The following is a 58,848-nucleotide window of genomic DNA, read 5'->3' on the forward strand; positions in this document are numbered from 1 at the left end:
GATACGGCTTCAAATACATAGTCACTTTGAAAATACGTGCCACCAATTTTTAGCCTCAAGTAGTATAGCTTGTAGATAAGATCCCCTTCAGCAAGGGGACCACTTTATGGCTAACTCAAAAACAACAACCTATACTTTTTAGCTCAAGGGTGAGCCTAAGTAGGGGTGTGATAAAGGTATATGACCCCCTTTCACCCCACTCAAAAGGAAAAATCTCTCTATTTAGCTCAAGTGTGAGCCTAAGTAGCTAACTCAAAACACAATAAATATTACTTTTCAGCTCAAGTGTGACTCTAAGTAGGTGTGATGAGGGTTTAAGCCCCTTTCACCCCACTTTTCTCTTTTCTTCTTGTGTCTTCAAATTAAGATGTACATTTTTTAGAATGAAACTACAAGGTATAATTAAAAATTTTAATACGTTACAATTCAAATTAGGGTTTACTCATTTTTTTTTTAAAGTTAAGAAATTTTCACATGTAGAAACATTTTCTAGCATATAAGTCATTTAATTAATTAATACCATAGGACTTCATGATATAATTGGGACACTTCATGAAATGAGTTTAAAGTATAAATCAAATGGCTAGTGAATTGAAATAGTATATATTTGTGCAACGATCAACATTTCTTGGTAGATATACAAATTGAAAAACTGACAAACATCTCACTTCGAATAAGAGATATGTTGTTGCTTTCATAACCTTATCAGCTTAACTCTTTGTGGCATCTATAACATAAGTACACACTAATAAAACTTATTATCTTGCCTTAAGAAAAGTTATCATCTTGACATTTGCTAAAATTGCATGCTATCAATTCCTTGAGAGATCATACTAAAGTAAATGCAACACAAAGCTATTATTTTCAAAGGTCTCAAGGCTACATTGGTATACAAAAAGCTATTGTAAAATAATAACAAAAGAGAGTGGCTTCTAGATAAGATAGTAATGGGAGCCAAGTGCTAAGAATTAATAGATAGGTATAACTGGGCCAAGATAACTGGAATACCATCATGGAACAATGTTGAGGGTAATCACTTACCAGCTCTAGCTCTCACTTTCTCATTTGAATTTAATTTATAATACAATTATTACATGTGCAATGTGATCTATGAAGAGCTCAAGAAAAGCAATCATTGGAATATAATGGTCTTACATCTCATGATGATGCATAGTTAATGATACATACATGGTGAAGATACCATCATGATAGCATTCTCTAATGCTCTTATGTTGAAAAAATACATCACAAAGTTGTGGAAAGTGAGGCATGCTACCATCTAAAAAGGAAAGATACACAAATTTATTCAATTACTTCATCCTTTACATTAGGAATGGTAAAGCAAGAATTATTTAGAGATAACGGACAATCATAATTGAATTTAGTAAGGAAGAGATCATTTAAGTTGCATTCTTTCTAGCAATGAAGGCCATGATGCGCCTTCAAACACATTTACAGCAACATCACCAAGTTGAATAGTACAGCTTAAGGTTTAAAAGGAAGGTGATAATGTATGGTAAGGTGGGGGTAGGCCCTCCAGATACAAAGTCTATTTAGGACCCTTATCATTAAAGGCTTTTTTGCAAAAGTTGTGCTTCCACTCTACTCTTCTAAAGAAAACAAATGTATGATGAGAATTAGAACACGTTATGTATTATTATATCATAGTTCGTTTACTCCTTTACAATTTTACTACCATTCAAAGAAGTTTGATTCATCATATAAAGGAGAAAACATTCTGAGTCCATTAGGCAACCTAGGCTATCATCACCCATTCACAATTGATCATCTTTCCCCATCGATCATCTTCCCACATGCCATGATTAAAAATCCTTATTGAATATGCTTTGTACAAAAGTGAAACATTAGATGTATCTACCTTACTTGTCATCTTTGAGAAAAAAGTAGAAAGGAGTTCAAAGCAAATATTCTGATGATAACAAACTTGCGTAAGCAATCGCACATAATGTATTCCGACTAGCCACAAAGATGTGTAAGGTTGGGGATAAGCACAAATTTTATTTCAATAGGAGACAACCTTAGTTTTGTTATCTTAATATTGTTGCCTTTGGATTTGTGCATACACCATTAATTTTGAGATTCATTACATTTTCTTAATATCATACACATTGAGTGGTGCCATGCTCTTTAAAGGATGAAATAAGATGACCACTCCATGTGAGACGTGAGGATACCGGTATACACTCATTGATTCACGAGAAGTTGAGTGGGGAGGTTGTATTGTTTGTTCTCATTGATAATTTGAAAAGTCTCCCCTACAAGCACTCTTTTATTAAGGGGTCCATGATGCTAAAAGTAGACAAAAGCTTGACAATTAATGAAAATTTTGAGAAACTCATTTGCATGCAAGGTGCATGATAGAAAATTTCTCACGAGTTGAGATTGGTCCACGGGTAGAAACTCAAGAGGTTGACATGGCATGTCAAACAAAGGCGGACTTGATTGTGAGGGCAGCAAATGTTGGAGGAAATGTAGGACCACTTTGGGTGGAGTACAAAAATGGGAATTATGTGACATGCATGAGCTAGGACATGTCATTTTATTAAAGATTGGTTGCAAGTATAATTGAGTGGTGAATGGGTCCTCCTAAGGTGAAGTACTGCAGTTACAGTTCATGTTCTGTTATCTTTATTTTATGCTACTTATAATATGTGTCCATAACATGCATGTGAATAGCTTGTGATAGGATGTTTTTTGTTTGTACCCATAGCATGCATGCACACATGCGCTCTCTCTCTCTCTCTCTCTCTCTCTCTCACACACACACACACACACACACACACACATGCACAAGCACTTCTATAACTTTGAGACCCAACGGAGCGGGTCTCTAACCCATCGTAGATGGGTGATGCTTTTAAAGAGACAAAGGTGTTATAGTGCCTGTGTGTGTGTGCGCATGCATGAGGGAGACAATCAAAGAGAGAGAGAGAGAGAGAGAGAGAGAGAGAGAGAGAGAGAGGATTTTTTGTGTGAATACTTTGCCCCCTAATCAACATCACATGCACCTAGCTAAATGATTAAGGAAACTGAGCATAGAACCAAGCATTAAAGATGTTTTTAAGATCCCACCTTTAGCCCCAGTGAAGCGGGTGTCTAACCCATCGTAGACGAGTCATGCTACTCTTGTATACTATGTTTGTTTGGTGGAGTATGTGTGGTGGATGTATGTGGTTATGGATATAGATGCAAGAGATCTGGATGTATGTGGTTATGGATCTAGATGCAAGAAAGCAATCATGATTGGTGTGAATTAGATAGAGCTTATTCTTTGTATTAGTCATGAAAGCCTAGATGATCCAAAAAAGGACACGTAAACTTTCAAAGTATATTGGATGAGGGGGCGCCCGGGGGGGGGGAGAGAGAGAGAGAGAGAGAGAGAGAGAGAGATTGCAATTGATGAACGTAAAATAATAGGTCTATTGTGCAAAAAATAATAAAATAATAGGCCTTTACCAATCATATTGTAGGAAAGAGAGAGAGAGAGAGAGAGAGAGAGAGAGAGAGATTGCAATTGATGCACGTAAAATAATAGGTCTACTGTGCAAAAAATAGGTCTTTGCCAATCATATTGTAGGAAGACGTGGATCTCTTGATATGTTGCATACTTTTTCATAGGTTTCGTCCTTGTATGCATGTGGTTGGCGTATCCATGTCATGTTAGAGAATCATTTATGTATCTTTCTTTGGAAATACGCCAAGCAAATCTCTAAAGACGTGGAATGATTTAGGCATGCTTAAGTGAAATTAGATAAACAAAGATTCGGCCTTTTTTTAAAAAGAAAACCAAGAAGTTGCGTTTACATACTCTTGTTAATAATTTATACTCAACCAACCTTTTTTGAATGGTAGGTTCAAGTAAATTATACTCATGGATTTGGCATTTTGTCATTGACATTCCATTAATCCAAATACCATTTCTTTTAAGAGCATTCAAATAGTAAAAATTCCTATTGTAGGTATCATAATGGTAAGCCAGAATTGGTTAACAATGTCTTAGCTTGTTCTTACGAATGGGAAATGGCAAACGACACTAGACATGCTATATACATGCCCTTGAAGAAGGTAGCCATGATGGGTTAACTAACCCTTTGACTCACTTGGGCATGCAATGTAGGCTCTTACTTAAAGGAAGGCAGTGTTGTTTGCATGGTTGTAGTGGCAAGGTCATGGAGTTGAAGGTGGTGACCCTATTGTTGTTGGTAGCTCACATCTTCTCCTAGCAAGGTCATGGAGTTGAAGATGGTGACCCTATTGTTGTTGGTAGCTCACATCTTCTCCCTTGATTTGATTCATAAATTTGGGGGAAGAGGACACGAAGTTGAAGTACGTTAGGATAATTGGGCAAAGGTTTGGAGAGAGTTTTTGAGATATTCATTATTTGATAGGGGGTGGTCAAATATATGTAACTCTTATACATGCAATGGAACTCGACCTCATTCAACCTAACTAATATGTGCTTCTAGTTGACCTTAAAAGTGGGAAGATTTCATAAGATTGTGATCCTTGCTCACTGTCACATACACAAAAAGCAAGCGATGTTCTCGTGGCTTGTTCGTTGCTTAGGGGTATGGAAAAGTTGTCATTGTTGCTTACTCCATTTCACATGAAGCGGTTGCCCTTCCAATAGTCTGTGCATGCATCGGACCTATTTAGCTTGGATGACGAAAGAACTGATTCGGATGACATCTCTCTTTGTACTTTTTGGCACCTCCAAATCCACGTCCTTATATGTTGTTAATACAATAGCTATAGGTAGTCTTGCTTTTAGATAAGTTGTTTGTGCAAGGTGGTGGTGGATTGAGAGGGTGGTGGTTGGATTGAGGAATGGCGATACATGCAGAGGGAGGCCTTTCCATTTGGATGTGCAAGGGTGGGACAAGGAACATCCCTTTCCAAATGAGATGAACGGAGTGGTGTGCATAGAAAAAGTGCAAACTATGTATGGTTCATGTTGGAGTTATCTGTCGACGGCCTTAAAACTTGAGAAGTGTCAGGAAAAACCAATGAGGTGGAAAGTTGTATGTGTCTCTATGTACAAAACACTGGTTCAATGTGGCATGAGGGAGCACTCCCCTAGGACGAGAGAAGAATGTAGAACAAGGGAGGAAAAGTGCAAGAGTGATGGAAAGGTCTCTAATATGATTGAAGAAGAGATGCATGATACAGGGGAAACTTGATGCATGATACAGGGGAAACTTGAAAGGGATGCATCAATTGAATGAGTGGCACAGGAAAATCAAAGGGGACGAACATGGAAAAGCCGTAACATTGAAATGCAAATGGTGATCATATGGGGGACCAAAGAATAATCTAACATTGAATGTGCCTTCATTTTCGGCACCTTGCTAGTGGTCAGGCAACCTTAGACCACAGTCCATCCCAGGTAATTATTATGCGTCACACCACGCAGCCCCATCTGCATTGATGCTTGGACGAGCTCTCGACAAGTTGGGTATGCCTGGAAGGAAAATGAACAAAAGTTGCGACATGGAAATAATAGGTGAATGCAGAGGTTGATCAAAACGTCTGACCATAGGCCATCGCAGGCAAGGCTACACATGTCCCATACAACGGAGTGCCGTTGCGCTCGATGAATAAAAGTGGTGACATGGAAACACTAGGTGAATGCCAGTCAGGCCTACGTACTACTAGTACGAGCTCCAGATTGGGGACGAAGGGAGGGTGGAGACTGATAATATGTCGGGTGGATAGGCAGAGGGGCAAGGTGATGCAACGCGAGGCGAGGGCTAACCTGAGGGCCAGGGGAGGAAAGGTAGGGACTCTTCAAGGAGAGGGCCAAATTGTGAAATGAAAAGGGCAGGTGAAAGGAGGGGGTGATCGATCACATGGGGGACCAAAAGAATACTCGTAGCATTAAATGCGATTTCATCTTCTTCGGCACTTTGCTGTCTTAAGGACTCAACTCAGCCTGTATCTTTTTGTTTGTGAGCTTTGCGAGATCACTGGCTATGGCGATTGCCTGAAAATCTCCAAACCTCCCATCCTCCATACCCATTTCCTTTCTCCTCTCCTTCCCCTCCTCCCTTCCTCCATCTCTTGCTTCTCCCCTATCGCTCACGGAGACCACCTCCCTCGACGACCAACAGCCGCGATTGAGCAGAAAAAGGTTCATACACAGAGGCACAGGAGCGACGATTGAGCAGAAAAGTTTCCTTCCTACACACAGACACCAGAGCAGCTCCTCACGGTGAGTCCGTCGCTCCTCTTTTCCTCTTCATTCTTTGGCTTTGCAGTATCCTCCCCTCCCCCAGATCGCGATCTGCTGGCCAATCCGACGCAGATGCTGAAGCCGTCGAAGCTTTCCCGCGCTCCCCGACACCTCTTTCACTGATTTTGAGCTCACCCTCTGCGATGGAATGACTCTTCCCTGGCGCTTTCAGCCAGATTCCTAAATTTCAGTCGGCCCTTGCCACCACGAACGCTTCACAGTTCCGCTTATTCACTGAAAGTTTCCGCATTTAGAGAGTATCCCGGCTCTCATCGTACGATGGCCTTCTTCCGACAAGCAAGCATTCGAATGTAGCCTCGTTCGGGCTGTTTCACTCATGGGTAACTCTCTAGGATGCTCTCCATCCGGAGAACGGCTCGTGTCAGCTGCACGGGACGGAGATCTGCAGGAAGCGCAGGCTCTTCTCGAATTTAATCCTCGCCTTGCAAAGTACTCGACGTTTGGTGTTCGAAACTCTCCTATTCATTTTGCAGCGGCACAAGGCCACAATGAGGTACGCATAAGCTCACAATATAAAGCTAACAGCTTCGTAGTTGTTAAAGGAGTTCATGATCTGTTGATAAAAGCAACTTTTTGCATCGTAAGTCGTCTCTTCCTTTATATTGTTCGAACTTGAACGGTCGTTTTGGTAAATCGCGAAGAGAAATACGTTTTGTTTTGTTTTGGTAAATCGCGAAGAGAAATACGCTAGCGCCGGCCAGTTTCTGGTGTAGGTAGCACTTACCGCACGACAACCGGATTGCTCACGCGCTTTATTACATCATCCCCTGCAGATCGTCTCTCTTTTGCTTGAAAGTGGAGTGGACGTCAACGTCAGGAATTACAGTGGGCAGGTATGCTCTTTGAATTGACTCGTGTGGTGCTGTCACTAGAGATTGTGCATCTGTAAAATTGATTTTCACGTGCTTTGCGTGGGCCTCAGCTGCATCATTAAGCCGTTAATTTTAGTAGTACTTCCGAAGTTCCGGAATCCGGTTTGTGAAATAGGAATTTACTATGTCTTTATGGTTGCAGACAGCATTAATGCAAGCGTGTAGAAATGGACACTGGGAAGTGGTGCAAACACTGATACTTTTTAAGGCAAATGTAAGTATTTTGGACTCGAAGGCGATCGTGGATGCAGCGGCTTCGTCCTGGCCTGGAATTCCTGGGAACGCAAATGCCTCATATACAGAATTTATATGCTTTTCCTTTAACTCTAGAGATGTCACTTTGATGTTCAGGTTCACAGGGCAGATTACTTGAATGGACGAACTGCCTTACATTTTGCAGCCGTTAGTGGCCACGCACGCTGCATAAGGCTTTTATTTGCTGATTATTTCCCTAGTGTGACTTACTTCGGGGATGAATCACCACAGGCTACCAGTGAAGAAAGTTACTCGGTGAAAGCCTTTATGGATAGAAAGTAAGCATCACTGATAAGGTGTTCGATATCTGCTTTAGAAGTCTTATCACATCACCATTCGGATCTGTAATTTGTGTAGGAATGTCTTTTACACGACTGATAAGAGTTTCATCCTGCTATGTTTTTCAGCGTCGCTTCTAGAATCGTCAACCGGCCTGCAGATGGCGGGATAACCGCTTTGCACATGGCTGCTTTGAATGGTCACGCAGACTGTGTGCTGTTGCTGCTTGATCTTATGGCAAACCTTTCTGCTGTGACGGTGCAAGATGGCACCACCATCGATTTAATAGGTAACATGCTCATTGCTGCCTGTATTTTGCCTTTAATTAGTCACAGAGTGGGTTTTAATAATAAGTGAAAGCAATAGCTCTGAATAAGCAGCGGTGGTTTCATCTCGTTCATTCGTACATGTTCTAGCTTGAATTTTCCTACGAAGTCGTCTTATGATGTAAGTAGTGCTGCACAGTGTGTTTATTGATTGCGGACACTGTTAGAACACATTTTGCACACCTTTTCCAAGTCAGTTATTTTTTAAAGAGTGAAGTAATAAAGTCAACATTGTCCAAAAAGTAAACGCATTCAATTAATCAGGTCAGTCATAAAGTCAACATTGTCCAAAAAGTAAACGCATTCAATTAATTCTTTGACTCTTTGACAACAAGATCAACCCTGCATCTTTTGACCTGCTTTGTCATCTGCTGACTCCTGTAATGCTTGACTGCTGCCGCTGCACCTGTACCTGCGGCTGCTGTAGGCTGCAGAGGCAGCCATGCCATGTGCTGAGGAGTCCGGACAAAGCTGAAGACAGCACTCCATAAACTTGTGATTGGTATTGGGTCATCTATAGACCTGTGACTGGCTTTTGGTGGGTCAGGTTGGGCACCATAAAGTACCCGGGCTTTTCTGTCTGTATGCTGCACTGCTCCTGCCAACTGCCTACTGCACGTGGTTAGTAAGACATGGTAAAGTGGCAGGCATACCGATGGAAAATATTTTTACGTTTGCCAAAGAAGAGGAGAGCTGACAATCAATGAGGGATACTATAGAGAGCTTATTGGTCCATTGGTATATCTAACAATCACTAGGTCAAATCTTTTTTATGTTGTTAGTACTTTAGCATACCAAGGCTAAAGTAATCACCTGGAATGTAGCTAAAGAGAGTGTTGACATATATCAGAGAAATAAAACAGTTTGGGAAGTCACGTCAGATTGCATGGTTACTGTGATAATGAACATATAGTCTATGTTAGCAAGTGGGTGTGAAGTGTCCTAAAGCCCTCAAGAGGATTGAGTGCACAGTTTTTTTTGTGTGAGCTCCTTTTTTTTCCATTCTCTTCGTATGCTATCTGTTGTGTGTGGTTTATACTCGCCTAGTGTGTGAAAAAATTGGCTGTCATGAGCAAAAATGTAGAAAGAAGCAATGGAACCAGCAAAGAAACAAGGAAAAGATGTAAGAGGCTGGGAAAGATATAAGGCAATGGAAAGAAAATTAGTACCACAATCATGGAAGTACTTGATCCAACAATAATAGGATCAAGGACTATTTGGTGATCGTTATTCTTGAGCATGTGATTGATGCTCCCAACTCAATTATAGCATCTTCTTCTTGCCACACCGAGAAAGGGCAGAAAGCAATGTGATGATGCCATTCATGGTAGAGATGTCAAAGCCAGAATCTAAATTTGTACGATTGGATATATTCTAGTCTTACAAAGGTATATCAAAGCCAGAATGCTGAATGGGAATGTAAACACCATCTTAAATGGTATGCATGCCTTAATATCAGTGAACAATTTATACCTTGTGGGCTGCATAGTAGAACAGGTGCAATAGCAGAATTTTTTGATGATATGCATCCTAATAAAATACATGAATGACCACTCGGGGTCCCAATGGAGCAAAGGCGAAATACCAACAAATTTCAGAGAATTGTGAAATCATGATAAGGCTTTTGTTGAATAAATTGGAATGCGGTGAGCACCATGCAATGAATCAAAAGCTTACAGCTAATACAGTCCAAAGCATTCCTACTTGAAAGGTGAAGAGTGGAGTATGCTAAGAATGCTCATATAGCGAACACTACACAAAGGGTGGCACACACCTAAAGAATTTGGAGGTCGTGCACACAGATGTATGGGACCGACCCAAAACAAGTAACATGGAGGAGCTGAGTATTTCATCATCTTTGTAGATAAAAAATTTCGAGATTCTGGAATCTTTTGCAACTTAGATGGCAGCTTAAAGGAAATCAGCTGTGGTCTTCTAACTTGAAAGTTTTTTTGTAAGGTAAACTATCGTAGTTGGGCAAATGGTGATTTTGATGTATGTATGAAAAAAATAAGATTTGCATTACCTTGATGCTTGTGACTTCAGAGCATTGCTTGCATTACATGTCTAGCTCTTTAAAATGTGCTATTGAATCATTTGATTGTTGGCTAAACTTGTGGCTGTGGTCTCTTTGCAGGTGCTGGTAGCACGGCTCTTCATTATGCAGCCTGTGGGGGGAATGCGGCTTGTTGCCAGGTACAAACGTTTAATCCACCTCCCAATATCCTCAGGAAACACAGTAACCCACCCCATTCCAGACTCCACATGCCACCAGCAAAAAAAAAAAGAAAATCCATGTTTTTTGAAGTTCATATCGTAGACACATTTGTGTTCTTTCTTGCTTGGCTTTTTTACCAATGTTATGCAAATCTGAGGGACTGCATTGAGCCTTTTTTGCCTTCCATTTTCCTGCAACAAGGTTTTATACTTTCCACTGTAAAGTCTCCTTGATGATGTGATAAGTGAGACAGTGGTCCCAGATTGGATATCTGATCTGTAGAAATTTAAATTAACTTATTTGCCCTTTGCAGATTCTCATTTCAAGAGGAGCCAGTCGTATGATCCAGAATTCTAATGGGTATGGGACCATTTCATTACCAAAGGTTTTTCAAACATAAAGAGGAGCCACAATGATGACTTTTGACGTCAAGCATTTGTGAACAGGTGGACACCTCTGCAGGTTGCACGCCTTTGGCGCAGACACTGGCTTGAATCTTTGCTAGCTCCAGACTCTCATGTACCAGTACCAGTAATACCCACTTCTCGTTATTTGGCAATGCCGCTCATGAGTATTATAAGAATCGCAAGGTATTTGCCTTGGTATTTTTCACCAGCCCTATCTAATGGTTGCATGATCTTAGTGAGTGATTCAACTAGCTATATTTGAGGCATGATCTTACTGCTGTAATTGATGTTGATTCAACTAGCTATATTCAAGGCATGATCTTACTGCTGTAATTGAGCTGAAAACTTGATGTTGATGGATAGGTGAGCACTGAAAGCTAGTTTTCAACCATGTAGAAACATGGGAGAGAATTTGAATTGATCATGACTAGGTCAGTTTGCATGTTGTTTCACTTAAGAGGTGCCGCTGCGTTGGGGGAGCATCTACCTTGGAAAGGAACTTGGCACATGGTGAAGATGAGTGTGAGCCTTAAAATTTTAAGATTTTATAGAGATTTAAACACTAGAAGGGAAGAGAGTGTCAGCGATTTGGGCAGGCACTCCGCAGATCACCAGCCAGCAACCATGCGGGAACATAATCAACGCACTTCAACAGGATCACTAGTGGGAGTTTGAACACTCTCATGTGGGAGGAGATCGTGCCTATGGTCTTGATAAGGAAGAGCGTTTTGAGAACTCTCAACCGATGGAGGTGCAGAGGCATTGTTTGCCCCGCAAGACAAAGGGCGGACCAACACAGAAAAGGGTAATTGAAAATTTTTTAAATCTATAGAGAAGAAGTCTGATGCAGGAGAGATGGGGGAGTGCATGTGCAACAACTGTGGCCAGAAGGATCACTATTGGAGGCAGTGCCCTCATAAGAGTAGTATCAGTTCCTTTGTTGCACCTTCAACTACTCCGGCCTTTGTTCATCTAGAGAGCTTGGATGCTCCATCGTTTTCAGGAGGCTGCTTTGAACTAGGGATTCACGGGAATGGATACTTGACAATGGTGCTTTCAAGCACATGACACCATCCCATGAGATGTTCAAAGACCTTTGGTAGAAGTCAGGCAACATCTATGTTGGAGACAATTCTAAAGTTTTAGTTTGAGGAGAAGGGAAGCTCGAGATCACTCTTGATGGCAGAGGGGGGAAGCATTCCTCTCATAACCTTCAGCTCCAAGTAGACTCTCTCACTTGATCACAATGATGCTTACCTCTCTCAGAAAACACAGCACAAAGAATGGCAAAGAGATAGGAGAGAACTCAAGAGTATATTCCACCTAACAGTGGGAAAACAAGCTCAATGATGAGCACAAAAGAACATCCAGCAAGGGCTGGGATAAATCTCCTCTATGCTAGACTGCACTCTCCTCCAAGATGCGCTGCCTGTGGATGAACGCCTTCAGCAAGCATTGGATGGAGAATGAGAGAGTGGAGGGGGGTTTATTTAGCCCTGAAGTAGGGCTTTACAAAATGACCAGTAGGGTGTGGGCCCTTCCCCTTGCACTGACCTGTGTGCCGCCCTAGGCTGACCAGCAAAGTAGGCCCCTTTTGCTGATCTCAACCGACTCCCTGGGCAGCCTATATATAGGGCCTGCCAGGTGGTTTGCTGCTTTCCTGTTGCTGTGCCTTTACCAAGCCCTTGGGCCCCTGCCACCCTGCAATCATGTGCTGAGTAACCCCCTTCAGCCCCCAGTGATCTAATGCCCCCTCGTCCCCTCAAATCGGGGGCTCACAAGTGAGGACATTAATCTCTAACACCCCCTCTCAATGACGCCCCTGTGTGGTTAGACGATCAACCACCACAAGGATAGAATCATACCCTCCTTGTGTTGTAGGCAGCCCTACAATAAAGTCCATGGGAATGCTCTCCCACTTACTTAGTGGTATCTCCAAGGGTTGTAAAAGTCCAGGTGGCTTCACCTGCTCGGCCTTACTTACCTGACACGAAAAACACCGTGTCACATATTCATTAATATGCTTTTTCATCTTTGGCCAAAAGAATCTCGCTTCACGAGATCATATGTCTTCTCGACTCCTGGGTGTCCTGCACATGGGCTATCATGGCACTGTCGAATTACTCTCTGCCTGAGATCATTCTGACTAGGTACTACTACCTTGCCATTTTTTTTTAGCATACCATTTCTTATGGTATATCTTGCATATGTTTGGCCTTTTCTGGATGCCAGGTCATCCTTTTTGTTTTCCCCGGGTTTTAACATATGAGCCTTAGGCCATAAGCTCTAGACAAACTCGTCCACCTTTTGAGTTTCTCTAATCTCGGCCATTAGAGCACTCTCTAACACCGTGAAACTCATATTGTGCATAATGCGAGACAACGCATCAGCAACTTTATTATCTTTTCCTCTTCGGTACCGAATTGTCAAGTCAAACTCTTGCATGAGTTTTGCCCACCTAGCTTGGCGGCCTCTCAAGTCAGGTTGTTTACAAAAATGTTTCAGAGTATCATGATCAACATCCACATAAAACTTTGAACCATACAAATAATGCCTCCATGTTTTCAAAGCATGGATAACAGCATACAACTCCAATTCATGAGTTGGCCAATTCCTTTGAGAGGGAGAAAGCTTCTTGCTTTCAAAGGCTACTGGCCTTCCCTCTTGAAGGAGAACTGCTCCTACCGCAATGCCACTTGCATCGGTTTCCAGGAACAACGGTTTCTGGGGATCAACTATTTTTAACACCGGTCCTGTGACCACAGCTTGTTTTATGGTGTTAAAGCTTTCTTATTGATTCTGTCCCCATATAAAAGATACTTTATCTAAGGTCAGATCAGTCAATGGCGATACTATTTCGGAATATTCTTTGATATGCCTTTAATAAAATTGGACAAATCCCAAGAATGATCGCAAAGCGGTCAGACTCTGAGGGATTGGCCAACTTAGTATCGCAGCCACTTTCTTTGGATCCATTTCTACCCCCTCTGGAGTAATTATGAATCCTAAATATTCAAGCCTAACCATACACAGTATAGTTTTCTTTTTATCTACATAAAGACTGGCTTTCCTTAAAGTAGTAAACACTATTCTTAAGTGTTCACGATGCTCAGTAATACTTTTACTGAACACTAGAATATCGTCAATAAAATGTACTACAAACTTTTCGATATACGGACGTAGTAAATCGTTCATAAGCATGACGAATGTAGCTAGAGCATTGGTAAGTCCGAAGGGCATTACCAAAAACTCATAATGACCAAACTTGCTTCTGAAAGCGGTTTTATGCACATCCTCGGCTCTAATCCGGATCTGATGGTAGCCACACTTAAGATCTATCTTGCTAAAAATGACGGCTCCATGTAATGCATCTAGCAAATCATCAATCTGAGCCATCGGATACTTGTGCTTAACCGTGATATTATTCAATGCTCTGTAATCTATACAGAGGCGAAACGTATCAAACGTATCATTCTTTTTCTTCTTTAATATCACTGGCGAAGCAAAAGGTGAGAAACTTGGTTGAATCTGCCCCAACTTGAGGTATTCTTCAAGTTGTCTACGCACCTCCGTCTCTTCAGTAAAACTCATTCTATAGGGAGGTCTATTTATAGGTTCTGCCCCCGGGATCAGTTCAATCTTATGCTGAATATTCCGCTCTAGAGGTAACCCATAAGGTATTTCATCCCTAAAACATTCAGAGAACTCCTCTGTTATAAGATTAGCCAGCTTGGCCATCTCACCACTTTGCACAACATCAGTGCTAGCCGAAGAATCATCTACCGGCTCTACCGATGCTGTACAAAGGAATAAAAACTCTTCTTGAGCTTTTCGGATAACGGTCCCTGAGGTACATCTTTCTCACCTCGTAAGACATAAAGCACATCATTCATCTTGAATTGATATACGTGCTTTTTCCAATCAATGGCTGGATTCTTCCTAGAATGCCACGCCATACCCAGGGCTATATCTGCATGAGCAAGCTTAGTCATTTCAAAATCAAGCTTCTCAGCATAGTCCTGAATACGAAGCTCCAACTGGGTAACCCTTTGGTCCCATACTTCAGTTGAACTTCCATGTGCCATCCTGACTGTATACGCATAGTCAGATGGGCTAGTCTTTAACTTCAGCCTCTTCACGAGCTTGGACTTAATCACATTGTGCGTTGACGCCGAGTCAAACAACACAATGACATCATGATTGGTCACTTGTCCTTTCATTTTAATTAACTCCGTATCATTAAAGGCTGTATATCGCGTTGCTGCGGGCTTAGATAGGATGTTATCAGGTGCACTCGTTACTAGCTTAGCAACAGACACACATAACAAACAAGGTACTGACCTCTGAGAAGATCCCGCTAGCTGAATCTGCATTTGTTCCGCTCTGGGACTTTCCTCCATCTCCACGTCGCATTCTGAGACTACCATCTCAGCCATCCGACGATCCTTATTTCGTGGACAATCCTTCCACTGATGAGGCTGAAGGCATCCAAAACACAAGCCTTCTCTCCTCGCTTTTTCTCTTTGCTCTGGGTTTAAGGGAGACTTAGACCAAGCCCGGGCTGCCATTGGTGTTACTTTCCTCTTCACTCCAATGATGGTACTTGATTTCGGAGTTTCAGTTGGTTTCGCCTGCTTGGCTTGACCACTCGGCTGAGAACCACTCCCTTTACTAATCCACTTCTTCTTAAACCCAGATTTCTTCTGGTACCCATATTGGGTTCCGACCTGTGCAAACCCACTTGGCCTGCTGCCTTTGGCATCTTCATAGTTCAGGGCTATGGCTATTGCATCATCCAACGTGTTCGCATACTTAGCCCGAACTTCCATTTTAATCCGATCATTCAATCCAAATATGAAATCTTTCACTTGGGTTGATTGAGGCAGGGGTTCATCAACCTTCATTACACTCTCTCGAAGCTTATCAGTGTATTCTGCCACTGAGAAATTTCTCTGACGAAGATTCCTATACTGATCCCAAGCTCGGGATGCTTCGTCAGGAGGTAAGAAGTGTTTCCTAAATTCCCTTTTAAACCCCTCCGAGGTAGTGGATGCTATACCATCTTTTTGTTGTTTAATCCACCACCGATCTGCTGCCTCACTAAACATGTGGGTGGCCTCGCGGATCTTCTTGATATCATTTCTGATTTCACAAATGGCGAACGCCTCGTCCCATTTGTGTAACCAGGTCTCAATGACAGCAGAACTACGGTCATTCATCCGACCAGAATACTTTTCCGGCCTGTAATTGGCAATATTAGGTACTTTAGCCTTTCTAGGCTGGACCGTATGGACACTAGACTCCGGTTTCATTGGAGCCTTTCCTTTCTCATCTCGAGAAGGTCTGGCAGACATACTGTGTATCACTCTTCTACGTTCAGACTGCCCTGCATTGGCCTGTAACTGTTGCGCTAATAACTGCTGCAAGGCATCCTCAAGTAATGTAATCTTGCTAGATAAGGTGTGAGCTACTGGGCGCGACACCTGTTGGGTCGGTCGGACTCCTGACTCGCTAGGGTCCCTCCTGGAAGCTCCTTCTTCTACTTCCATTCAGGTCAATGGGTGTTTTGCTTCTTTTTTTTTAATTTTAAAAACACCGCTAAAACACTGTGCTTACAACTGACAAAATTCAGTGTAGTGGCACTCTGACACAATTCCCTATACTAGGGAATACCTGCAATGATTCACACTAGCTAGGCATTTGACACAAGCATATATCACAATATACCCCAAACCACATTCCCTATACTAGGGAAATTCTTGCAAATCAACTGTGACTGAAGCACACAGGCATAGTCTCAAAGATTGTCCGTCCCAAGTCTACTACAACCACAAAAGCTTGATCTATTTCTAACAAAATAGAAATGACAAAAACAAAGGGGAAAATGGGTAAAGTGCTCCCTGGTCTTTCTCCTGCCACCCGATTTAATACCCCTGGAGTCTTCACGTAGCGCAAATGTCCCGAAGCTTTCTTTTGCCAAAGCCTTTCCAAGTCTCTAGGTTTTTGCAAAACTCTGTGTTTTTGACAGGAAATCAACTGACAACGGATAAGTAGAAACTGGTGGCCAAAGAAAACTCTTTGTTTTTTTTTTCCCCCCCCACAGTAATTGGATGGAGAAGGAGAGGGACAGAGTAGCAGCAACAAAGGCACATGAGAGGGAGAAGGAGAGGGACAGAGCAATAGCAACACGTCTGGTTACACTAACTGGACCAATTGGCTCTGGTTTGGTGAACAAATTGGTACCACCAATTGGTGCGCTCCTCAACCAGAGTTTGCTGCGCTGACGACTCCTCCCATAAGCCAGATCTTCGTCGGTGAAGTTTCGCTAATGAAATAGGTGGATCGTAGATGAACACGCTGTCCGTGCGTCAGTCTACCCCGCTAGTCTGTCGTTCACTATCTGTATTTCGTCAAGTGAGTCCGTCGCGTGGAGGTCACGAGTAGCAGAATCGTCCTGCGCTTCTCATCTGTCTTGTTTCGTCAACCTGCCTTACGGGAACCCTTTGCTCCAGCAACAGCTTAGAAGCTTGGAGCTTAATTGTTTTGCTGTCACGTATCCCGCTCCTGCACGTCACGTATCCACGCCTGCACGTCACGTATCCCGTGCCTGCACCTCCTTCATACGCGACTTCACTTCAATTCAGCAACAATAGACCGTTCATAGTTTCTTCACAACTCACGAACCCCTCTTCACGTTCCGTTAGAACACCGCTCTCTTACCTAGCCTGAGCTCTGATACCAAATGTCATTGACTTTCTCTATTTCCTACTGCATATCACGGGAGTAGCACCACGAGTATCCTCCTAGCCAAATTTTGTTGGAGCGTGAAAGCTGACAAAGAAGTCGAAATCAGCAAAATCCTACGTAAAGGTTCATTCTCCTTCTCTCACTAACTCCAACAAGCCCCATCTCCCCCATCTTTTCACCCCTCTCTTGGGCTACTTTAATTTCCTTTGCCCCTAGGCACATTTCTTGCATTAGGCCCTTAGCCTTAGATCCACCTAGTCTGGTGCTATCAGCCCTCACCTAGGACCCTGACATTAATTCCCTCCTGATCATTTACATGAAGTGCAAACAAATATATTACAAACATAGATCCTTCAGGGAAATGTCAACTGATTCTTCCAAGGTCATGCTACCTCGGCTAGAGCGTAACAGTTTCAGCCTGTACAAAGCCTTCTTTAATTTGCATACCTTGGAAGTGGAACTTGGAACCTGAAAAGCCAGGTGTATACCTCCTCCTCCAGGGTTCCGTTCAAGAATGCTGATTTAACGTCCATCTGAAATATGGACCAACCGTGATGGGGCAGCCAAGGCAAGAACTGTCCAAATAGTCACCATACGAGCTGTGGGGGCAAAGGTCTTGTCGAAGTCAAGTCCCTTTGACTGAGCAGAGCCTTTTACCACCAGTCTGGCCTTATACTTGTCCAAGCTTCCATCAGACTTGAACTTAAGTTTGTACACCCACTTGGTACCGATAACCTTCCACTTGAAAAGCCTGTCCTGTCATCTAGAGAGAGAGGGCCTTGCTTGTGGGTGTCCCCGCCCAATGTGAGGCTAGGGTAGATGAGTGAGGGCTTGTGTTATGCATGTGCCCGCCACCCCCCCCGAGGGTAGTCTAGGGTAGGTTGGTCACCATGTGTTTGTCCAGACTTGGAGTGTGGCAGCCTCCTGTAGGGCTGCAGGCAGTGGGCGTTGAGGGGCAGGAGGAGAGGCTCCCCTTGGGCTGTCTTTGAGCCCTTTATAGGGCAATGTGGAGGCAGGGCAGTCAGCCATATAGGCGCCCTGGAGTCGGCCCTGACCAGCCCCTTGGAGAGCTGCTACCAGGCCCTTTTATAGGGCAGAGGTGGGTCGGCCCACCCTCCCTCTGCTGGTCGGTTTTCTAGGAGGGGCTGGGGCCTATTTATAGGCCCCCTCTCAACCCTCATTCTTCACTCACCGGAGCAGCATAGCCAGCCCTGTAGAGCGGAGTCCTGGATCAGGGTGTGTGCCTCCAGTGGTTGAGCTGTCTTGTGGAGCTCTCAAGGAGCCTGTTGTGCAGAGGTTTTCCCCCAGTTGTAGCGGGGCTTTTGCCAGAGATCACTTGCAGTTCTCTTGTGCCTTTCTCTCCTTCTCAGTGTGGTGTGTGTGAGGCGTGCTCTCTCTCTCTCTCTCTCTCTCTCTCTCTCTCTCTCTCTCTCTCTCTCTCTCTTCTGTTCATTTCTGCTGCACTTTTCACATGGTATCAAAGCCACGGTTGGCTTGAGGCCCGAGGAGAGGAGGGAGTGTTGAGCCAGCACACAGTGAGAAAGTTTAGGATGCTGTTCGGAGGTGTCTTCGAGAGGAGAGTGTGCCCAGCAAGGGGTGACTTTGAAGGGTGTTTTCAGATGAGAGAGGAGGTGTTCCCGAGGGACGGATATCGAGGAGTGAAGGTACATTGGGCCGTCAGCCCCTTCATCCTCTTCTCCAACCCTCATCTTTTCTTCAACATTCTCTTCCCTTCTATCCCATCCACCTTCTCTTTCAGTTTATCTTCCTCTTCACTCCGACATGGCAACTTTGTCTAAGATGGCAAAGAACAAGACAAAAATCCCAATGTTGCCCATGTTCCTGGTTGACCGGGCATCTGGCGGGGATGATAGAGTATGTGTTACAGTCATACGATTTGGTAGATTTCGCGAAGGACCTTGGCATCCTGGCGCAAAAGGAGGCCGATGCCTTGTCTCAGCTTTGGGACCAGTGTCAATGCAAGGGTAACATCGTTTATTTGTCTTAACTGGACTCCTCAGGTGATTAATCACACATGGCACATGAGAGAGGCCAAGAGTATATGGGAACATTTGGCATCCATGCATAATCGAACCTCTCCCATGAAGAGGGGTTCCCTGGAAGTGCAGATGTGGTTGTTTGATCCCAAGAAGCGTTCATCGATGCGAGAGCACATCAACAAGCTACATGAAGGATCTCCTGCTGAAGAAGGCACCATGGTGCCTTCTATTCGTCCTTGATCACAAGTGGAACGATGGATGAGTTGACTTGGGTGGCTTTGGTCCCGATGGTGCTTGACCAAGAGGAGCGCTTTGTAGATCGTACCTATGAGAGTCAGCCCGAGGCTTTGGCAGCTGAGCAAGAAGGTAGAAAGCAGTTGACAGCTGAGGAATGAGAAGCACTCATCTTTGGCTCCTCCTTGTTCTTGGACTCCTACTTCCACTTTAAGTCTGCCTTCTTCTTCCGGCAGTCCTCATAGTGACCAAGCTTCTTGCAGTAGAAGCACTTCGCCTTCTTCTTCTTCTCTGTGTCCTTTGCTTTGCCACCCTTGGAGTGACTTACCCTTATCAGGTTTGTCTTTTGCCAGAAGTGCTTTTTCGCCCTCTTTGTTGGGACAAAGTATAGTGGGTAAATTCCAGGCCAGTTACCTGAGCATATTTGCCAGGGCCATATAGGCTGACCGGGGCAGCCAACTAGGCCCATGGTCAGGACAGGGTTGGGGCCCAGTTTGGGCACCCAACCTGCCTGGTCGGGTCAGGTTAGCCTGACCTTCTGGTCAGGTCAGGCTAACTCTTGGGTCGGCCAGTCAACCTGCTCCTTGCAGACCGACCATGCTCGTTAGGGGCCTATAAATAGCGCCCCCGTCCCCCTCCTGCCTTCCTCACTTTCCGTGGTGGTCACTTGGAGTATCCTCCTTCACTTGTATTCCTCTTGGCATGTGCACAACTTTCACAGATTCCCCTATACAATGCACATGACTGCCTTATTGGACGGTGGGCTAACCAAGAAAAAAGGAAGAAGGTAATTTAGGAGCGAAGACACCTGATTAAGAACATGGGAGTGCATGCCTTCCAAATGTGTTATGCAGCCAGAGATTTGATTTGTTTTTCTGTGTTAATCACGTCATGAATGTCTATGGAAAACTTTCATGGGCTTCAATATTCTGCTTGGATCTTGCTTATAGATTCTCATGTGATAAGTTGGAAAACAATCAATGGTACCATGATATTTACAGGGATTGTGGTAGGAGAAATATGGGGTTATATCATGGAGGGGCTGATCATTAGTCATCCCCCGAGTCTCTATAAAAACTTTCATGGTTTTAGACAGACAACAGTAGAGCTTGCTAAATAGATTTTCCTGTTGTAAGTTTGAAAATAGTGAATGATGGACTGTAGAAAGTTCTTTATACAACACTATTTCACAGGGAATGTGGTTGGAGAAATCTTGAGTCGTGTCCTGGAGGAGCCGATGCATGTGCAGTTTGTCTAGAGCGAAAGTGCACTGTTGCTGCTGAAGGTGAAGTTGTTTGGTGTTTATGATTTTTTTTTTTTTTTTGCAACTTAGTTTAAATGGATGAGATTGAATCGTTTGTAAGGCATCTTGTTGCAGATCGTGGGATAGCATGGAATGCATGTTGGTGATGATCACACGTGGCTCGGTTGTATGCTATGGCGGAAGCTGTATCTTTAATATGGATGTTAGATAAATTTATGGTGGTATTGAGTCCCAGGAGGAAGTCACTTATTTACAAGCCTAATCTGACAAATATTCCTCACCCTTGTATGTGTATCCTTTGTGTGCAAAGTAATCTGGATATATTGTGTGCAAGTAGAGCTTGTACGTATTAACCAAGAATGTTTGTCTGTAGTTGCATCGGTACACTTTCCTTGCTGTGTTCTGCGTATGACTCTCAAATTTTCATCTAATTTGCAGGATTCTCTCAACTGACAGTTAAAATTACTAATTGGTAGATGAGCCTTTTTCAAATTTTACTTCCATTGTACAAGCTTCAGCCAGAGTTGCACGCACAGGCATGCACATGGTGCACGATTGGCGGGGTGTGTATGTAGGCAGAGCCTCTCCTTATAAAGAGGCCGGAATTTTCTCACTCAGCCAGCCTACTTGATACTGGTGAGCCCTGCTTCCTTCACAGCTTTGGCTGTGAAATGGTGCAATACCTTATCTGCTTCAGTATCCATGAGGTGTAACATTACTATTTGCTGATTAGGAGTGCAGATTTCTTGAGGTTTCACTGATGAAGCATATTGATATACAAGCTGTGCTGATGTGTATGACCCCATTTTAGATAACTTCTGAGCTAGACTTGGCTTTCCAATGTGATGTAAGCAGACCTGTTGGACCACTATTCTTGCACTGAGCCAACGCGGCCTTGTAGAATAGAGTCTTTCCCTCATCTTTGTATAGTTTTTGTATTTCCACCATTGTCTGTGTAGCATGATTCTATTTAGACAGGAATATCCCTAGTTTTGAATCAGGGCTTAAACTCTCGAAGGAACTAAGCTATCATGAGAGATACCACAGTGAGTTTATTTCTTACTGCGCTTCAGAATGAATATCCTCTGTACATCTCTTGCGCTGCTGTGAGAAGTAGAGGACTTTCTACGAGTTGTGGGGTCAGAATTTCTTTCTTCTCTGGCATCTCTTTTGTCCATAGAGTAGGCAATATTTTTGTAGCCCCGATGGTGGATTCTTTTGATTAAATCGATGGAGGAAATGGATAACTTGATTGAGCATCAAGTGATCACCAAGAAGACTATTATCTTCCAAGGAAGGTGGCCACTTTCTGCAAGTTCTATGCATAGGAGGGAATTGCCAAGTTGCGAAGATAACTGCGCCAACTTCACTGACCCCATTTTATCTCCCCGTTGGTGCAAAGTGAGGGGCATGCACAGGTCTCCCCTATGTCAGTGAATGAAGCTGTCCCTTATTGAGAATTAGCTGCTTCGAGATCCACACATATCAGGCTTCCATATCTTGTGCATTCAAGAGATTAACAAACTATCTTAACTTCTCAATTAACAGACTTTATTACACCCGGGTCTATGCATTACGAGCTGCTATTTACCCATATGTATACGTGATAGCACATTTTTGATGGTCCATATGCCTACTAGTTCCCAATGTATCGATTAACAGGCCTTACGAGCTGTAAATTTGCGAAAAGCATGCTAGACATGCACATTTCTATTTTGACTTCCTGAAAAATTCATGTGGTTGCATGCATGTCTGCGAGCAAATCTCGTAGGAGCTTTACCTGAAACATTGTGGATTAAATAAGGATTTTTTCGTTGTGCTTTCACGCAATGAGTTGGGGCATGTTCGTGGATGTACATATATATTTTCCTTATTTTTGGAAGTTTCAGATCAAAGCGTAAAACAAGATAGGGTGGAACAATTTATTGCATCGTTTTTGGCAAAGGCGCGGGTGCGTAGAAGTCTGCCTTCTTAGGTTTCTTGTGTCTTTTTGATAAAGCAAAGTTATGTCTACAGGTTGTGCTCATGAGCTTTGTACCAAGTGTGCGCTGTATCTGTGCTCAACAAGTCATACTGCCACCACCATATCTGGACCTTCCGGCTCTATCCCTTGTCCTTTGTGTCGACACGGAATCATGTCTTTTGTAAAGCTGCCTGCTACACCAGCAGTAAAAGAACTGACAAGGCCCAACCTATCTCTTTCATTATGTACTGTTTGCTCTACGCAAGTGGCTGAACCAATGACTTTGTCGGGCCCCATCTCAAGGATAGAATATGGAGGTTGCAATGCTTCTCCTGAATCGTCCAGCACCCTTCGTGCAGTCAATTGCCCAGGATTCCCTGTTATTAACTTGCATTTCACGTGCAACGGAGATCCAGACAATGAAACACCACCTGTTACGCGCTGCAATTCTGCCAAATCAGAACGAAAGGATCACTGCTCATGGACAACTCCAAGGAATTCTTTATCTTCTCGCTCACAGTTGGATGGCAGATGGTGGTTCCAGAACTTGTTGCCAACCGGGTATGTAGTCACTTAGTGGGTTCAAGCCGTTGATTAAAAAGAAATGGACGACAAGCTGTCATGCTTCCAGACACGGCCCTATTAAATAGGTATCTTTTTGTGTGATGGGGTTTGTAATGCTTGAAGCAGTTCAGTATTGAGATCAGATTCCATGTAAGAAAGGTCAAGAGGTGTGTGAGGATGTTTTGTATCTTTTTTCCCCCAGAAAATGTATTCAATTTTTGGAATGCTGTCGGATTCAAGGGCTCAACTGGAAGCAGTGCTAATTGTTGGGACAAGGACAATGATTATCCCATTTGCTACGGGGTTCAATGGATAAGAATTGTAATTATCTTATGTTGTCGAAGGAATCCGCCTACTCTTTCTTGGAAAATTTGATATTCACATTCTTCTCTAGGGGAGAAGTTCAAAGCTTGTCACATTAGAAGCATACAGTATGCAATACTATTTAAACAAGCTGAACAAAGTTCAAGTGGCCTGCCTTGGAGATCCAAAATGAAAAAGAAGTCGAATTGGATGCGGAGCGAGGAAAAGAGGGTGGGGTGAGAGAGAGAGAGAGAGAGAGAGAGAGGAAAAAGGAATGATGCTAACTACAAGTAGACAACGGATTTCCAAAATTCAGAAAAATACACAAATCCCCATTTTCGTTTGTAGTGCAAAGCCTTTACTAAGACTTGCACCTACAACAGGCCAACAATCGAGTCCACTTAGAGCATTTAATCTTGACACGGGTGATTGAGGTATAATCGAACTCGTGAGATTTAAATATGTTATACCACGAACTCATGAGATTTAAATATGTTATACCACGTGAGGAATATGATTCACATAAAAATTTGTCATTGATTCACACGCTTATGACATTGAGAAATAAGGAAATATGAATGAGAAGGAAAAATAACGTCTCAGCACTTTTAATGAAACAAGTTCCTATAGGATTTTGCCTCTTAAATTCCTAGCTACCTAACATGAATCCCCTCTCTCTCTTTCTACAGTTTTGTCAAATGCATCATGTTTATCTTGATGGGTTTGGAAAAATTAGTACCTTGGAGCAATACCTACTACCAAGTATGCAAAACAATTGCATGGATTCATGGGCTTAACTAGATTAAATGCAAGTTCGTTGGCAAAAAATCATGGGGTTTTAAGGAAGTTTTTATAGAAAGATATGCCGTTTGAATGGACACTCAGTTGCCAACAACCACCTTGAAAAATAAACAATGGCACCCCACTTTTTATAGTACATTTCTAATCCAATCTAATGCATTTAACCATGGTTTAGGAGCATTCCTTCAACATGATAATAGTATTTGGTATCCCATCTTATATCTAGCAAGCTATTCTTCATAACACAAACATACTATTTAGCAACTAACCTCAACTACCTCCTAGTAGTTTGGCTAGTTCACAAGTTGCATTTATGTTTACACACTAATCAAAGATGCATCCAAAGTCGTGGCACATGGAAGCAAGCTTGTATTTAAAATACCCTGTTATTTGGAATGTTGCTTTTTCTAATATATTTTCTATAATTTTCTTGTGGGGCCTTCATATGTAATAATTATACTTTTAATGTATAACGTTGATGAGCAAGATATACCAAAACCAATATTTCTTTTTTTTAGGTATACAAATCCCAACCAATTTGCATTGCATTTTGAAAATTCACATTAACTAAGTAGATCTTCACTAAGCTAATTGCAAAGACACTTAACCTAACCTGACCTAATGTAACTCAACCTAAGCTAACGGAGGAGGGTTGACAAGGGTGAAGAGGGAGGCTTGTTGAGAGGGAGGAAGGGGAGGGAGAGGGGAGGACACTAAGAGGAGAACAGGAGGGTGAAGATTGAGGGGCGAGGAGGGAGAGGGGTGAGGGGGATGGCGAAGGGTGATAGAAAGAGAGGGGAGGAAGAAGGGCGAGTGAAGGGAGGGGGGAAAAGGGGGGCTTGGGAGATGGGAGGGGGAGGGAAGAAGGTCTGGGGAGCAGTAAGGGGGGAGGGAATAGGAGGGGTAAGTCGGGGAGGGCAGGGGAGGGAAGAGAGAGGCAGAGGGGAGGCCTAGGGAGAGGAGGGTTGGGCATGGGAAGGGAGGGGCAAGTGGAGAGGGAGAGAAGGGGGATTGGGGGTGGGGGGGGGGGGAGAGAGAGATTGCAAGAAGGGAAGGGGGAGAGAGGCAAAGAGGGCAAGATGGTAGGAGAGGGGAGAGAGATGGTGACGAGGCAGAGGGGAGACGAGGGGAAGGAGAAGCAAGAGGAGAGGCGAGTCAAGGGGGGAGGCAAAGGGGAGGTGAAGGCGAGAGGGGAGAGGTAGAGGGCGGCGAGGGATTTGGGGAGGGGGGCTCAATTTTCTTTTTCTTGGGGGTGGGCCTAACTTTGCTTTGATTTAGGAGGAAGGTTGACTAAGTAATTTTAATCACATTCATTTGTGGGGAGGGTCCATCTAATGTAGGTATATCTCATCAATTTTTTATTTTTCACTGGGGGGGGGGGACTAATTTTTCATTTTTTTATTGGATGGTGGGGGGACATAATTCCACACATACACATGGTTGGTGTTGAATTTAAAGCTCCCCTTAGTAAATTCACCCCTAAAAGGAATTTACATTCGAGAAGTAATCTTAAGTCCCTTCATGTATGTAGACAATATGCAAGCCCCCAATTTTAAGTATTCCCCTCCACTAACTAACATGCTATGGTTCATGTTTATAAGGTAGGAATAGCCCAAACAACCCAATGCCCCATTGATTAAACTTCTCAAGAAAAAGAATTTGTAGGGTGATCATGCATGGTAGATCCTTTTCCTTTGGGTATTACAACTTCAACCTCGCATATCACCCAATAAATTTAATGTAGTGGTAGATGCTCTTTTGTAACTTCACATACGCCCGAGGTGCCTTTGAGGTTTGTAGCTATTGAATGATATTGAGAATGATTGGATCATTGTGCTAAGAGTTCAAAGATTTTCTTCAAACAATAAAGTGCTAGTGTAAGATAAAATTGGTGGAGTGTGTCTTGCAAGAGATGTATGGGGAGTAGAAAGATGATGGAATACATAAGGTATCTACAAGAAAAGAAGATCTACAAGAAAAGAAGAATTGCAACCATGCTAGGATTACAAGCACATCTATCCTTAAACTCCTCATTTCTTTTAGCTTGATATCACCTTGGAAGATGAAGTCTTGTACCTAACAACATTTTTCTTACCACTCCAAGTAATATCCAATCCATATTCCTATCGTTAGTCATGCCCAATAGTCGCCTACACAAGTCACTTCCAAAGAAACTATCAAGTGCTATGACATCTGAACCATTCTTATGACTAGTCAGGAGGCAAAAAAAAAAACATTCAGTTTTCTAATTTTGATCATGGGAATTCTTAGATCATTGTGCTAGCACCTATGTTACACAATGTCAACACTTGGTAGATGTATGCAAGAAACATGCATGCAAAAAAAATACATGGTCAAGGTGGCAGGCAATTGGCAACATTGAGTGAAGCATGCAAAGAGTGTTGCTTGTGAGAAGGTGCACAAGAAGCAAACAAGACAAGAAGTGGCACACAACAGTGTACAAGAAATACTAATCATGGTGGCTAAGATGGTAGAGGATTCTATTATAGAACAAACTTATATAAGGGAGAAGCGTGACTCAGAAGGGGTGAGGAGACAATGAGGCATAGAAGCAAGAGATGCAAAAATAGTCGAGGAGATGAAAAAGGCTTTGAAGAATAGGCATCGACAAGTACAAAGTGTTTCTGAGAGAGAGTGAGACTCCCACACAGGAGCATTTTTCACACTTCATCATGCATCTCAGTTGCTTGTAATACAAATGGGCCAAGACCCTTGTTCTTAATACAACTTGACGTTCCTTGTATCTCAATTCCTATTCACCCTTGTAACTCTTTTATGTTTCATTCTTAGTTAGTTGTCTTCACACACCTTTACCCCATTTTGCCAGATTACTAAGTTGGTACTCAATTCCCGCTCCATGAGTTTTCATTGACCCCAAGAAGCATCATGTAGCCTAGAGCAGGCAAGTTAGACTTGCCTAGCATCCACACAAAGACAGATGTTATCATTGTCTCTCCCGAGTCCAATATGTGAGGGTGTTGGTCACCTAGAGTCATGTCATTGCTCGTTGTAGCATAGCTGTTCACAACTATAGCATAGGTTCTTGGGTCGTATTCCGGTGAGAGGTGTATGCTAAAGCATGGAAAGCATATCGCATGCGCACGTGGGCGAGAAAGAAGGTTTGATCACAACGATGGATGGAGGCTCTCGCCTCCACAAGAGTTCAAGGGTTTAGAAGGGGGTTGCAAGATTCAGAAGGGGGATAAGGTTGAGGGAGCTATCTAGTAGTTCTAAAGTTTAGAGAGGGTTGCAAGGCTTAGGAGGAGTCCAGGGTTGAGGAGTGGAGAGCTAGTATCCTTTGTGACTTCAAGGGGTAAAGGGTTAAGGAGGAGGGACAAGGGAGGAGGAAGGCAGAGGGGGAGGAGGGAGGAGGAGGAGGAGGACGAAGGAGGAGGAGGAGGGAGGGGGGGGAAGGAAAAAAGAGGAGGGAGGAGGAAGAAGGGAGGAGGAGGGGGGAAGAGGAGAAGAAGGGGGGAGGATGGGAGATTCCAAGGTTAGAGCATGCTATTACACGATAGTGTTGAGGAAGCATGGACCCAAGGGAGATCAATCACATGAACAAAATAGTGAACTTGAACAATGAACCCCAAAGAGTGGGAGCTTCATTCTATTGAGAGAGATTTATACATGTTGGTCTCTACACAATTTGTGGGTACCTCTAGGGTGGGACCTCTTGGGCAAGAGTCCACTTTTTTGGGGGACCTCTTGGGTCCCTACACAAAATGGGGGAACCTCATGAGAGTCCCTCAAGCAAGTGGTGCAACCTCATGAATCCCCCCACAAATTGGGGGGACCTTTTGAGTGCCTCCACAAAGTGGGGGACATGGATGCTTTTATTGAACCTATGCTTAAATATTAATATAAAATCTTGTCAAAAGTTTAATGAGCTTATTGTTTTAGTTTCACAATATTGATAGGATGTAGTGCACTTTTTATATGTTTTCTTTGAATTTGGATATAAAAAGTGTAAACCTTGGTGAAACTTTTCCTAAAAGCTTCAAGTCCTAGAAAATCTTTCAAACATTTATTTTTATTGAGGCATATAAAATTTTCTCACCAATATAAAATTTTATCTTCTTAATGAAACTAACTTGAAAAAATCATCCATGGTGGGGGGACCTCAAAAAGTGCAGGGTTTTAGTGTTTCTCTCTCTAGATCTTGATTTTGCAAGTATGCTTGGATCTTTTCTAGAGAGGATTTTGGCTATACTCATCCTTTAAGATTCATCATACCATCTTTCAGGCTCAAGATGTTACAAGTGGAGCTTTGCTGCTACTCTACACACACAATGTTCTCATCTTTGTTGCCCTACTTTGTGGCAACAAGGGACAGAAGTACAATCTGAGCCTTCCAGACCGATTTAATTTACCCGTCCTCGGGTATCATTGATCAGATGCTTGGAGTGGGAAGTTTTTGGAACTTTTTTCTTTCCTTGGAGTTTTTTGGTTGTTGGGGTTGGTCCGATGTACCTTTTTTCGATGTGATTTTGTCATGGAAGTAGTCCTTGCCTTGTTATTGAGTGTGTGCAAAGTTCCTCTTCTCTTGTAGATTGCATGTGTACCTAATTTTTCCTTTTGATAATGCTTGGAATTTCTCTTCTTTTTCTTATACTTGGTATGTAGATGCACATGTTGAGAGGGCTTGTCTTTGATTACCTTTTTTTGATGTCATTTTGTCATCGAAGTAGTCCTTGCCTTGTTATTAAGTGTTTGCAAAGTTCCTCTTTTCTTGTAGATTGCATGTGTACCTAATTTTTCCCTTTGATAATGCTTGGCATTTCTCTTCTTTTTCTTATACGTGGTATGTAGATGCACATGTTGAGAGGCCTTGTCTTTGATTACCTTGTCTGGCATCAAATTTACCCCACAAAAACATAATGTGTTCCATCATTCAATGATGCATGCCTTTGCTGATTTGACTATCTTAGGTGATGCATGTAGATCTGTATCTGCTCTACTTCTAATCTCTTGGGTTTGATTATGTTCATGTGTTGAAATCATTTCATTTGTGGTGGGGATGGGCTGGAGGTCTTCATGTTGAGGAATATTTGTAAATAATGACTCCATGCTTGGTGTGTGTCCCATTTTTGTGGATATAGATTCACTCTTTGTAGGCTCTACACATTGTTGTCGAGGTACCCATACTTCTTTTAGAACACTGCATGGTCAAACAATAGTTGCAGTTGTTGTTGGGACAGGGGAATTCCCCACTTTCTTGATACATATAGCCCATATTCATCACTGGCTACAACAACCCTGACTCCTTAGCATCTTGCCTACATCCTCTACTATTTCCAGCACACCATCGAAGCTTCTCACACAAGACCGCACGGCTGGGAGGCAGCGCCATCTATTGTATCAGTTTACAGTAATCAAATTTTTGATTCTCCATACTATCAGCTTTTCTCTCTTGCATACGAGATCCTGTTATCTGTTGAGCACAGACGCTGTATTATTTTCTTACATGGTATCAGAGCTTGGGCTCTAGTAAGAAGATTTGGTAGTGTGTTTCTGTTTGCAAGCAGATTGTGAGAGATGGCCCAGCCCACAAGACTGCGAATCCCACCATTCGGCAAAAGTGGAAAGTTGGATGGCACTAACTATCCACTATGGAAGTTCAAGATGAAGACCATCCCAAGCGCATACGAGCTTTGGGATACTACTACTGGGGTGGACTTGAAGCTGGTTGCGAGACCGAATCCAGCCAATGCAGCACAATAGATAGTACCAACTGTGGATGAGATTCTCACGTGGACAAGAAGAAATGCAGATGCACTGTGTTCTATTGTCTGCAGTGTAAGTGATTCTATCATGGCATTAATTCAACATGTCACCACAGTGGAGGAGGCATGGAAGGTCTTGAAAAATCAGTATGAGACCACGAATCAGATGCGAATTCAAAATCTGGAGACTCAACTCGCGAATGAGAAATTGTCTGAGTTTGAAATGGTAGAGAAGTTCATCACCAGGGTGAAGAATCTGCGTGATCACTTGACTGCGATTGGCATCACCATCACTAGCGAGAATCTAGCACGAAGGTGCATATGGATTCTCCCACCAAAGTACAACGGTCTTGTTATGGCACTGAATACACAGAACAAAAATCCGCCCCTCAACTTTGAGGATTTCAGTGTAATGCTTCTAGAGGAGGAGATGCGTCAAAAGACGAGGACTGGAGAAGATTCAGCTTTCTGGTCTGGATCAAAGAAAGGTAAGGGTAAGGACTCTGGTAACCCATCTTCTTTTGATGATAAAAAGAGAAAGAAGAAGATCAAGTGCTTCTATTGCAACAAGGCAGGGCACAAGCAGAATGAGTGCTAAAGGAAGATTGCAGATGAGAAGAACGGAGTAAAGAAAGAGTCCAGCAACAATGCGCAAGCAATACCAGTAGAGCTATTTGTAGCAATTGAGGAGATTTGCACGGAGGCAGTTCATGTACCTGCAGATGAACCTTTGGATTATTGATAGTGGTGCATCACGCCACATGACCAGTCGGAAGGATTGGTATACCTCTCTACATCCGGTAGGGAATGATATCCTGGTCGCAGTCGACAATGATGCAAAATGTCCAGCAAAAGGAAAAGGTATGATTGCTCTCAAGTCAAATGGAGTTGTAAAACAGTTGTCCGATGTTCTTTATGTGCTAGATATCAAGAGGAACTTGTTGTCCGTTTCTGCGATCACGGATCAGGACCTCAAAGTTCAATTCGATAAGAATGGCGCATAGATTTTGGATCTTCAAGGGAAGGTCATTGGTCGGTGCAACAACATCTACGAACTCTCAGCTTTCAGTGCTCGAGCTGATGTGAGCAACACTAAGCTGTGGCATGAGAGGTTTGGTCATCTAAACCTTAGTTCTTTAAAGGAGATGCATAAAAGTGGAAAGATTGTAGACCTACCAGAAATTATAGATCTACTTGATGTATGTGAAGCTTGCATGATGGGCAAGCAGCATCGGCAGCCCTTTCCTAAAGAGGCCAGCAAGGCAAATGCTCCTCTAGAGCTCATTCACACAGACCTCTGCGAAAAGATGGAGACAGAAGCTTTGGGTGGTTCCTACTACTTCATGACGCTGATCGACGACTACAGTAGAAGGATATGGATATACTTTTTAAAAACTAAAGATGAGGCTTTTAGTAAGTTCAAAGAATGGCATGTAATGGTCAAGAAAGAAGCGGGGAGGAAGGTGAAGAAGTTGAGATCAGACAGAGAAGGTGAGTTCACATAAAGTGAATCCCAAAGTTACTGCAAAAGTCATGGGATCAAGAGGCAGAAACCCCCGCCACATACACCACAGCAAAATGGAGTAGCAGAGCGCAAGATGCGCGTCATTTGCGAAATGGGGCAGGAGTATGATGAAAGAGAAAGATTTGCCAAAGAGTTTCTGGGCTGAAGCATGTAACACGGTAGCTTACATTCTGAATCGTAGCTACACGAAGGCTGTGAACGGGATGACTCCACTGCAGGCCTTTTCTACTAAGAAACCTTCAGCTACACATTTCAGAGTTTTTGGATGTGATTGTTTTGTGCATGTCCCTAATGCTAATAGGATCAAATGGGAACCGAAGAGCGGGAAGTGTATTTTCTTGGGCTACAGTGAAGAGGTGAAGGGTTACTGTCTCTATAATTCTGTTACCAAGAAGGTAATAGTAAGTCACGATGTGGTCTTCTCAAAACAGCTGCATCAATTGGAGGAGGATGCTTCCTTCTCAGACAACCAAGACCAAGATATCCATCCAGTACAACCACCAACAGCAGACCGAACTCCCCCAACGGTGCTTGGAAGGATTCAAGATAAAGAAGAGGAAGAAGAGCCTGCAGAACCACAACGGCAACAGCCATTCCCGAAGTGGGTAAAGTAGCTTTTGGATGGCAAAGAACCTCCAGCCATTGAGGAGGAACCATTCGAACACTGCCGGTCCAAGAGATTAGAGGAGCAAAGAAGGGCACAAGAACACTTGGTCAACTATGCTTTGATGACATAGGTGATTTGTGCTGAAGAACCCAAGTGTCTTGAAGAGGCACAGGGTGATGATAGGTGGATGGAGGCTATGCAGTCAGAGTATGGATCCATAATGAAGAACAACACTTGGGACCTTGTGGATCGACCACCAAAATGCAAGGTAATCGGTACCAAGTGGGTGTACAAGACCAAGTACAAGTCTGACGGCACGTTGGATAAGTACAAGGCTCGGCTCGTGGCAAAAGGATTCACACAGGTACATGGTTTTGATTATCAGGATACTTTTGCTCCCACAGCTCAACCAACCACAATTCATAGTGTTTTGGCTTTAGCAGCACAGGAAAGTTGGTCCGTGTTTTAGATGGATGTAAAATCCACCTTTCTGAATGGAGATCTCAAGGAGGAGGTAAACGTGGAACAACCACTAGGTTTTGTGATCCTCGGTTCAGAAGGTAAAGTCTATAAACTAAACAAGGCACTTTACGGCTGAAAGAGGCCCCACGAGCATGGTACCAGTGGATTGATGCCTACTTTTTGCAAAACGGGTTCAGGAGGAGCTCATCTGATGCAAATTTGTATATCTACAGAGAAGGAGGCAGGTGTATGATCGTGGTCCTTTATGTGGACGACCTTGTCATAACAGGAAACCATGAAGAAAAGATCTCGCAGACAAAGCAGTTGCTAGGAAGAGAGTTTGAAATGACAGACCTCGGACTGATGCATTTTTGTTTGGGGAAAGCCAAAACAGATCTTCATTTCACAGCTGAAGTATGCTAGAGAGATACTGAAGGCATTTGGCATGGCTAAGTGCAAGACAGTTGGCACCCCTATGGAGGTTGACGTGAAGCTCTCAAACGAGGATTCATCACCATTGGTGGATGAAGCGAAGTACAAAAGGCTTGTGGGCACTTTGATTTACTTGTGCAACACGCAGTCGGACATCAGCTTTGCGATTGGTGTACTAAGCAAGGTTTCCAATAAGCCCTAGGAGAACCATTGGAGGGCAGGGATGCAGGTGCTGAAATACATCAAAGGCACACTTGATTATGGCATCACCTATACCAAGGGCAACACCTTGACCGGATTCTGTGACTCAGATTGGGCAGGAGATGTGGACAGTAGGAGATCAGTGATAGGTTACTGTTTCTCACTTGGATCTAGAGCTGTGTCATGGGTCAGCAAGAAGCAACCTACATTTGCTCTTTCTTCTACCAAGGCTGAGTACAAATCAGCGTGTTTTGCTTCTTGTGAGGCAGTGTGGTTGAGGAGGATTTTAGGGGACATGGGTGCAGTGCAGAACAAGACTACGCAGTTATCATGTGACAATCAGAGTTACATGGCAATTGCAAAGAACCCTCTATTCCACGCTTGCACAAAACACATTGAGATTCAATATCACTTTGTACGTGAGCTCATCATGGATGGAGAGGTTGACTTGGTGTACTGTCTGACTATAGAGAATGCTACGGACATCTTCACGAAGTCTCTTGGAAGAGACTTGCTGGAGAGGCATCTTCATCAACTTGGCATTGGGCCAAAAAAGTAAGTTCACTTGCGGTGAGGGGGGGGTGTTAGATATCAATGCTCCACTCTCGTGTAACTATGTAGGAACCAGCTAACTCTACTTGTAAGCCTCCCATATGAGGAGAAGGAATTTGAGTAGATCGGTTATCCGGTAGGTCCTAGTTTGGACACCAGATGGGGGCCATGTGTGGCTTGATGGCTGGACGGCTTCAGATAGAGTTGGCACACTACCAACTAGGCTACATGCAAGTGCGGGAAGGCATCCCATTACTGACCGCATTGAGGGTAGATGGAGCATTTCCCGAGGCAACCCACTCTTGGGTTGCGGGGCCCGTTTGGAGTCCCAGATGATCCCGGATGGCTCTGGGCCGAATGGACTCCGTAGGTCAGTTGCTCTAATGTGCGCCATGATTCTAACATGTGGTCGGTGGCCTATTTTGGGACCGACCTCTAGTTGGCCGTTTCAAGCGAACTGGGTCGGTCTCTCAATTGGGTCTAATCGACTATAACTGGTGGTGGCTATATAAGAGCAAGCCCGTGAAGCCCATATTCATCACTGGCTATAGCAACCCTGATTCCTTAGCATCTTGCCTCTGTCCTCTACTGTTTCCAGCATGCCATCGAAGCTTCTCACACAGGAGCGCACGGCTAGGAGGCAGCACCATCTATTGTATCAGTTTACAGTAATCAAAATTTTGATTCTCCATACTATCAGCTTTTCTCTCTTGCATACGAGATCCTGTTATCTGTTGAGCACAGATGTATTATTATTTTCTTACAATGTCTCTATGATAGTGTTTTTTAGTTTGTAGAAATAATTTGTCATGGTATTCCAATTATTTTGGACTACCCTTGGCAACAATGCTTTTTGAATCTCACTATCTTGATTGTCCAAATATGTGGATGATGCATCTTGATTGAGATCCAACATTTCTCTATCAGTAATTGCAAATTGTAGCATAAAATATTGTTGTAGCATGGGCCATCAGATTTGTATTTCCACAATCAATTTGAGGTACCAATCAGATGGTTCTCCGATGAGATCTTGTGGGAACAAGTTTAAATAATCTTCTTCATACCTTGAGGTGCCTCCTAACTATTTTTTCTCTAATAAAGCAATGAATTCCAATTATTTTGGACTACCCTTGGCAACAATGCTTTTTGAATCTCACTATCTTGATTGTCCAAATATGTGGATGATGCATCTTGATTGAGATCCAACATTTCTCTATCAGTAATTGCAAATTGTAGCTTAAAATATTGTAGCATGGGCCATCAGATTTGTATTTCCACAATCAATTTGAGGTACCAATCAGATGGTTCTCCGATGAGATCTTGTGGGAACAAGTTTAAATAATCTTCTTCATACCTTGAGGTGCCTCCTAACTATTTTTTCTCTAATAAAGCAATGAATTCCTTGGGATTATCTTTGCTGGAGAAGATAGGCATGTATGCAAGTGGATAAGTTGCATGTCAAGTTCTTGTGGGATTGAATCCAATTGATCCATTGTATTATCGGTATACATGTTGAGGTATTGGGGGTTGTCGTCTGGAAGCTGGTCCCATATGGGTTTTATTGTGAAATGTTGAAGTATACCAATTGATGATGTCCTTTTTGAACAATGCTAATTTGTCGGATGATGTGTTTCCCTCTGAGTAATAATTTGACAAAGTTGCCTAATAATCCTTAAAATTTTTGCATATATATTGCTTGCAAATGGCTAATCATGTTGGTGAAGATTGTAAGTAATTTTGGTACGTTTTGGCAATGTTATGATCATTTTTCTATGGAAATGTGCCTCAAAATAAAGCAATGATTGGACTTCAAAATGATGTAAAAAATAATGCCAAAAGTAGTGGAAGTTTTTTGCAAAACGTGCTCTTTTAGAGTGGGAAAGGTGGGCTTTGATAGAGTCCAATTTGGGCTTCAAATGACAAAGAAAAGGGTCCTAAAGAAAGGGAAAACATGGTCAAGTTTTGAATACAGGCCTCCCCTGCTTTAAAAAGGGGTGCAAACCCAACCTAACATAATGTACTATAATTAGTTTTTTAAACGTATGGGTTAGTTTCTATCCTTCTCTTCTCTCTTCCTCTCTCTCTCTCTCTCTCTCTCTCTCTCTCTCTCTCTCTCTCTCTCTCTCTCTCTCTCTCTATCGCTACCTCTCTCTACCTCTCTTCTCTCTCTTTATCTCTTTATACCTCTCTCTTCTCTCTTTTATCTCTCTACCTCTCTCTACCTTTCCTCTCTCTTTTCTCTGAGTAACTTCTCTACCTCTCTCTCTCTCTCTCTCTCTCTTTCTCTCTCTCTCTCTCTCTCTCTCTCTCTCTCTCTCTCTCTCTCTCTCTCTCTCTCTCCCCCCCAAGATTGTGGTGCAATGATGCGGCATCATAGGTTTTCGTGTGTGGCAAGGCAGGGCACAAATATAAGAGGCGTTTGGGTGCAATCATGGTGGATTTTAGAGGGGCAATTATTGCAACGACATTGCCTATTGACGACGACGCGTGGCACTCTGCACCTGAGGCGCTCGATGATGCCTAGCATTGCGTGAGTGGTGCTCGTCGCTCGAGGTGGTAGCATTGTGTAGCCCTACGTGCTCGACGCTTCATGCTCAAGGTGATGACACATGGCGCTCTATGCCAAGGCCACAGTGCATGACAGTGTGCATCCAAATTGATAGCGGTGCCTAGCAATGCGCGCCTGAGGTGATGACGCATGGTATTTCATGTCCAAGGTGATGGTGGTGCCGAGCTTTGCATGCTCGAGGTGCAATGATGACTAGAGCTATGCACTTGAGGCACGGCGGTGCCTCATGCTGCATGCTCAATGCTCCGCATCCGAGATGATGACATGTGGCACTATGCACCCAAGGCTACAAGGATGCCTAGTGTGGTGTGCCAGGTGGCACGTCTGGGGTTTGGCATTGAAGAGGAGTGTGCAAGGGGCCAGGTAGAGAGAGAGTGGGGGAGTGAGGGGTGGAGGAAGGAGGGGGTGGTGGAGTCTTAGAGAGAGTGTGTGGGGGTAAGGGGGAGAAGAGAGAGAGAGTGGTGTGATTTAGAGAGCGAGTGTGGGGGGTCGAGGAAACATGGGGTGGTGGGAATACAATGGATGGCGAGAAGGTATTGAAGAGGGGTGGTAGAGAGAGGGTAGGGGGTGGTGGGGTGGAGAGAGGCAAGGGGAAGGTGGAGGTGGAGTAAGGAAGAGGGTGTACAGAGAGGTAGGGGGATGGTGGATGTGTATTAAGGAACAGAGTGTACAGAGAGGAAGGAATTGAGGGTCTAGAGAGGGGTGGGGGGATTGTGGAGTGTAGAGAGATGGAGTGGAGAGACCTATGGGGATGGTGGAGTGGATAGATGTGGAGGGATAGTTGGGGTGGAGTAAGGAAGAGGTGGGTAGAGAGAGGTGGGGGGATTGTGGAGTGAAGAAAGTTGGAGTGGAGAGAGGTAGGGGGATGGTGTAGTGGAGAGAAGTAGGGGGATTAACTTGAGAGGTAGAAGTGGAGGGGATAGACCAAAAAAGTAGAGGTGATGGGGACAGAGATGATGGGAGGTGGAGATGAAGGGGGGCATCTTGACCAAAAAAGTGGTGGTGGAGGGGAGGGAGAAAGTGCTGGTGGAGGGGGGGAAAGGATGGAAAGAGTGGAGGTGGTAAGTGGGGAGATGATGGGAGGTGGAGATGGTGGTGGTGGAGATGGAGATGGAGGGGGGATCTTGAGGGAAAAAGGGGTGGAAAGTGGAGGAGGTAAGGGAGGAGCTAGGCAGAGAAAGTGGTGGTGGTGGTGGTGGTGGATGGAAGTTGGAGGATGGAAATTGGAGGTAGATGGAAAATATGGGGCTTGATGGAACTTGGAGATGGCAGAAATATGGAATTGTCTTGCAAATCTAAGTGGAAAGAAATGAGGGCCTCGGGGATGGTGTTGCTTTTATAGGATGTGGGGGGTTTAAGGGTTAATTTTTTGTGATGAATACTGTATTAATGTGCTTATGTAAGTGAATGTTGTTTATGATGTAAATCTCATCCTTTTGCACCAATTGGAAGCATTTTTGCACTCCTTTGCCTTGAGGGATGCGTCTTGAATCATTTTTCTAAGGGGGTTCTTTTTCACACATGCAAACACGTGCTCCGCTTTCACTTCAGGCACTAATCTCCCCGGTAACAGCACCAAAATGTTATCATTGTCTCTCCTAAGTCTAGGTTTTGAGGGTGTTGTATACCTATAGTCGTGTTGTTGCTCATTGTAGCATAGGTGTTCACAAGTGTAGCATAGGACCTCGGGTCATATTTCAGTGAGAGGTGTAGGCTAAAGCATATTTCAGTGAGAGGTGTAGGCTAAAGCATGTAAAGCAGATATCATGTGCACATGGGTGAGAAAGAAGGTTTCATCACAACAATGGATGGAGGCTCTTGCCTCCACGGGAGTTCAAGGGTTTAGAGTGGGCTACAAGGTTTAGAAGGGGGATAGGGTTGAGAGAGCTATCTAGGAGACAACCTTAATTCCCTCCTGGATGCTTTTTATGAATGCTGACCAATTCAAAGGCCAAATATATCTGAGGCAAGGTGTCTAGGGGCAGGATCTAGTGGCCACTTTTTGACGCAAATTTCAACGAAAAAACACTTTTTAAAAAAATTCTAAGGGGGAAATACTCAATATTTTTATCGGGAAAAATTTGTCAAAATGTAAGTATACCAGTGTCGGTATTTCCATCAGCCTTCGATGGGAATATCGAGATGCTGTGGATTTTTAAAAAAAAATAGTGGGGTAGAATGGGGCTTTTCACAGTCCCATTCTGCGCCACCATATATATTTTATTACAAGCTAGTACAAAAATTACATATACAAAAGTTTGCCCTTCCAAAGAGGGTAGTACAAAAATTGAATGAGAGATACAAAATCTCAAAATGCCCTAAGTGTGTCTAAATCAAAGTAAACTACTCCGACTTGTCATCATCATCTCCTCCTTTGTTGCCTCCCTCACCTCCTTTGCCTCCTTCATCTCCTTCTTCATCATCTCCTTCTCCCTCACCTCCTTCGTTACCCCTACCTCTCATCTTGTCCCTCCCTCGCATATATCCTCTCTTGTCAATCATGGGACCCTAAGAATATTGCACAAAAGGGTTTAGAAAAAATAACTAAAGCTATTTTGTAAGAATGAAAAGTTCAAACATGAATAAGAACAAGGAGAATTGGAGACTTACATGACCACCTACCACTACACTGCAATTGATTGGTAGTCCCTCTTGGTCGAACTTCTTACAGAGGGCTTTTGGCCCATGCATATATGCATAATTATATGCATTATCTATAGAAACGCGACCAATCCCAGGATACTTGAGAGATTAAAAAAAATATTTAGATGGAGTACTATGATCAAAACAATCTCTTCAAACCAAACTAAGAAAAGAGAGTGGAAAAGAGAGAAAAGAGGGGGAAAGAGAGGGGGAAATACACAAAAGAGAGGATAAAAGACGAGAGAGGGAAACGAGGGGGGAAAAGAGAGGGTACAGAGAGAGGAAAAGAGAGAGGGAAAGAGACAAGAGAGGGGAAAAGAGAGAGACGAAAAGAGAGAAAAGAGAGGAAAGAGTTGGGAAAAGAGAGAAAAGAGAGAGGAAAAGAGAGAAAAGAGAGGGGAAAAGAGAGGAAAAAGATGTGGAAAAGAGGAGGGAAAAGGGAAAAGAGAGGGTAAAAGAGAGGAAAAGAGAATGGAAGAGAGAGGGGAAAAGGAGGAAAATATGTTGAAAAGAGGGGGGGAAAGAGAGAAAAGAGAGGGTAAAAGAGAGGAGAAAAGACATGAAAGAGAGGAGAAAAGATAAGAGAGTAGAACACACAAGAGGGGGGGAAATAGAGAGGGGAAAAGAGAGGAAAAAGATGGAGAGAGAAAAGGGAGGGGAAATGAGAGAAAAGATAGGGAAAACGATGAGAAGGGGAAGGGAAAGTAGAGAGGAAAAGAGAGGAGGAAATAGAGAGGGGATAAGAGAGAGGAAAGAGAGGGGAAAGAGACAAAAGAGAGAAAAGAGGGGGAGAAAGAGAGAAAAGAGAGGGTAAAAGAGAGGAGAAAAGACATGAAAGAGAGGAGAAAAGATAAGCAAGCAGAACAAACAAGGGGGGGGGAATAGAGAGGGGAAAAGAGAGGAAAAAGATGTATAGAGAAAGCATTTCTACTCCAAGTGAGTGCAACGCAATTATGTTTCAAATGAGAGAGGCAATGTTACATTTTCAATAACCCTAAGAATAATGGATCCTAATAGAGCTTTAATGGCTACAATACCAATCTCCTTATGGGATTATGGAGGAATTGCATTGGTGCCATTCCCCCCTAAAAGACAATTGTTGAAGAATGATGTTTGACTTCAGAGCTTCCAATTGTGCACCATCAAACTGTTAAGTTTTCGACAAAAAATTTACTCATGGTTATCAATTGCACTTTTAAGGTTTTTAAATACTTGTTGGAATGCTCATTTTCCTTAAGCTTTAGCTAAATTTCAAATAAGGATATTGCAAACATAGTGAATGTTCTTGAAGGGGGTTAACAGCTCATGATGGTTTTAGAAGGTAGCTCAATCAGATGGCAAGGATTTACTTTTTGCGGATTGTGGAGGACCTATAAAAAGGTGGTTTGGCAAAGTGGGGTGACCATAGGGAGTAGTGCATTTCTAGGACTTGCCATCTAATATTGCAGAGCATTGAGTGGGAACCACTCAGGTACATACTTTTAATTTCTATGGCATTCTATCGGTGGTTCTATGAGGTCATTCCTACTATTGTTTCCTCATGATTTCCATGCAACTTGAGGATCCCTGAGCGTTTCTGCTTAGCTGCAACTAGAACGGAGACCCTCTAGATGTGCCCTTTTTGGTTCCTTACCTGCAGCTCATGACACTCCCTCTAGTAGCTCAAGAAATGTCTTTGCTTTTTGATTGCACATGGTAGCATAGAAACTATACCGGCTCTTCCTTTATTTTGTATTTTCTAGTGATGTCTTCGGATAAGCCCCCCACGAGATCTCATTCAGAGGTTTTCTATCTCAAAGAAATGTAGGGACTATTTCTTAAAAATTATAGTGTAGGGATTATTTCTTAAAAATTATAGTTATATGTGCTTGATTTCTTCAAATTTGATTACCTTAGAGGTGTTATATACTTTAAAATACAGCTCCCTATTATTGTAATCAATTAAAATGCTGTCCAATTCCATCTGTACTTAATTACCTAGAGTTATTCTTGTTACTACAAATGGTTTGGGCATGTATATCGGGTGATGACGGCTCATTAGGAGCTAGTATTGACCACTAGTTACCCTTCAATGACTCATTGCGCACCCTTTAGTAGCTCTAATCTCTAAAAGAAGCAATAGAGGATTATCCTTCCTTCCTTTAATTCCATGGATGAGGCATTATTGTGGGACACCAATAAAATTCCATATTAATTATGACTCAAATGTGAGTCTCATTTTTACAATTCTCATGGTTGCAATTATACCAAGACCAAACTATGGATGCCCCAAATAAGCGAGGTGTGCATTCAAACTATGTAAAAGGTTCAAGGTTGATTGGGCCAATTTCATGGAAGGAAACTAGAGGGGATGATGGCTAGTTCTTGATGTGGAAGCATGATGATGATGTGGTAGTGTGATGATGACGTGGCAACACATTTGGCTAGTTCTAGAATGTGATGCGATGAGGACATGGCGGTGTGATGAGATGAAGTGTTGATGTAGGAGCAGTGTTCACAAAAACCCAGGTATAGTGTCAGGTGAACAGAAGAATTTCAATTTTGACATGGAGAAAAATGAGAAAAGAGATGGATGTGGGTATTAACAAGCTGAATTTCATCCAAGTGGCCTACCCAAAGTTTTTAAATATTTGGAATTAAAGTATAGATAAGCGAGTGGTCAAACCAGTAGATGTAATTTGTTCCTCCGTTATGAGTGAAGTTGCTTTATGTTGTCCATATTTGATCCAATAATGATCCATATATAGTTGTTGGCGTGTGTATTAATTGTGTGAGACTTTTTTGGCCCATGAAAGATTCAAATTTAGATGTGGTTGTTGTATGAATGTTGAGGTCTATTTTGAAGTCATCGAGGATGTATCTTTTGATGTTTTTTGGTATTGTGGATAATATACTTGGAAACGTTGATTGAAGGAGTAATGTTTTTGTTTTTGGGGATTTGTAAACATTAATTTTAGCCACTTTTTGTTTGTTATTATCCTTGTGGATTGTTAGCAACGTCTTGACTCCATTTTGATTATGTTGTTGAGTGTGTAAAAGGTTGATGTTTTTTGTGTAGAATGTTGCAATTCTAGATTTACCATTTCCACAAATGACATTGAAACCTGGGAGGTTGAATTGTTGGGGGTGGGTTACATGTGTTTCTTGTAGACATAGAATTGTTGCACTCAAGATGCTTTTGTAGTGCAAGATGTTTGTTTTGTACCTATGGAAGGACCTCGTGTTTAGCGATTGTATGTCCTTGCATGTTTTTGTATCCATTGAGAGGTCAATTTGCTCTGTTTTCCATGTGCAATTTGATTGCAGCCTTGTGATTTCTTGAAGAACATTATCATCTATCTTAATGTGCTTGGATTCAATGTTTTTAAGCAAGTACAAGTTGGCAGGGTCCCTTATCTTGGAGAGTGTGGTGTACACTAGTGCATGTGATTTGATACTTGATGGGTCGAAAGCCAGTTGTCCATCGATAGGCCTTGTGCTCTATGTATTGCTTTTGCTATAGCTGGTTGCACAGGGAAATGAGTTCTTATTATGCTGTTTAGGCTATTTTTTCCAATTTGGAATTCTCTTGTGACTGGAAGGATTGGGGTCTAGTTCGTTGGTGTTCTGTCATTATACAAGTGTTTTTTATGTGCATGTGTTTGGGTGCCAATGTTGTTGTCATTGAATTCAATCCACAGTATACTGTTATTTTTGTTAGTATTAGTCCCTTTAAATGTTCTATTTGCTCCATTTACCAAACCATCTTCTGTGTCTAGGTTCCCATCGCAAATCTCTACTAGCATCCCTTCCTTTAGATTTAGCTCTGTATGTAATCCAGTAGTAGTCTTTGGGTCACTTGGAATTTTTTTGTTTAACTGCATGTCTTATGCCGTGTGTCTTTTGCCTTTATTGGTATGTGCTTTCGTCGTCGCTTGTGTGCTTTCCCACTCAAATTCTATTTAATATTTTTAGGTAGCATGAATTTTTTTGACACATGGGTTATGTTAGCTCGTAATATTTGAAATTGTTTCTCCATATAGATGGTAATATTGTTGTGGTTATTGGCTTATCACAGAAAATCCATGCATCTTTTGTTGGGCTTTCTTGGCACAAGTCTTCACATAAGAGTACACCAATTCCTCCAAATGGTTGAAGGTGATTGTGTTTGATCTCGCGCATATGCATGTCCATGGCTATGAATGTGTTTTGACCAATTAGTGAGACTTCATTAGACACGATGAGATCCATGTTCTTGTATAGTGCTGATAGTTGTTGCAACTTGTCTGAAGACAAGCTAGTGTAAGCAGATGTTAGAAGAGGCAAGTGCAATGCAAAATGGATTGTGGCACCTGCTGTGATGAGTGCCACTTTGCCTTTGTACGCTAAGTAGCAGAAGCTCTTGGAAGATCAATATCTGATGTTTGCTTGTGGTGGTTGTAATGTCGAAGGAGGGCTTGAACAATAAGAAGCAACATGAATGTCTTCCCTGTCCATGCATTACCTGTGAGGAACAAGTTTATGCGTTTATTATTATTTGTTCACTTCTTTAGCATCAAATCTTCTAGCAGTAGTCTTTGTTACTGTGTAAGCTACCCGGAACTCTTCATTGGGCATTGTTTTGTACATAAAGCTTGTTGGTGATGTATTTCCTCTTTTTTTATATTGTATATTAGGATCAGTAGTAGTGAGATTGAGGTCTTCATGTGGCTCTGCATGTTCTGATGCTTGACAAAGTAGTGAGACTGTTGCATATTGGCTTGTTTTGGTAGGTTCCTCAGCCAGTAGGTGGTGGTATTTTTTTTTGTTTTCTTCTACTATGTCTTCTTTTGCTTTGTATTTATCATGCCATGTTGGAAATATATTGTCAAGGACATGTTCATTTATAATGAATGGCAAGTATAGCAAGCATTGTTCCCGATAATCGTTTTTTGGGTCTTTTGCAATATTGTAATTGTTGAACCTGATTACCTTTGCACGTTTTCTTTTGTGTAATCCTTTTTTCTTCTTAGTGTAGTTTGTTGTGTAATCAGCCAGACATACATGCTGGATCTTGTTGCTGCGAGTGCAAAATTTCCATACTTGGTCCTCCAAGAAAACATCTATACTATCTGGATCCATTGCCTTGAGCTAGTGGCATCTCTTTAGCAAAAGCATTCTATGTTCAGCAGCGCTCATGTTAATGTATGCAAAGTTTCTCATGCTACTTGTTAAAGGTAGAGAAAATGCAATGTACATCGCCTATTGTGAACTAATGTGTTGTGTGTTAAGAATGGCATTTCCAACTTTACGTATTCTTTCATATGCCAGAGCTTTGGTAGCTAGGCATGTTGTCATTGCTTCTTTGATTGCACTGGTTGTTGCCTTGTCTGCTTTGGTTATGTAAAATGTACAACACGCAGCTATGTCTGTGTTTGCATTCCACATTACAATTATTTTTGGGTTGAGGTTTTTTGTGTATACATCCTTAGGTTGCCTCTGAAGCATTAGCGCTAGCTATGAGACTCTTAGCATTTGTCAAGCCCACGTTTCCCAAGAAGCTATCAAAGTCCATTATCATTATTGAAGGGTCTTCTAAGGCCTTGTCAACGCTTTTCATTTTCTCTTTATCGTGGGTGTTAATAGTGTAGGCTCTAAAGGAAATATAATAGCTATTTTGCACAATGGTGGTCTTGGAAATCCAAACTTGCAATGGCTACCCCGCTTTGTGCATGCTTTTTTGTGCCTTTGTGTCTATAGATCATTGTTTGTTAATGCTATTCTTGTATTTTCTATTGTAATGTATTTGTCTATGAAACTAGTAATGTCATTTTCTGTTGAGATACCATATTATGGAGCGTTTTCTACCCACAACAAACAATGGTCATGTTGGATGCTGGGATTTTGGAATTCAGTTATGTAGAAATAGTCGATGCCTTTCCCAAGTACTGTTGCATCTTGTTTCAACAGCCTCTTCATTGCTTGGAACTTATTGACATAGTATCTTGTTGTGGTTACAAGTTTCGATCTGATAAGATCTCTTATTGTGTTGTATGGCTTGATTCGCTCAGTGTTCATTGATGTGTTGTGGAGGTGTTGCAGGCATGTTGTCAACGGTTCCCAAAGTCTTTTTGCAGGTCTTTTTGCAGAGGAGAATGCGATGAAGAACATAGGATGGCCTAGTTGTTGAATCATTGCAAACAAGTCTATCTTTAGCTTATACTTTTAATCCAAGGATGTATGGAGGCATGTGAAATCTCAATATCTTATGTTTGACTATAGAAGCCTCTCGATGTTCGTGTCTTCACACGTTTCTTTTGCTTTTAGTGTTCTTCCTCTTAGCTATCTTTTTCTCATGCAAAACCACTTTGAGGATAGAACCTGTGCACAATAATTTTAATTATCTTAAAGAATAGGTCTTCTATAGAGTACACAAACCAATGGTCCTTGTTTATAAGTTCCCACTGAGCTATTTCTTGATAGGTTGTCCGTGTAGGGATGTTGTAGTTCCTTGATTGTCCATAAAACAAGTTTGGAAATGCTAATTCTTCAGAGAATTTGTCTTTGAAAATGCTTAGTGGGGAAAAGCCTTTGGAAGGAGCAACCATAATTGTTTTGTCCTCAAAGTCAGCAACTTGTTGTGCACTGTATATACCATTGTTATTGAATAACCATGCGGGTTAGCAGTAGTGAGACTACAAGGGGTGTGCGTGGGTAGGTTAGTCACAATTGCCAATGGTCAGTTCTCAAACGGCCTAACCGTTGTCTTGTTCTTGTACCCATGCTATTACTAGCATTCCAACTTCATTCATTCTTGATATGAGATATCTGCCGTACGCAGTGTTATGGTGATCAAAGTTCTCTATGTTTTCCATAGATGATGCGCTGTGTGTTCATCTTGTATACGCTGTAGCGTCTGTGCGGTATAGTGATGCTACACATTGGCGATCACAATGTGCATTCTTACTACGCATGCAAGGGAGTTGCGATTTGGCAAGTGGCCCATCTTTTGTAGGGTGTTTCTATTCCCATGTCATCCTCTCTGAACGTCGCATGGTCAGTTGCGGGCAATGCCACACACTCATGTAGAGGTTCAAGAGGAGATTGCAATAGTGAGACGTCACATTTACAAGAATTTCAAGCCGAGCTCCATCTGATGCAAACAGAGCTGCAACACCCTGCTTACGGTGAGGCGAGAGTGGAGACTGCAGTGACCATGGATGTTTTTATCGAAGGTATACTTATATACTATTTTTGGTTGATGTGGAGGAAATTACAGAGCACTATCTTCACCAAAATCTTGTTGCAGGCTCCATCAGCACAGTCCAAGATGAAATGGCCGAACAACAACAAGCGGCGGCCGACATGGATTTGCGAGATCTTTTGGGGCAGGAGCAAGAATTTGAGGAACGGATGGGTCAATCATAAGGGTGTAGGAAGATGTGCCCGACACAGTCTTTTTGGGGGAAGATGGCACATCAAAACTAGTGAAAATCGGCACTCTCTTCAAGGCAACAAAATTCCAAACCGCACTGGTGGCACTGCTAATTGACTTTTCTGATGTGTTCACTTGGGACTATGCTGATATGAAGGGCTTGGATCTGAAGTTCTATCAACATCAAGTGAACTTGCATCTCCGACCAAGACAGAGGTATCGAATGAATCTGCATGTGGGTAGACAAGTGCAGGATGAGTTGGAGCACCTATTGAGGGTGGGATTCATAGCACCAATTGAGAATCTAGAGTGGATCTCGCCAATTGTCATTGTGCCCAAGAAAAATAAAAGCTACGAATTTGTGTGGATTATCGCAAGCTGAATGCGACAACGGTACCGGATCCCTTTCCTCTACCTTACATGGATTCAATGCTAGATGAAGTGGCGGGTCATGAGGTGGACTCATTTCTGGATAGGTACAATGGGTACAACCAAATCCAGATGGCTCTGGAAGATCATCCAAAGAGAGCATTCATAATGTCTTGGGGAGTGTATGTGTGCACAGTGATGTGGTTCGAACTTCGGAATGCTCCATCCACTTTTCAGCAAGCCATGCAGGAAATTTTTGTCCCATATTTGACAGAGTTCATGCGGATCTTTCTGGACAACCTCAGTGTGTTCAGGACATTCGCTGAGCACTTGGAGCATCTGTGGAAGTGTTTCCAGCATTGTTGGGAAGTGTCTTTCAATCTGAATCCCATAAAATGTACATTCGCACTGAGGAACGGGTGACTCCTGGGTCATGTCATCTCGACAAAAGGGATTGCGGTCGATCTGGACAAAGTGGCCGTGATCATGCCACACCTACACCAACAATGCCAAAAGAGTGTGTAGTTCCTGGGTCAGATCTGCTAGCATGGTTGGCATTTTCAATTTCTGGCTTACATGGTCATTCCCTTGAATATGCTAGCTCATGTGGAGCCAAAGGCATTTTTGTGGACAGAAGAGTGCGACAGGGCATATAGGAAACTCAAAATTCAGCTCTCAAGTGCACCGATGTTGATGTCTCTTGATTGGAAGAAAAGTTTCCATGTGTTCGTCGATGCTTCGAATCGAGCCATTGGCAGTGTGCTGATGTAGGAGGATGCTAACAGATGGTACCGCGCCTGGTCTATTATGCAAGCAGACGGCTTTCGGCAAACTGAGAAGAACTATTCCGTCTCACTAAACGAGAAGGACTAGGAATGATCTATTCTGTCAAGAAATTTCAGCATTACCTGTTGGGACGATCCTTTGTGTTTCATGTTGACCATTCCATGTTGTTCTACCTGGTGAAACAACAGAATCTTATGGGTTGACTGGCAGGCTGGGTGTTGTTGTAGCAAGAATATGATTTCAAAGTCATCCATTGGCCAGGATCTCAGCATGTGGTGGTCGATTACTTGTCTCGATTGGAGTATGGGAGATGTCCGACTGGAGTGGAAGATGAGTTTCCCAATGCTGAGCCAACGGCAATCTTTCGAGCGGATCTAATCAAAGTTGAGCCGAAGGTGGTTTTGAAAAGCTCGTGGTCTTGGTATGATGAGATGATGTCATTCCTCACCACTGGGGTGATGCCTAAGTACTTGAATCGAGATCAAAGGAAGAGATTGGCATTGCGAAGCCGATCTTTTGAAGCGGTGCTAGGCCAACTATATCAGAGGCACTTGACAGAGGCCTTGCTACGATGTGTTCAATCTCATGAGCAACATGCGGTTCTGACGGAGGCACATTGTGCTGTTTCCGATGGGCACTTTGTAGGGCCATCACCACAAACAAGATTCTACAAGCCGGCCTATGGTGGCCAACCATGCAGAAAGAAGCTCGATGGTTTGCAAAGAGTTGCGATCTCTGTCAGAGGTTGGGTCAACCCATAGACCACGATCGGATGCCACTAAACCCCATTTTGCCATTTTAGAAAATGGGGCTTGGACTTCATGGGTCGATTCTAATCAGATGCGGCCCGCACCCGGAATTGTTATATGCTTGTGGCAACCAATTACTGTACTAAGTGGGTGGAGGCATGGGCATTGCGATATAACACCGCAAATTCTATCGAGAAATGCCTCTATTAGGATGTGTTCACATGGTTTGGTTGTCCAATCGAGTTGGTCAGTGACAGGGGTACTCACTTCATCAACAAGGTCAATAAGCGGATGAATTCCTTTTACATGGTGATTCACAAGAAGTCATCTCCCTATTACCTATAGGCCAATGGATTGGCTGAATCAACAAATCATACATTCAAGTGGATCATCTCACTGCTACTAGTCAATGAGGACCACACAGATTGGGACAAAAAGCTATTGGTCGCATTGTGGGCCTACCACACGTCCTTCAAGGTGGCAGCCGAATTGATTCCTTTCAAGCTGGCATTTGGGATGGAGGCGATCATACCGATCGAGCATGTGGTTCCGAGCTTGCGGATTGCGTTGGAGGACAGGCTTCTTCTGCCGGAGTCCATGGTGTTCCGTCTAGATGTGCTAGATCAGTTGGATGATATACGGATGGAAAGCTATTATCTTACCCTAGAGGTTCAAGCAAGGTGGAAGCGGAGGGTGGATTTGGCTTCGGGAAAAAAAATTATTCGAAGGTGGGCAATTGGTGTTGTCATTCAACAACCGTTTGGGGTGGATGCTGAGGAAATTGAAGTTGCAATGGTCAAGACCTTTTTGGATATTTCATGAGTGTGGGTCTACTTCATTCTATCTTACAGATCTCCAAGGTCTACTTCATTCTATGGTGTGGATCTACTTCATTCATGAGTGCGGGCCTACTTCATTCTATCTTGCAAATCTGCAGGGGTGCATTATCCCAGATCTAGTTAATGGGTTTTGACTGCATCCTTGTCATCATGACATGAGTCTTCAGTGTCCATTTTTGGTATCTAGTTAATGGGTTTTGATTGCGTCCTTATCATCATGACGTGAGTCTTCAGTGTCCATTTTTGGGTTTTGACTGCGTCCTTATCATCATGATGCTAGTCTTTAGTGTCTGTTTTTGGTGTGGGTCTACTTCATTCATGAGTGCGGGCCTACTTCATTCTATCTTGCAAATCTGCAGGGGTGCATTATCCTAGATCTAGTTAATGGGTTTTGATTGCGTCCTTATCATCATGACATGAGTCTTCAGTGTCCACTTTTGGTATCTAATGAAGCACAGATTCCCTGGGTTGAGGTGGAGGTGGTGGAGCAATCACAGGAGGACGTGTGGCCATGTGGTAAGATGCATGATGACAGAAGTGTTCTGTGAGGTCTTGTCCCCACCACCATGCAACACCCTATCGTTAAGGAGGGGTATTGGCGATCGAGAATGAAGTCTTTTGTCACTTTTCTGCATGTACTTGTAGCATTCCTCGTCTTCTTCATCACTTTATTAGTTGTTTCAGCATCCTTCATCTCCCTTGCTCTCTTTGCATTCAGCTCACAGCTTCTTCTCATCACTATGGTGATGGTGCACACACAGTTTCATCCCTTCATACCACTGGTTTATATCAATTCTCAGTCGATCAATGCACAGTTGCAAAGTTTGAGGATTAGAAGCTTCACCAGCATCGATTGGATGAAGGTGAGCATTCACTGGGCAGCTTTGGCACTCTGTCAACAGCTAACATTCGGATCAGTTGTGGAATTTTTGGGTGAAAATTGACTGCTTACAACTCAGCTGATCTATCAACGGCTATTCTTGCCTATGGATGGGGAGTTGATGGTGCAACCTTCGTGTTCGGCTAAGGAGATGGTGGCAAAGTTTGGCAACCTAGCTCGAGGTGAGTACAAGTTGAGCGCTTGCAGGGATGTTCAAGTTTGTGATCTCTATTGGTGGATTCTCGAGTCAGTCTGTTTGCAAGCCAAGATATATACGATTACTCCCAGGACTTGTGGGATGATTGCAGTAGCAGAGCAGAGACTGGTGCCTTGGGCACGAATTTTGAAGAAAGGATCCATGCAGAGGCACAGAGGGTGGCGACGGCAATGGAGAAGAAATAGGATGTGAATAAGTTCAAAGATCAGTTAGAGTTTGGAAGTTTTGTTTCCCTTACAGCTTTCCTCTATTGTTCCCCGAAGGAATACGGCACTAATTTTCACCCTAGAGTCGGAAGGTCCTCTGCAAGATGTGGATGAAGGCTCGTCTAGTCGAGAGCATAAGAAGGAGAGGCGTCAAGGTCCTCATGGCATGCAGGGAGAGCCAGTGACAATGCCTCCTTCTATTGCCCCCCTTACTCCTTCCCATGCAGTTATGGCATTGACAGGGGTGTGCGTGAGTTTGCTAAGTAGTGGGGTATTGTCAACGCAGCTCAATGTGGTGCCTCCACTTCCCCCATCAGTGATTTCTGAGCAGGTGACTGTTTCGGTGGCACTAGTGATGACTGTGGTAGGTACTTCATCGGGGAATCTTGTGGGTGGTAGTTCCCTCACTCGAAGATGCCTGGAGCAGCTCGAGCGCACAACAACAAAACCACGGCAGCAACTTCCATTGCGGCGGCAATAGAAGTGACAGAGGCATTGTGGGTTACTACAGCAGAGGAGGTCATTGTGGTTTCTGAGCCTTTGGTGGTCTCTCCGAAACCATCAACTGGATCAACCTTGCAGTTGCAACCGATGCATGTGCAGCTCCAATTTTGTGCACATCTCCTAGCACGTCTGGCAACACAATGTTCTGCGAGGACCGATCCCTCTCGAGTAAATGCATTAGAGACTGAAGTTCTTCAGCTGCGAAGTGAGAATGAGGCACTACAAAGTCAGAATGCAAGGATGCAGTTGGAGAAGCGGGTTGCAATTTTGGAAGCTCAAATGCATGTAGCCGATGCTCAGAGGCCACACAGTAGTTGCATGCGGAGTATATTATGGGTATTCATGATGACGAGTTGTTCCGACGCCATACTACCGATGCACTGGCTAAATATTTGCGAATTTTCCATGACACGGTTAGCGTCAACATGGAGCAGATGTATTTGCTCGTTGCGGCTTTGTAAGGAGACATGCGAGTAGAGTGGGATAGACATATCACATGCTGGCGAGAGGCAGTGACTCTGCCGATGTGTTGATGGGCTGTTGCTCCGCACCAACACTGACCAGATGCGGATGGTGATGTGGGTGCTAGTGCGGGGTCGATACCGCAAAGTGGTCCTTAGGTGCAGACAGTCTTTGGTCCCATGGGTTCAAGTGCTTCAGCAGATGGGAGCGGTAATACGGACAAGGGAAAGGGGGTGGTTGCAGAGTCAGCACCTATTGAAGAAGATTGGCACGCAAAGTATGAAGAGTTGGCTCAAGACATTGTGGAAGCTGTTGCTCGCTCAGGTAAGAAAGTACAGGTTCTGAAGTGGAAAAGGCATTGCTTGTGTTTTTGGTTGGAGCTCTGTGCCCCCTCCTTTAGCATGTCCCTACCTCCTTGCCCTCCTTGGTGGAAAGAAGCGGATCAGTTTTGGTATAAGTTCTACAATAAGCATACCCGTTTTCTTGGTCTGGCCTGATCCTCCTTCTTATGAGCCGATTGTAATCAAACGCACAGCTACACAAGAGGAGCACTGGGAGAAGCAACTGCCATGGGATGTTTGGATTGAAGAGGTACTTCCTCTTGAGAAGTAACTGCCATGGGATGTTTGGATTGAAGAGGTACTTCCTCTTGAGAAGTGGCGTGAGCATCAGCCAGTGGGTCGGTCTAAACCGCATCCATTATAGTGGTTGATGGATATGGAAAGAGACAAGCGATGGAAGATGTGGTTGTGGAAGAGACAACTGGAGACTGTTGAGGAACCGAGCAAAGTTGGGGTTCCTGGTGTACACTTGCAATTCGGATGATGAGTAAGAGTTCGAAGCGGTTGCTTTGGGTAGTCTCGCAGTTTGAAGAGCACTTGGAGCGATGTGTGCTATTGCACAAGTAGGCAGCAACAAACCGATTCCATGCGTTCTTAGTGATTTAGTTGTGATCTTCCTAAGTTGCACGTGGTTCTCTACTGCCGAGGCTTTGCCCAAAATGATTATTTCACAAAACACCACACAAGCACAATCTGATGTCTATCATAGGGGATGGGTATCTATTGTGTATTCGCACAGTCCACCGTGAGTGCCATGTGTTATTGCATAACCATGCGGGTTAGCAGCAATGACTACGAGGGGTGTGTGCAGGTAGGGTAGTCGTACCTGTCGACAGTTCGGTTCTCAAACGGTTCCTAACAGTTGTCTTGTTCTTGTATGCATTCTATTATTAGCATTCCGACTTCATTTATTCTTGATATGAGATCTATGCAGTACGCAGTGTTATGGTGATCTATGTTCTTGTTCTTTGTGTTTTTCGTAGATGATACGCTGTGTGTACATCTTGTATACCCCGTAGCGTCTGTGCGGTATAGTGATGCTACAACCATGGACCAATGTATTTGTATGTACCTCATATTCAATATCGTCAATGTTTGTCGTTTGTTCATGTTGTCTCATGTGGTCTTGAGGTTAAGTATGTGGTCAAGCCATAGTGGATTTAATTTAACATTATTTTCCTTGTACAATGGTGTTTCTAGAAGTTCTTTCAAAGCACGTATAGTTAATGTTGGATGGACAACCCCACTCATGTAGTTATTTGTGTAATCTAGTTTCCTTTTAATTGTAACTACTAATGTTGAGTCATCTGTTATGATGTGCCCTATCACCATCAGCAAGAACGTTAATGATGCTCCCATGTAACCCGTACTGTCCATCGTATGAAAGCTTCTTAGTTGGGCAAATGGAATCCGTATTGCTACTAGCCTAGCTTCAATTTCATTTGATTTGACCTTTAAGGGTGGACAAATCAAGGTCTCAATAACATGGCCATGACTCAACCCAGATTTCAGGGCTGATTCTAGTAGTATCTACAACCACCAAGGGCTGATTCTAGTAGTATCTACAACCACCAAGGGCTCTAGACCTCTGAATAAGGAGGTCCTTGTGCACAAGAATGTAATCCATTAAGCAACCATGTGAAGAGGCCTTTGTGCTCCTCTCGCCCCTGCTCTAATTCAAAAAAACGCTAAGGCTTTGACTTTGGCATGCCAAGAGACGAGCATGCGGGTAGTACGAGCAAGCGGGTAGTGGAGGGTGCACCACCTCTATGAGTGAGTGCTTGAATAGATAGATGGCCGGCCATAAAATTCCTGTCAACATGAAGATAATTTTATCATCGCCTTTTCAACCAATGCTGCCTGATTGATATTCATGCTGTTTTTCAATTTTCAAAGCCACTTTGCAAATCCGAATGACAAAACCCGTGGAGTTTCTGAGGTTCCTCTTGACTTAATAGAGCACACAAACGTATCGAAGGAAGGAGAACTCCAACTACTATATCAGGTAACTGAAATACTTGGTCTACCACTCTGGCGATTGACACCTTCCCTTGACTGCTTCCAGCATGAGCAAAAAGAATACCAAATAGAATTCTTGGGCATTCAGATTAGCAACGTATCCACCCAGAAACATCGCTGATGCCCAAGTGAGGGTACTCCATCGCAGAAACTAGTTCAAGCTGTGAAATGTGGTTGTAGTTAGAGCCAATCGACCAACTTTTCTCAATTGCACCTTGTATTTCTAAACATCGCTATATTTCTTTTTCCGAGCAAATTGAGGAATGGATCTTGGCACGAGCCCAATTGGAAAGGTTGCAGTGAGATTTCAGGTGCACAGGGATGAGGATGGTCCATTCTGTGCAAATAGTGGCTGGTTGGGTGCGGTCATGATGACGAAGCGGTAATAAGAAAGCAAGCGGCCCAAAAGAAGGACAAGCAAACTAACACATGGAACACCAAATTTGCATGGAACGCCTAATTTGGATGGAAATTGAATGCACATTCCAACTACCACTTTCCCAACGTTTTCAAAAAAGAGGCATCCAATGGCCCACAATGATCATTGTAATCTAACCATGCACATTCCTCCAATAGTCCTCCCCCAAACCTCTCGTTAAGAGAGAAAATGTAATCGAAAATGCACATTCCTCCAATCATCCTCTCCCAAACCTCTCGTTAAGAGAGAAAAAGATAGAAGATTAGCAGCTGGCCAAGCATTCTTTTTTTTGCCGAAAAAACAGTGCTAATTATATTACTTCGAGAACAAGATACAAAAGGTCAGCTTATAGCTGACGGGTTGCGTTCACAAATCGGACACAGCCCTAAAAGGTAGCAGAATAAATCATACTCTCACGGAGGGATAAGACGAGTGTGAATGAACAGCCATCGGGGTGGTGAGTAGTGCCACCGAAGGCCCTGCGTAGTCTGCTCGAAGAAGAGGCCCTGTGTGTCCCAAGCCCGGAGGAAGCGTCTCCGCTTCTCCTGACCAGCCCGGGAGTCTCCCTGAATCTGGTCCCACTGGCCTCTGAGGGTATGAATAATCTCACTCCAAATCTCCGCCATGATCTGGGCAGTCGATAAGGAGGTGCCACCGAGGATCTGCGCGCAGCGCGAGGTCCAGATGTGCCACCCTGTAGTGCTGCTAATAATCTCCCAGACTGGCTGCCTCTCCCGAACTCCTGTATGAGCCTCTGCTAGGTGCTGCGAGATACCCTCGAGCGGCCCCCACGTCCCCTGTGTGATAAGGAAAGTGGGGTCCTGCTGGCATGCCTCGAATAAGTGATGAAGACCAGGTGCGGTGCTGCACCAACAGAACGCGCCCCAAGTGATCAATCCTAGCTCTGGTGCTGCGCGAGTAAGAATCCCGAAGGTCCGCCTCCACACTTCCTGGGCGCGAGTGCAGCTCCACAGGCAGTGTTTTGGTGACTCCTCATCCGCGTGGCAAATCTGGCAGCATCCGTCCTAGCCTATCTGCCGCAACCAGCTCCCCACTGGAAGACCTTTGTGGGCAAGAAGCCACAGGAAGTATGAGATCTTCCGCGGCCGCCAGCTCTCCCACAAGGCCTTCCAGAATGCCTGCAAAAAGAACCTGGAAATACCCTGTGCGTACCAGCTGGGTCGCTGGGTGGGGAGGCGGCTCTGCATCCTCCCAAGAACTCGCCTGCCCAGAGTCGTGCTGTAGGCGAAGAAGGAAGTCGGCCCCTGTCCTGTCACAATCTCTGGCCACCACCACTCTCCTGGGTCCCAATCAAGCTCTGACAAGGCCCGCCCCTCCCAGAGCCAGAGACGCCAAAGCTGCATCTGGTTTTGCTCGATGCTAGGGTCGGTACACCAGACCTTCCCCAAAAGGCCTATGACCCGAACCCTCTGCCATGGGAGTAGGGGGTCGATGAGCGCATCCTCTCTCCTGAGTCGTCCATCCCCAAAAACCGCGAAGGAGATAGAGGAGTCATCCATACGTCCTGCGATCACCAGTGGGATGCCACGGGGGGTGAACTGTCCCAGCCAGCGGGCGTCACCAGGCATGAGGACCTGAGGCTCAGGTGGAACCAACCAAACAGCTGGGATCGCGCCGTCGATCTCCGTGCGTCTCGCCTGGGCTCCACGTGCACCTCCAGCTGCGTCTGCAAGATCAGCCGTCTCCAGATGTCTGTACGTATCCCTCCAAACTCGAAGGGACCGGGCTGGCCCCCTCATCCAGCCATCCCACCTGATATGTGATCTCTCCCCCAACTGAAGGCCCTCGGCATCTCTGACCTGACCGTTCCAGATAAGCGACTGGCGATCGATCTCCTCCTGACAGCTAGGAGGGGACTGAATGAGACTGAGGCGGAGCCGCCTCCAAACCATGAGGAGGCTACGAACGAGTGGGGAACGGGGCTGAGTGAGCGGGGCGGAAGTGAAGATCCACCTGAGGGACGGTAGCCACTCTCCACCTCGGCGCGGGACACAAGAACCGACTCCCTGCTGAAGTAACATCTTCCACGTCTGCCCCCCCGGGGTCAAACCGCGGATGACAAGCTTGCCTAACAAGGCCTGACTCTGAAGCTCTGGATCGATGACCCCCAGGCCACCCTCAGCCTGCGGAAGAATGACTGTCTGTGCCAAGCAACCCTGGCTCTGGTATCTCTAAGACCATCCTCCCCGGACCAAAGGAAGTTCCGAACCAGCCTCCTGAGCTATGCCACGCTGGATCTCGAGAAACACCAGCAGGAAGCCACATACCAAGCCGTGGCTAGGAGGACCTGGTTAACTACCAGGGCACGACCTACAAGAGAGAGCTTAGCAGTGCTCCAGAAAGCCAGCTTCCGTCGGATGGAGTCTAGCACCGGGAGAAACTGCTGAGCTGGCGTGATGTCTAGGCCGACCTGAAAGCCAAGGTATCTAGCTGTCTGTCCCCGTGGAATCCATCTGAAACCCAAAAATCGCCCCCACTGAGAACACGCCCCAGGGTCTGTGAGAAAACCAACTGATTTATTCCAGTTGATTTTCGCACCAGCGGCCGAGTAGAAGACCTCCAGGGCATCCGCACCCTCTCTAGCATCCTCTCATCGTCCTGGACATATAGGGCTGTATCATCTGCGTACTCCGAGTCCAAAAGCTCCGTGTCCTCCCGGAGTGGAAGGCGAACACCCCTGATCCCTGTGGACCTCGCCCGAAGGTAGTAGGTCATAGCCTCGGCGAAGAAGAGAAACAGGTAAGGAGCAAGGGGGCAGCCCTGACGCACTGATCTCTCCAAGCTAAAGCGCTCACCCATCCTGCCTCCAATGATGACCCTGCTAGACGCTGTCCTGTACAAAGCTGAGATACCTTGAATCCAACCTGCCGGGAAACCTAGCCGCTCCAGAGTCCCCTCCAAAAAGGACCAGTCCACTCGATCGTAGGCCTTCTCGAAGTCGAGAAGTAGAATGGTAAGGTGTGATCCGCTGTGCTGAGCCCACTCCGCCGCCTCTGAAAAGGTGAAGACATTATCCAGGATACTGCGATCCTGGACAAAGCCTGTCTGAGTGTCATGGATGAGGTCTGGGAGTAGAGGCCGAACTCTGGCGCTGATCATCTTGGCGAGGATTTTGTAGGCAGTGGTAAGGAGAGTGATCGGACGCCACTGGCGGATCTCCTGTCTATCTCCTCCCTTCGGGATGAGGCAAATCAGTCCCGAGGAAAGGCTCTCTGGCATCTGACCGCTGTTGAAAATCCTCTGCAGAGCTGCAAGGAGGGGCTGATGGATCTGGTCCCAGAAGGAGGTGAAGAATGCCCGGGATAGCCCATCCTCACCTGGGCATTTCTGTCCGTCGATGGCCATCAAGGCCTCCAACATCTCATCCATGGTGAACGGTGCCAACAACGTCGCCTGCATGCTAGGCTGGACCAGGGATGGAATGTGCCTCCACACCTCCTCACGGGCACGACGAGTACGAGGGGCAAGCGGCTCCTGCTGGAAGAGGATCCTGTAGAAGTCAGTGGCCAACCCCAGGACCTCCCCCGGATCCGTAACGATGTGACCATCCGCTGTCTTGAGACTCCGAAGCTGATCACCTGCAGCTCTCTGGCCATGCGTCCTGAAGAACTCCCTGCACATCCGGTCACCCTTCCGGGCCCAGAAGGAGAGAGAGGCGTGATAGGAAAACTCTGAGCGACGCTGGAGTGTCTCCTCCAAAAGGGCTCTGGCTCGAAGGGCCTGGATCCGAAGCTCCTCCGAGCCCGGGGACACCTGCTGGAGTCGCTGAATGGAGGCGAGGTCCCTCCGAAGAGCTCTCTCTCTGCCCCACCAATCCTGTCGAACCTGTAGGGCTGCGAGCTGGCAGGTCTGGCTGGACTCCTGCAAAGCCTGCGCCACCGAGCCAACCAGATCCACGCACTCGCCCCAGTCTCTGTCCCAAAGACTGCAAATACTGCTGCGCACGTCCACCCTCGAGAAAATGGAGTCGGGAATCCTGCATGACCGGGGGGGAAGGGCCTGGGTTGCCGAATCTAATGATAGGAGCACAGGCGCATGGTCGGAAAGTGTCGTCCCTGGAACTATACCCGCCTGACCGCCTCTGCTGATGGCCCAATCACTGACATAAAATCTATCAAGCCTCTCCAGGAGTCTGTCTCCTTCCCTGCGGAAGCCCCATGAGAAGTCCAGGCTCCCGTGCCAACGCCGGAAGGACGGGTCTCTCCAACTGTCCCTCCCTCCTGTCGCGAAGATGAAAGAGTCCCAAGCTGACTGCTCTGCCTGAGCCATACCTGTAAACTCCGGCGGACCTCTGCCCTGCTGGTCCTCCAAGGTCTCCAGATTGTTGAAGTCACCTCCAACAATCCATGTCTGGAAGAATCCCTGTAAGTGTCCTCCAGAAGGTGGCTCTGCATCGGAGGTC

General features: G+C 44.2%; 1 protein-coding gene across 3 annotated transcripts; it reads left to right on the forward strand.

The window, feature by feature from the left end:
• The first annotated feature begins 5,903 nt into the window (after nt 1–5,903).
• LOC147890927 (putative E3 ubiquitin-protein ligase XBOS32) lies at nt 5,904–23,773 on the forward strand. Of its 3 annotated transcripts, none has more exons than XM_087389219.1 (11): nt 5,904–6,232; nt 6,326–6,767; nt 7,048–7,107; nt 7,289–7,360; nt 7,498–7,679; nt 7,809–7,969; nt 10,144–10,202; nt 10,538–10,584; nt 10,671–10,814; nt 20,806–20,897; nt 22,893–23,773. In XM_087389219.1, exons 2-11 carry the CDS (start codon nt 6,591–6,593, stop codon nt 23,414–23,416), a joined length of 1,518 nt encoding a protein of 505 aa, XP_087245345.1. In that variant the 5' UTR covers nt 5,904–6,232; nt 6,326–6,590; the 3' UTR covers nt 23,417–23,773. The 3 variants fall into 3 exon arrangements, with proteins under 3 accessions (XP_087245345.1, XP_087245346.1, XP_087245344.1); XM_087389220.1 differs by having other exon boundaries at nt 6,426–6,767; XM_087389218.1 differs by having other exon boundaries at nt 5,904–6,767.
• Nucleotides 23,774–58,848: the final 35,075 nt, after the last annotated feature.

This window comes from Dipteris shenzhenensis, chromosome 18 (assembly GCF_047967505.1).
Source record: "Dipteris shenzhenensis isolate YYH24624 ecotype China chromosome 18, Dip_SZ_1.0, whole genome shotgun sequence".
In the NCBI taxonomy this organism is placed as follows: Eukaryota; Viridiplantae; Streptophyta; class Polypodiopsida; order Gleicheniales; family Dipteridaceae; genus Dipteris; species Dipteris shenzhenensis.

Excerpts from the sequence above, each read along its gene's own strand:
- LOC147890927 (XM_087389218.1), top strand. The coding sequence starts at position 6,591 with ATGGGTAACTCTCTAGGATGCTCTCCATCCGGAGAACGGCTCGTGTCA. Across the intron at positions 6,768-7,047 it reads CGGCACAAGGCCACAATGAG|ATCGTCTCTCTTTTGCTTGA; the intron begins GTACGCATAAGC and ends CATCCCCTGCAG. Across the intron at positions 7,108-7,288 it reads TCAGGAATTACAGTGGGCAG|ACAGCATTAATGCAAGCGTG; the intron begins GTATGCTCTTTG and ends TTATGGTTGCAG.